The sequence below is a fragment of the Heliconius melpomene genome, chromosome 13, assembly GCF_056956725.1.
Source record: "Heliconius melpomene rosina isolate 202511_hmr_F chromosome 13, ASM5695672v1, whole genome shotgun sequence".
Taxonomy (NCBI): domain Eukaryota; kingdom Metazoa; phylum Arthropoda; class Insecta; order Lepidoptera; family Nymphalidae; genus Heliconius; species Heliconius melpomene.
Genome location: NC_140401.1, coordinates 3,533,012 through 3,605,100, shown reverse-complemented (window position 1 = coordinate 3,605,100; position 72,089 = coordinate 3,533,012). Strand labels below are relative to the sequence as shown.

General features: G+C 32.7%; 1 protein-coding gene across 1 annotated transcript; it reads left to right on the top strand.

Annotated features, from left to right (window-relative positions):
* Positions 1–16,873: 16,873 nt before the first annotated feature.
* sfl (N-deacetylase and N-sulfotransferase sfl) lies at positions 16,874–62,235 on the top strand. Its single transcript, XM_085195698.1, has 14 exons — positions 16,874–17,409; positions 20,170–20,361; positions 26,128–26,380; positions 26,817–26,979; positions 30,028–30,234; positions 35,834–36,011; positions 36,402–36,647; positions 39,827–39,989; positions 41,750–41,932; positions 45,871–46,091; positions 50,836–50,991; positions 54,472–54,588; positions 55,634–55,813; positions 58,786–62,235. Exons 1-14 carry the CDS (start codon positions 17,213–17,215, stop codon positions 59,003–59,005), a joined length of 2,676 nt encoding a protein of 891 aa, XP_085051824.1. The 5' UTR covers positions 16,874–17,212; the 3' UTR covers positions 59,006–62,235.
* The last annotated feature ends 9,854 nt before the right edge of the window (positions 62,236–72,089 follow it).

Sequence of the window (72,089 nt, the reverse complement as noted above, 5' to 3'; positions counted from 1 at the left end):
TACTTGCCTACTTAATACTTTATAAGTTTATAGCATTAAATTAAAAATTGTTATGATGGCTTTTAAAGAATTCATGAAAGTATTTCTTTAATAAAATCAACTCCACTTTAAAAGTAGTTGCGTTCAGAAAATTATTATGCAAATAAGCAGCACGCGCATACAACAACAGTTATAAAAGTTAATAAGTAACTGTTGGCTTGTTTGTGCTTCTTCACAACCGAATGACTTGTTGTACTTTTATGAAAAAAGTTTCTCCGTTGCACTCTGCTACTGTTTTTGCTAATATAATATTTATAAGTACGGCGTTGATATTTATATCAGCTTCACGCTGTATCCCGCATACAGCAAGGTAGGCAGAGGGAACCTAGTGCTAAGACGCTCCGTTCCCCACTTTCCGCCGATTTTTTCGAGGCATTGCGTGTCCAGTGGCAGAACTCAAGGGCTCGGCTCTTTGCCTTGGTGGCGAGAGTGAAGAAATGAAAAAATTAAGAAATGATAATTCATTCCTTCGAGTGGGGATGGCACCCACAACCGTCGCGTTATAACTGTAAGACCCTTGTGTCCCTGTGCTACGATGTTCTCGGTTGATACTTATTATTTATTTTTTTAAATAAATATATTAATATTATTATTATGTAACTATGTAGATACATCTATCTGTCGTCAAATTTGAAATATTTTGCAGATGTGTAAAAAGTTTTCATCTCGAAAAGGTACAATGATTTATAGGCCTACGAGCTTGCGCCCTGTGGCGTAACCTGCGGTTCTTTTTAATATCACCCCTGAGAGAGCTTTGAAACGAATAACGCTTTGTGGGCATTAAATTTCATTTAACGTCTAATACGATGAAATTGACCTAAATCAGTTTTATTAGAGACCACCAAAATGTATTTATTTATAAAGGTACGATTAAACTAATTTTACACTGTTGTAAGCTTTTACAAAAGATTTTTTGTTGTTTAATTTAGTACTAATTTTTTTGTAATAATTTAATAAACATTAACAAAACACATACACCCAAGTGTGTCTTTACATGTATTCTCAAGATGTAGCAAGTAGCTTGAGCCGCTTACCGCTGCCGTGTGGCTTACGGCCGCCGGCACCGGACGCTCTTGCCTTATCTATTTACACAGAGACGTTTGCAATCCCGTTACCGCGAGTATGTTCTGTTGTTTTTGTTTTAAGATACTTATCATTGTGTGACCTCCTACTGCACACGAGCTATACATGGGAGTACAAATCGTCTTGATAAACTTCCAGCCAAGCGCTGGCTGCAATCCTAGGTTTGAGTTCTGTAGGAAACCTCCCTTGCTGTCGTTGATATCCTCATATCTCAAGCACTCGCGTATTTTTCCCTCTTCCCTATTGGTGTCGATGTAAACGCTAACAAGGCTAACAGCATTAACCTCTAGTTCGAACAAAAGAAGACCCATAATGTAGAGCAATTTTAGATTTTTTTTCAGCTAGGTGATATGAGTAGGTACACTAGTGTTAAGATTCTCTGCTTCTGTTGTCCTCTGAGTAAGGAAAGACCATTACATTTATATAATTAACACAACTTTTTGGTCTCCTAACATAAAAATATATGTAATATACATTGTTAAAAACTTAACTGCTTAGTAAAACCTCAAATCCTTAGTATCAAAAATGAAGATGAACTTTAAACGTTAAATAATAGTTATTGTAGTCGCATTCTATTATAGCAAATTACCTACCGTTAACATAGTTTATATTATTTAACTTGGCAATACGTGAAAACGTTTTTAACACCTACTTGATTTATGTAAAGTCTCGTAGAATGATTTGAATAAAGCTCCGTTAGTACCAAAGTTGAAAGCTTTTCATAAATGAAGTAGCTCCACCCCGCTCGCTCGCCGAGACCGTCTAAAAGCCTGTTGTTATCTAAGAAACTACATACTTTGTTGCGTGGAGCGAACAAGACGTACAAGACGTTGTATGACAGCCATTACACGTGTTACGTTAAGTTGTTGGAGACGCGTGGGGCATGGTTTAAACGGCCGATGTTACGCGTCTACATATTAGTGGCCCTCGTGAGGCTTCGCCCGCTTTAACTTTGGTTTATATAATTTAAAATTAAAGAATATTTAGGGAGAATTTATTAATAATTTTAGTTTGATTATATATAGTCTTGAGCACTTAATAAATCGCAATTAAAACTTTTGGGGATTTCATTTCATTTTGCTCGAAAAAAATATTATATAAGAAGAATGTTTAGTTATTTAGTATCTATTTTAGTACCGTGAAATTAACTATGTATATGCACTTGAAAAATATGGTTTATTTTAAAATCATAGTCATACAATTATATTAATACATACTCGTATATATAGGTGTAGTCTAGTAGTACATGTAAGGTAGCATATAGTGAAAATATCTGCTGTAATTTTTACTTTTCTTCTCACGTGTCTGTGGATAATAAATCAATCTATCACAAAACACATTTGGTTTATACGCTCCAACGCGATAGAAAAAGATAGTAATGAGTATAGCGTGCTCAGTTTGTAGCGTACGTTGCTAAGGTTATTATAATAGTTTAATACGATTTTCATACGATAGCAAAATTGTACGATAGCATTTGGTTTAATGTATATATGTTAATAATATTTTTCAAAAACAAATGGTAGATCCTTCTCAAACACCGTAGAGGAAAACTGATATTCCACCGAATTTTTAAGACATCATCCGTTGAGTGACGGGACTCATTCATAGATGTCATTTATTTGAAATTAAAATTCATAACTTAGAATAAATAATCATATAAAACGATTTTAAATTAAAAAAAAGAAGCCAGTATTTGTCAGGCAAATATGGGTGTACCCTACCATTAATAAAACGAAACGAATCTCGAGCAAGACAAAGGAGTCAGCGTCAATATTTATTGGTGTGCTTAGCGCTAATCGGAATCGCGCACTGTATCGAAACGCCGAGTCGTCTTGAATGAATGGTCTGTCGCGGTCGTAACGCGCCTAATATATCTTCGCCAAATATTTTTTTGCGATACGTAGGCCGTCGTAGCAAGTCGTAGCGCGTCGTAGCGAAGCCTGAATGGTTACCTCTACGGCTGATAGTGCCTCCGTCAGGCCAGCGAGCGGTCGTAGCTCGTAGCCGAGTTTTCAGTGTGCCTCGAGACGCACGGGAGGGTTGACGTGTCGCGTGCCGATACTTGCCAACGCGTCTCGTCGTTTACGAGTACGAAATGTGTGACAATAAGTGTTGCTTCCTCTTTGATATTTAAGATTATTTAAATAGTACATCAAGAGTTTTTATTGTATATCACTTTAGAAGAGTTTATTGTCAGGATTTGCTCTCGCCAAAGCCTGCAATCAGTACTTGGGTAAGATATTTTACTATTGTTTTCGTATTTGGTTATAGTAAATTTATAATTTTTGGAATATTGCATAGATGTATCTTTCAGATTTGAATGTTTATTTTTTGAGAAGATTACCATATGTGCACTCACTATCACGTAATATTGACATTCGTAATAGGTATAACATTTATTAGTAAACTATGATTTTCTTTTCTTTTCTATTATTTAAAAAGTATATTATTGGTTTAAAATCATTTTATAATAAAGATGATATTTAAATTTGATATTTTAACAAATAATTAAATATTTACAAACCCATTTATCAAATTGCTAAATATTGAATAAATAATAATCATTTAAAATTTGTACTAAGCTATACTATGTCCATAGTTACATATTGAGTTTTAAAATATTTTCTATCTAAACTCTTTTTTAAGGTTATTTGTTTATTTTGCTATGAATATACAATATGTAATATGTTTACCTATGTATTCATTTAAACTCAAAGACTAGTTAAAAAAGTCTAATTATTTTAATCGCGTATAAATTGAAATGTTATTGTATGTTTATATCCACTTATATTCTAAAAACCAAAATACTGTTAAAATAGTATATATATATATTATTAAACTTGGCAATACATGAAAATATATTAAACAAGAAGCGAGAAAACATCAAACCAATATATTGAAGAATGAAAAACACTTAACGCAAGGCATGCAAAAGCTCTTTAGTAAATTGATCGCATCATAATATGTACAAAGATACCTCTCAACTTTACATTTTTTATAATTTTTATATCTTAATGATATAGAGTTTTCTTATAATTGCTATTATTTTAATTTTATTTTGTTGATGAATGTTCGTTTGATGTGTTCCTATTATCACTCTTATAAATAGTAATTTTTAGGGTTTCGTACCCAAAAGGTAAAACGGGATCGGGCGGGTCGGAGTATATTTGTTTTGAAATTAAATGAAGACAGTACAAGATCACAAAAATGTACTACTTCATAAATCTATAACAATTTATAAAATTACAAGCTATTTTAAAAATAAAAAATCACAAGTAATCGCGAAGTAAATTAAAATTTCACTATGTTTGTTTAGACTTAATAATATATAGTTTATATACATACATATAGACTCAATAATATCAATTTGTAGGCAGAGGGAACCTAAGTAAGACACTCCGTCCGCGACAGACACCAGAGTGACGAAATGAAAATAATAAATATTTAATTTCTTCAAGTGGGAATCGAATCCACGATAATTTAGCTTTGCAGCAGAACATTTTAAAAGAATATCTTTAAGATTTTACACTTTTTTCCTATACAGCAAAAGGGACGAAGTAGTTTTCTGTTCGGTACGCACATAAATCTCTGCAGGGGGCGAGACAAAATAAATCCTCGGTCCATTGAGGGGTTGTTTGTAAACAACTATAGCCATATTCAAGACATTATAATGAGCGAATAAGAGAAAAACATCCCTTGAATTATGTTCATATATAAAATTGAAGAGGTTAATAAAAACTTTTCGTGAGTTTCGTCGCACGTATATTTTCGTATTTTAAAATATTTATTTTTAACATATCATATTTTGACTTCAATTGTTGATTTCAAATAACATATTTGGATTATAATTACAATGATTATGTTAATACTCCATACATTTCAATAAGCAGTAAACATATTTATACAAAACATACTAACTTTAAATATATATTAAAAGTTAGTTTGTTTTGTATAAAGTTTTTTGTAAAAGTTTTGAGCGGAAGCGACACCTTTAGCGCTTTTTCTTGACATAACACTTGAAACGGTAGCTTATATGTGGAATAGTATGCTTTCACTCCGTGCTCGTTTGCCTTTCGCTTAGTGTATGATGAATGCGAAACTCCCTGTACGAGGTTAAGATGATGTCTAATGGTTTCTCTCGTAGTAAAATATTTACGGTTCAGTCAAATTTAAAATGTGCATAGTATTGGCTTTAATAAAATAAATACAAAAACATATAGTCGAAATAAATTTTTATATGTTTAAATATTTTTTTAGTTATTCGTTTAAATATTTGTACTGTAAATACATGAGTTTTGGATACCTACATAACTTTAAATTGTTTTCAATATAATAAAAACTATCTACAAACAGTACAATGGTAATGAAAGAATTCAATTTAAAGTAAATATCAAATATACTGTAGGTATTCTACATTTATAGGCATTAGACATTTGCATTTTAGAAGGTGAAAGGCATCCCAGATTTACTATCCGTAAACGTACATTAAGATTAAGTGCTGTATACATTTAGTATATTTGGAACGTTTTAAAACGAAACGTAGTCGTTATAAATAAACAGCTTGCCTGTACAGACCATTCAAAGGAAATTGACAAAAAAGGCGTAGTTAGGAAGTCAAACGAGTTGCTCTTGGCATTTAAGATGAGAAATGGGCAGCGTGGCGGTTGCGACAGCGGCATTAAGATTGTGGCCGCATTATGCTTATGCACTGAAATACTGAATATTCATTGTGGCAACGCGCACTATAAGCTGGAGCTCTTTAATCAACTCTCCTTTTGCTGGCGTACAATCTCCGCCGCTAATGGCAAGTACGACAGATGCAATACGGTTTCAAAACACTTATTCCGAACTAGTTTTATGACGTCGACAATGGTATATTATAACTAGAGGCCCGCCCGCGGCTTCGCCTGCGTGAACTACGTTATTATTAATTTCTGTCTCCATGAGTACCTACGTCCTATAAGTGACGTCCATGCAAAATATGAGACTCTTAGCATTTGTAGTAACGAAGTTTCATACAAACTTTTGTAAGACAATTGTCAGTGTGAGGGTATTTTGCAGAAAATAAAATAATAATACCCACATAATTATTTATAAAAGAGGAAGGGAACGGCTATAAAAAGTGACGTTTTTGAAGGATTGAGTCAGTACGTCGTTATTCTGCCTGTCGTAAGGTGTAAAATTATGACAGTGTTCAAGTATTTAAAATCAGTGTTATTGTTGGAACTATGCGTTTTAAAACGTGTATAAGTGTAAAGTGTTATATAGAAACAGTGTTAGAAGTGTGTATATGTAAAAGAGGAACAGTAAATTATGGTTATTTAAGTATTTTCTTATACTTACCACCTGACATTTCTATAAATGTCAGAAGTGGGACCCAACACCTAAAGATAACTGGTGTTGTTACTACGCCCAAAGCAGACCAACCGGCGCACGACGCCCAACGCGGTACGTCTGCGACGGTGATCGTAGACAGAATAGACGCGGAGATAATAAGCGGAAGCGATCACAGCAACCGGAATAACCAAAGTTGTAGTCAAAATCATTGTTATAGTCGCCATCCAAGTAGGAGAAGGTACAGTCGAAATCGCAGAAAACGTGAACGTGAGGAACAGGGACGTCTCAGCAGGTGTAGGTGCGTGGTAGCAGGCGTGCCCGTAGTAGTGTTCAACAAAGCAACAGTGACCATGTTTATAAGCCGAAGCGTGAACAGTATGTTTGCCGCTAGCGTGACAGCCGTGCAGATGACTCTTCTAAAGAAGACAATGAAAATCATCTTCCTTGAAGTAAGCATCGTTATGAAGGTACGAGCATTTTATTAATAGTAACAGTAATATTAATCAAGTAGAAGTGCAGAAGCCGCACAATATGGTAACAAAATTCTAATAAGATATTAAGATTCAAAGTCAAAGTAGTCGCTATAATTAAAGTCTCCTTTATAACAAATCTAACAGTGTGCTAAATGTCATCTTTTAGTTTACTTGGTTAAAGTCTGTAGAAAAGTGAATCGCGTAAATGAAGTGAAAATGTAATAAAAAAAAAAGTAATACAATTAACAGTGACGTGGTCTCAGTAAACGGCATTGTTTTAAATTCTTTCATTAAACTAGGAAGAACTTTAAGTGAAATAAAAGGTCAGTAGTATATTAAGTAAAATAAGGATAAAACGGAGCCTTCGATAGGTTTTGATAACTCGACAGTTACACCCGTAGATAGTTATGATATTTAAATTATTATTAATAGCATTTTTGCAATAACGGAAGTGCTTAGTGTCTAATGAATATTTACTTAGGTTATGCTGTTACAGAACAAACATTTATAATGTTTATGACTTACGATACTTTTAAAATAATAGCTAAATAAAATTATAATACCCGCAGTATTATCATTTAGTAGAATTGAACAAAAAAAGTCTTATTAAGTCAAAGCATCAAACAACGGTTTATCAATGGTTAGTGTATAGCAATGGTAGATGTAATAAACTTATAGACGTGTAAATAATATTTTGTTTTATAAGAATTAAATGAATTTAACGATAAAAATGGCAAACTTATTCTAAAATAATTTGTTGAAGACAAAAAGAAATAAGCTTTCAAAATATAGTTTAAAGATAGTTATAATGTGTTTCAAAAATTATAAAAGTAATAATAGTAATTTAAATAAGCAGACCAAAACTTAAAGTAACTAAGAAATAGAAAAGGAAAAAAAATAATAAGCGTTAATATAGATGTTTCATTAAAGGAATACATATTGAAATTGTTTTGCTTGTAATTCAAGAGAATTAGGCGGTGATCTAGCAAATTAAATTAATTGATATTAGTGCAGTAGTTTCTGCGTTACAGTGCTTTAGATTTTATTCACTGGTCTAAAGGTTAAAATGGTGACATATTGTATACATTGCGGGCAACTTTTGAAAAACGTGATGTTTATTAAAAAACTCGAGGGAGTTACTCGCTGGTAGCGCCAGATTCCATAATGTAATTGGCACATTGAATAGTATGGCTAGTAAAATGAGCCACGCGGATGTTTTAAGTCTTAATCCAGTTTTAAATGATGAACAGAACACTGATGTAGTCATTTATGTTTCAAGTAAATTCAACAAAGTGCAAAAAATACGTACGGTTATGTTTATATTGTGTTTATCACAAAACTGATGCAAAACCTAAAAGATTAGTAATAAAAATAGTTAATTGTTGTGAATCATTGATATATTTTCCTAAACTATGAAATAATACAACCAGTTAAGAGGAACAGATGCTAATTATGTAAATACAATATAAAATGTTATATTTTATATTCACTACTTCGGTTAGACTGACCAGATAGTTGACTTATAAGACAGACATTTAAAAACACGAATTACGTGTTAAGTCTATTGTTACCGTTATCTCTACTCCACGATCTAATGAGCAGGTGGAGAGGATAATCGTATGTTCCAGTAGTGGTTTGAATATAGGAATAGTAAGGCGAGCAGCGTCATGTTCTGTTGGACTCTCATGACTAAACAAATTGTTTATTTGTATATTTTCGAGCTTATTGTCAAATGAGCTACTTTTATATTTTAAATTTGTACAATATAGAAAGTAAATATATTTGTCACAGTATTATTTACTGAGTATTATGTCAGAATGTCATTAATTATTAGTTATAATTGAATTGAGTATAACAGACTGGTTAGAGGTTTTAGAATAAAAGTTATACAATAGGAAATAGAATACAGTGTTGCTGGTGCTAGTTAAAAGTGTTTTTTATATAGTAAATGAATCTACTTAATTTAAAGTGTCATTACTATTATAATAACAAACCCTTTTGATGTATAAAAAAGATAATAAATAGAAATATTCTATTTAGTATTGCTAGTGCTGTTTAATACGTACTTTAATTCAATCGTTAGCAATTGCAGACAATAATTGTGTTGTTAAATAATATTCATAATAAAGGAATCGGTTGAACGCCGACTGAGGTTTAAAAAATGAGTAGCAACTTTGAGAGTTTTATATTAAAGTCATTAAGCGTAGATGTAAAGAATAAAATAGAGAATCAATTCGTAATAAAATTATAAATGGAGTATTTAAAAAAAAGGGGTCAAATATATAATAGCATAAAAGAACCGCCGTGTAGCAAAGCAAAGTACCAAGATGAATTTGTCGTTAGAGTTTTTCGTAATAAAAAGGTTACAAGTTTGTAACAAAAAAAAACAAATGACATTTAAGATCTTCTTCCAATTACAAAAAGTGTACTGGTGTTTATAAAGCAATAATGACCATAGATAAAGTTAGAGCGTGGGTAGTTTTGACCATCTTTCAGACGATAGTGATTCTCAAGCCAAATCGGGTAGGTATGATGATAACGAATGTCAGTCTCGAATTATTTAATTTAATGAAGTCTTGTATAAGTTGATAAATAGTCTAGATAATATTTTAGTACTATTATGGATAGATAGATAGATAGATATATGCTAGGGAGGTATGTAGGGGCCCGTGGCGTTTGGCGTTCCTTTCTCTCTTGACTGCCCCGCTAGGAATAAAGCGTGGCGTTAAGTGAAGTTAAAAGTATAGTATACAGTGTATACTTATGTCACGTAGATAAAGTATACATGTATATGGATTTATTTACTTCTAAGTGAATTGTTATGTTTAATGTATAGTTTTAGATTTAGCTTTAGAGCAATTGCCCCAGCTCAAGAGTGGCAGATTGCCCCAGTTCAAGATGGGCAGATTGTCCCAGTAAAAGATGGGCAGATTGCCCCAGTAAAAGATGGGCAGATTGCCCCAGTAGATGATGGGCAGATTGCCCCAGTAGACGATAGGCAGATTGCCCCAGTAGAAGATGGGCAGATTGTTGCAGTTTCAGTTGGGCAGATTGCCCCAGTTTTAGTTGGGCAGATTGCCCCAGTTTCAGTTGGGCAGATTGCCCTAGTTTCAGTTGGGCAGATTGCCCTAGTTTAAGTTCGGTAGATTGCCCTAGTTTAAGTTGGGCTGATTGCCCTAGTTTAAGTTGGGCTGATTGCCCTAGATTTAAGTTGGGCTGATTGCCCTAGTTTAAGTTGGGCTGATTGCCCTAGATTTAAGTTGGGCTGATTGCCCTAGATTTAAGTTGGGCAGATTGCCTTCAGTTTCAGTTGGGCAGATTGCCTTCAGTTTCAGTTGGGCGGAATGCCTTCAGATTCAGTTGGGCGGATTGCCTTCAGTTACAGTTGGGCGGAATGCCTTCAGTTTCAGTTGGGCGGATTGCCTTCAGTTTCAGTTGGGCGGAATGCCTTCAGTTTCAGTTGGGCGGATTGCCTTTAGTGTCAGTTGGGCGGATTGCCTTCAGTTTCAGTTGGGCGGATTGCCTTCAGTTTCAGTTGGGCGGATTGCCTCCAGTTTCAGTTGGGTAGATTGCCCTAGTTTCAGTTGGGCAGGATGCTGCCAGATTCGGTTGGGTAGATTGTGCCTAGTTTCGGTTAGGTAAATTGTACCAGTTTCATGTAGACAGATTGTCCCAGTTTCATGTGGACAGGTTGTCCCCAGTTTCGGTTAGATAGGTTGTACCAGGTTCATGTGGACAGATTGTACCAGGTTCATGTGGACAGATTGTCCCATTTTCATGTGGGCAGATTGCCCCAGCTTCATGTGGGCAGATTGCCTCAGTTCATGTGGGCAGATTGCCTCAGTTCCAGGTTAACAAATTGCCGCAAAGCTGATCATCTACCAACTTGGGCCAAGTAGACGCGCAGGTAGCTGCCGCGTGCTACCTTAAGCAGACCATCAATGATGACAGCATCACCTTTGACCCCGTGAGGTGCCTAGCAGACTTCTGCCGCCACGTTTCACGGAGGATTCTAATCTTCGCTGGCTCGCAGCCAGTGGGAGTCGAGGAGCAGCACTGTGAGGAGGGACAGATTGCCACAAAGCTGATCACCTACCAACTTGGGCCAAGTAGACGCGCAGGTAGCTGCTGCGAGCTACCTCGAGCAGACCATCAACGGTGACAACATCATCTTTGACTCCGTAAGGTGCCTAGCAGGCTTCTGCCGCCACGTTTCACGGAGGATTCTAATCTTCGCTGGCTCGCAGCCAGTGGGAGTCGAGGAGCAGCACTGTGAGGAGGGACAGATTGCCACAAAGCTGATCACCTACCAACTTGGGCCAAGTAGACGCGCAGGTAGCTGCTGCGAGCTACCTCGAGCAGACCATCAACGGTGACAACATCATCTTTGACTCCGTAAGGTGCCTAGCAGGCTTCTGCCGCCACGTTTCACGGAGGATTCTAATCTTCGCTGGCTCGCAGCCAGTGGGAGTCGAGGAGGAGCACTGTGAGGAGGGACATATTGCCGCAGGTTCAGGTTGGCAAATTGCCGCAGGTGAAGGTGAACAGATTTCCGCAGGTTAAGGTTAGTAGATTTTTGCAGGTTTTGGTGAGCAGATTGCCACAGATTAAAATGGGCAGATTGCTGCAGCTTAAAATGGGCCGATTGCCGCAGTTTAAAATGGGCTGATGGCCGCAAGTAAAGGTGGACAGTTTTCCGCAGGTTAAGGTGAGTAGATTTTGCAGGGCAGATTGCCACTGATTAAAATGGGCAGATTACCGCCGCTTAAAATGGCAGATTGCCGCAACTTAAAATGGTCAGATTGCCGCAGTTTAAAATGGGCAGATTGCCGCAGCTTAAAATGGGCAGATTGCCACAGCTTAAAATGGGCAGATTGCCGCAGCTTAAAATGGGCAGATTGTCACAGCTTAAAACGGGCAGATTGTCGCAGTTTAATATGGGCATATTGCCGCAGGTTAAGGTTAGCAGATTACTCTAGGTTCAGGTGGGCAGATTGACCCAGGTTACGTAGGTAAAAATTGGCCCTAGTTTAACATGGCAGATTGCCTTTAAATATTGTTTGTGAAAGCTGTAAATTATTTTTGTAAGAGACATTGTTACAGTCAATTATGTAAGAGTTATGAACCATAGTTATTCTCTTTTTGTTTTGTTTTTTTGGAAACACGAGGTCGTGTTTCGGTGCAGGACGGCCGAACTGTAAGACAATTGTCAGTGTGAGGGTATTTTGCAGAAAATAAAATAATAATACCCACATAATTATTTATAAAAGAGGAAGGGAACGGCTATAAAAAGTGACGTTTTTGAAGGATTGAGTCAGTACGTCGTTATTCTGCCTGTCGTAAGGTGTAAAATTATGACAGTGTTCAAGTATTTAAAATCAGTGTTATTGTTGGAACTATGCGTTTTAAAACGTGTATAAGTGTAAAGTGTTATATAGAAACAGTGTTAGAAGTGTGTATATGTAAAAGAGGAACAGTAAATTATGGTTATTTAAGTATTTTCTTATACTTACCACCTGACATTTCTATACTTTCAACCCCAAAAACAATCCCTTAGAAGTCAAATATTGCAAATTCCCGTCTTAGCGAGCACCTACGTCCTATAAACAACTCCTATTCCTAGCACATGTAGTTTCTGAGATTTCGTGATGAGTGAGTGACCTTTCGATTTTATACATATAGATAGATAAAATTCTTAGTTATTGTAATAAGGCTAGTTCCAAACAAGCCAAATTTTCCCTCCATTTATTGTAGAATTCTTCACATAAATTGTTTACGATAGGCGGAAACAAACCTGACGCCAGTGAAAGCCAATAAACGCCGCGTATCTAAGAGTCAAATTACTCGAAAAATTGCTTTGGGGAACTCTGTGGTGGGTTTATTGAAAAAAGGTCGACTTGATTGATATCGAACTTTACACGTTGAAAATGTAGCAGTTTCGGTTTTTCCATTTGGAGCAAAAAAAGATTGACTCCATTTGTTCCTGTCCGCTGCGCAATAAACTCGCCGGGGGATGTTTTTAACTAAGGATTTATCTTTTGGGGAGTCGGTAATCGACCTAATTTCGCCTAACGAATTTAGAATGTTGGACTTAAAACGTTGATTTATCAGCGTAATGAAATGATTAGGCGAAAATTTCTTTTTAACACAAGACTAAAGTAATTATAACAATATAAAAAATATTCTTAAAAATTGAAGCAATATGATTGTTGAATATTTATATTATTAGAAATCAGAAGCGGTAAATATTAAAAAATACAATGATTCAAACTCAAAATATTCTTTATTCAAATAGTCTAGTCGAATGAATATGTAAGCAAGAAGCTACCACCGGTTCGGAAGGCAGTTCTGCTGAGAAGAGCCGGCAATAAACTCAACAGTTGCTCTTTTCAAAGCCAATGATACAATTTATTTAGGATTAGGATGGCCTCGGGTTGATATAATTCAAAATTACCTTGATAATTCACTCTAATGAATTAGAAATACTAAATTACTAACAATTTAACAATCGTTACCTTTTCAAACATAAAATGACATAACTAATGTAATAAAATAGAACAGACTCACAGTATCGACACCAACCACCTTCCCAGACGACGACCGACCCGCAAATTAGGTTTTGCATGACTCAGCGCTTGTTTTATACGCGTGGGAATCGTAGTGATGGGTATCGATACCGCTCGCAAATCGCTAACGCGAAACATCGCTAACAATATATTTATTTTATCATAAATTCGAACGTAAAAGACTAATTGTTAAGTAATTGTGTAATTTTTGTATGATATACCTAACTATAGAAACATAAATGTTAATATTTAGCTATATTCTGTTATTTTTAACCTGACATTGTTGATGTAATTCGGGGATAGCGTTCAAATAAAATGTCGTACGCACAACTGGAACCGTCACGAGAGAGCTCACCGTGATAGATGATATTCAAGAACAATTAATCTTGGCCCCAAATATGCGGACGATTTGCAAGGTTGGTCGCGCCTAATGGTTGCGGGGATTATCGCGGGGCCCTCTCTCTCTCTCTCTTTACTAGATAAACATCATATACTAAATTAAATAGAATGATAGTCCAAACAATGGGCTATATTATATTTCTGGCGCAATTCTGAGTGACACGTCATTTTTGTTCTTATTATTTCGGAATAACATTTCTAAAGGTGGTTTTTAATTCGACATTTTTTCATAAGCAATAAAATAATTGCAATATCCATTTAAAAGTTCTCATGAACAATCAAAACAGTATAATATAGAAATCAAATTTAGATTGAGTTTGTTCTTCGTTTGGAAGCAATAACTTGACAGTGTAACCTCATATATCATATCACGAGATTTCATAAAGGAGACAGCGGGGCGGCTCTCGGACACTAAAGGCGTTATGCAAGGCCGTTGTCCTTGTATAATGCCTTGCATAAATTTTGAATAATCGTGTTAACTTGACGTTGCTAATGTTAGTTCGACGAAACTCTGACTTAAATATATTAGAAATGTGTTTTTTTTTTTTGAAGAATTTATCGTAGCGGTGTATGTAGTTCGAAGATATCTGACTGCACAGTTTGTTTATGAGATTTGAATCTACGCAGATTTGGCCGAATGTCCAATTAATCAGAGAACGGACTGCCCTTTACTTCTTTAACTTTGCTGACCGTACACGAGATAAGGGGATGACCAGTCAGTCACCTTTCAATTTGTAAACATTATATTTTCGTCTACCTTGCTACATATTTTTTACTTCGATAATATTAAAGTCCATATTTTAATCACAATATGTTATTATTTAATTATAAATGGTACTAAAATAATAAAACGCTCCAGTAATAAAATAAATAATATCACAAAATAAACCTTATAATACGTCTTATTATGATTCATATAGTAATAGATATTTTGTAGATCCTTGCATTGTGGAAGTTTCATGTTAACGCTTACCTTATTTTGTGGATTTCTGAAGCTTTCAACGGAGACGAGGTGTTGTGAACGGCCAAAGTTATAATAAGTTGGGACGACCCACACGTGATAGCATTGTCTTTCAATATGAAAGTAACTTTGAAGGTACATGAGATTTTGTAATAAACACAACACGACATTTGAAATAGAAAATAATTATTAAATAATTATTTTTTTTATCATTCATTAGTATTTATCACTGTTTGTCACATTTGGCCGGTTTTATAGATATTACTTGTTGAATGTGCTTGAAAGTGCTTTTATAGTTTATTTGAATAAAATAATATTTTGAATGGTGAACCTAACGCCGCATGTAGTCTTTTTAGATCGGAGAAATGAAAATATATTAAGTCTAGTCAAATATCCACTATGCCATAATAGCATCATTGACCAATAAGTAAAATATATTTGATTTTTTAAATCATTTGAAATAATAGAGAAGCTAACAAATAGTTCCCTTTTTATTTTCTTTTGTAAACTTTTCTTCTTGTTACGTAACCAGTGTCTTTGGCAGATGCGACGTATCTATTGTACTAAAGAATTTTTCCTCGACTTCCTTAACCGTCCTTTTTCAAACTCTTATCGCCACGCCTCCTCTATAAGCGACACCAGCAGAAGTCCCGTTTTTTCCACTTTAATTAAGAACTTTAATTGCTCTTCTACAATCTTCGAGCAATTATTCTTAGAAGTAATCTCAACGCTATCTTTTCATATTTTGTGCTCAATTATAAACATGCGAATACATATTTTATTCACAAATAGTATTGAGTTTTAAATTTAAATGTTTCGGGCGTAGAAGAAAATAGAATTTTACAGACATTTGTAAGATAAAAATGGGTCGTCTAATAGATATTATTCAAACGGTTGTATAATCATAGATTCAAAGCGCGTTTTACTTCGTAACCACTGCTTCGAATTGAGCACTCAAATTCTCCCGTTTTAGGGACTGAATCAAATGCCCAAATTGGTCTATTCGTACATACTTAGTATACAAGTAAACGAATTTTAATTTAATAATTTTGTTGTTAAAGTAAGAATAATTTTCTAGGAATCTGATGTTTATAAAAGTATACCTACGTTATTTTAAATATCTACTTAGCTTTAAAATTTAAATAAGTTTCCATCTCTTTTTTCAACTATTGTTGTTTTTATACGACATTTTAATCATTTTTTTTTAGCAAAGGCAAGTTTTACAATTTAAGTAGTGATAATATCGTTTAAATCTTCTTTCGTAACCTCTATTAACATTTTTATAATATACAGAAATTTGAAGCCCTGCTTGTTCAATTTCACGGGTGAACAAGTTTGTTTCAGCGTAAAGACGAGCTTCAATGTATGCTATCATTCAAGTAACGTGAAGGTTGGATTTATAGGAACCACCGACCGGTCTGTATTCACGATTCGATGAGTTCGGAAATCTCAGGGGATTCCTATTATATTATGAATATCATTGTAACGGTACGTGCCACGATCCCTCAAAAACGATTATCAATTGTTTAGTTTCTTTTAACATGGAAATACGAATTTTCATTGTGCCTAAAATAAACACCAACTAAGCTTTCTTTTTCTGAACCTTATCAAATTATATTGTCATTTAATAGTTTGTGAAGTAGAATTATTTTTATTTTATCTATTTTGAAGTCAACTGTTTATGAAACTTTAATCAATACTGTACAATATTACGTTTTGTTGGGTTTCTTACCCCAAAAGAAAAAATAACAGAATCCTTATATAATCATTTTGTTGTCCGTCTATCGGTGTCCATCAGCCTGTCCGTCTATTAAGACCATTTTTCCCAAGATTGCGTAAAATTTTCAAGCTGAAATTGATATCACATATCCACGCCTGTAGTCCTTGGTGCACAGAAAATATGAAGTTTCTATATCAACGCAATAAAAAGCATTTATGCATCGATTTTGCTTCATTTTTAATCTTATTGGTATTTTTTTTGTTACAGTTAAAACTGATGACATCGGCTAAGAGGGTCCGTTGGTGCTTAACACGGATGCCGTGAGCTCTAACGCCAGGATCGCTCCCCGTCGCCGTGATGAGAACAACCCGCCAAAATGCGTTGGCGGCCATTTTAAACAGGCAACGGATACGTTTGTCGGCACGAGATGGCCGTCACATACAGCTTTCCAGCGCACCCACGCGTCTGCATTTCACCGCGTTACTATGAAATGTGGAAACACGGAAAGTGGCGACAAAAATCACCACCAAGGACAAACGCGGCCATTAGAGTTCCCAGATAGAGATTGTAAAGTGTACTTTTTAAAGGCCTAAGTGTTGTGCTGTGTATATATAGTGGTGTGTAATTGTAAGAGATGGCTGGAGAAAGTAGAAGCTTGCGATCGCTGCTTGAGAGCGGAGACTATAATCATATGCATAAAACGGCGACCCCTCGTTGCTGCCTTTGGTTAGCCAGTCATGTAAACGTGAGGAAGTGCGTGGCCGGCATCATGCTGCTGACCGTCCTTACCATAGTGTTCTATACGTATTATGTGACCATGCCGCTTACGAGGTTAGTTTATTTTTTGATTAGTAACATATTTAGTATATATCTACTACTAATTTTATTATTTAAACATTTTAGAACTGTTCTACATGTATATAATAAAAAAAGCTTTTTCGTATATAATCTGAAACAACAATATAAAACTATGGTGATCATCATTCATTGTAGTCTATGCGCATTAGCACGTTCTAACGTCAGCGATACATTAATTATCCACTCTCTCTGTACTATGCTTTATTGCAATCTAATTCCTCTGAACAATGAGCATTATGTAGATGCAAGCTAAAGCCTGACAAAGCTGGAACTCCTGCTAGCACAAATTGAATTTTCGGCAGTTATTGATATTGCCTGTGTAAGGTTTTTCCGTCACACGTGTCGTTTTTAATTTAAGCCGTTCGATTGTTATTAATTTTAAATTAAAATGTCGTAAAACACGCTTCGGCATAATTAATTACTCTAGCTGAAATATGCGTCATTCGCACAAAATCCAATTTACTTGTTAACTATCGGTGGCAAACACGTCGATGTTGGGGAAATTATTATTATGAAATTATTGCGCTCGGTCACCTCACTGTGTATTGGGATTAGTGGGCTATTGTTTCTATTGTGTTAAAATATAATATTAGATGTGACCGCGTTTGCAGCATTTCGTGTATTCTATGTTTTAAAATAAAGTAAATTAACGTTCTAGTAATCTTCTCCATTTCATACAAATATTATGTTTCGTTAGATAACAATGCAGGCTAACCGCAACTAATATACCCACGTTTAGTTTATTGGCGCACTTAATTAATTTACATTGGTCGGATCATATTTACGAAATCTAATAGGTAGGCGCTATTACAACGGAAAATTACTCGGTTTTGTATTTTCTATCGCTTAGAGACATTGTATCTATATAATATACACTTTTATATAAATTATCTATATATTAATACGTGAAGCGACAACTTTGTGTGCACCATTTTTATGAAAAATTGTGAGGATAGAGGAGTATGAAATTGTAGCATAGTTATAGTTTATACTTATAGGAGTGCAAAAGCAATTTTTAACAATAATGCGCAAAATATTTGAAATAAAAATTTAACTCACACAACCAACACATTTCATGTTATAATACACTATTGTATAAACTGACATAAATGTTGCTATGACAACATATATTGTACGTGTCAATTAGTTCTCTCATACAAAGAAATAAAAAGTAAACTTTGAAATACCGGTAGTGTAAAATAAATCTTTTGACTATGTAGTTGAATAGTTTTCATATAATATATTTAATTCACATAACAGTACTTAAATTGTAATTTGATATTAACTTGATGATAACATTGTCAATTGTTATTTCTGTACTTGCTACCATCGGTCGTCTAAATTTAATAACATCCTTTAATTTTCCACAACGTTGCAGCATAGTAGCGCTTTGACAGTTGTGGACTTACCTTCGGTCTATTGTTGAATTGCGTGACAGCCGGCAAAGCTTTTCAATCCTATTATATATTTAAATATAATATTTGCTTTCAGTCGTGAGACATGGGTCAGGAGCTATTGTACCTTTATATAACGGTTAGCAGCACCTACCGAGGTATATATAATATGAGCTTTTTTTTCTACTGTTTCGGGATAAATTTTACGTCATATTTAGATATTATGACCATTTGTTTCAAATATTGGAAAAGATTTATTGCGCATAAAATTAGCCGTTAACGCAGGAAATTGCCTCGCAAAAGAATTAAAAGCGTTTAACTTTGTGCCGGGCGTCCTTGTCGCCCTTTGTTTGGCAGCTTTTCACTTCTAAATTAGAACGAGGAGGCGAATATTTCAGAGTAATTTATAACGTGATTTTATGTAATTAGGGCGGATGTCGTGTCGCCAGGACGATCATATTTTATTTTATCAGCTTAAATTTACACCGCTGCGATGAGCGGCAAGGGCGGCACGGGCGGCAAGTTTTCCCGACTTTGGGAATTTATAGCGAAACTTCTGTTCCGCCTAATTAATGGAAGCTGTTTCCCAAACACTATTAAGTTCGATTATCTCATATTGAAGATTTTGTATAAATTGTAGATATAACTGCTATTTTAAGTGTATATTATACATACGCCCGTTTGTAAGTTAATTGTGATATCATTTCAGGAAAATGCAATAATGACAATTTAATTAATGTCGTCTAAAGTAAATAATGAGTTGCTTCGCTCGCCGTAGTAGCCTTCATTGGATAGCAAATAAGCAGTGCCTTTGCCTCAGTTATTCTTTTCAGGTCGTCGTTAAAGTTTCACCCGGTCGGACGGGGCAGGGCTTTCATTAAAGCGAAGAGGCAACTCAGCCACGGCACGGTTCCGTGCCTACGTATAAATATTTCCCACAAATTCCGCCTTTTATTTATTCTCACGCTTTTGAGATAGACCGTAATGGCTCTTTGATGTGGCTCCGGCTTTAAACGCAGCCATAACTTTGGCAGCTTTTGATTGATTTTCATCAAAATTTTACTGGGAGATTGCGAAGTGATCAATTTTAGGAAAGTTTTAATTACCTGAATTTATATTGTAAATAATGATATTATGCTGTTTATAATGGTAAAGATTATTTGTTACAAAGCGAAAATTAAATTAAGTTCTGGTGATGAAGCTGACAGTGACAATTACCATATTTTGCTCACTATTAAAGCCATTCTACCATCTCCATACCTTGTACAATTATTATTTTCACTTCATTATTAATAAAATACTGGTTCTTCAATATATTTAACAGAAACTTGGCTTGCAGCTTAGTGTGGCGCGACCGGGTGCCGCGGCCGCTGTCGCAATGCTCGTTGCTCGCGTCCCAGCAACAAACAGCGCGCGACCACCGCTCGGACGCGCGATTACGCATCGACGCCAAGGTGCTGGTGATAGCGGAATCTCTCTACTCTCGCTTGGGACGCGACATCGCCGAGTTGCTCGTCGCCAATCGTATACGGTAAGATTATGCTTATGAGTTTTCGTTATAGTTAAAATCACTATCTAGTTATTTTAATACGGTAAATGAGTAAAGAGCTCCCGATATTTGTAATTATTTTTCTTTCGTTTATTTCGGATATCGTAATCGAAATGTTGTAGCTATATTTTTCGGTACTTTCCATATGCCAATTGCCACGGTCTTAATGTAAGATGTAATAGATATATTAAATGTTTCTACAGAAATTAGTATAATACAAATAAATAATGCTTTTACATTTATTCAAAACTAGCGGACGCGCGCAGCTTCGCTTGCGTAATTAGGGGTGAATTCTAATAAACAACGAAATATGTGTTCAATGAAATATTTTTAAGAGTCTAAATATAAAATTTTATAAAAATCGGTGGCGATTTAAGAATTTTCCCATACAAACTATCAACCCCTTATTTGCACCCTTAGGGGTGAATTCTAAAAAACCATGAAACATGTGTTTAATCTATACGTTTAAGAGTCTGAATTTCAAATTTTATAAAAATTGGTGACGATTTAAAAAAAACCTATACAAACTTTCAACCCCTTATTTGCACCCTTAGGGGGAGAATTCTAGAAAACGACGAAACACGTGTTCAATTAAATACTTTTAAAAATCTAAATTTCAAATTTTATAAAATCGGTGGCGATTTAAATTTTTTTCCATACAAACTTTGAACCCCTATTTCACCCCTTTAGGGTTAAAATTTTTCAAAATCCCTTCTTAGTGGATGTCCAGATTACGAAAGTAAACTTTTGTCCGAATTTTATGTTTCTACCATTAGCGGTTACGGCTGTGCGTGCGTCTTACCTCAGTCAATGAGGACAAGTCCTTTTATATATATAGATAAAGGAAATATTAGGATATATATTTTTATTCAGCTAATTGAGCGGATATCTTACAACTATCTATTAAATACATAGAGAATCCGGCAATAATAACCCTCGTATTATTCAAATCTCAATGTTTAATCTATAATTTCCCTCAAGCTATGGTTGGTTCTACATCGCAGTCGTTAGCAATGTGCAATATCATGATTCACATAAAAGAGATTTATACTTTACTTACTTATTTCTATATTATCTTATCGTCCTGTTTATCTTACAATTTGAAACATCAGATGTCTGGCGCATTTCGAAATACTTTTTAATAGAAATATGAACTAATATTAGACTAATATTTAGATATATATTGTTTTTAATGTAGTTTATATTGTAGAATATGTGAATACTCTATTATTTAATTCTATTCTATTATTCATTATTCATTTTGTTTTTAAACATAATTTTGATAATTTTTTTTTACATTAATATATTCTAAATTATTTTTTCCCACTTAGTAAATATTTATAAGATAATATAATGTATGAAAATTTAAGGTATAAATCAAAGATGTAATCAATTTCAACATTCAGTTATTTTAATTCACTTAGGCTCGTATTTATAAAACGCTCTCAAGTCTGAGATCGATCTTGAGACACCGTTTTCTTTCATAAATTATATATCTAAAGCCTAAGTAGGTTCTTTCACGACTCTGACGACATTTTTATACAATCAAAATTAAATCGTTACATTACTCCCGCAAAAGTAATTTAGTAAAGTGTCTTAAAACCTGTCGCAATATTTACTCGAGCTGCTTTGTTGATGACTAGCTATTAGTGTACGGTGTTTGCAGACCAGTTGAAGGAGTCGGCCCCAAAGGCGGGGCACAAACCTATCTATCGTGTTTGTCCTCCGGCTGCCTCTCCCCTCCTGTGCCTGTCACTCTCTCGCTATATAAAAATCGGTTCTACTTGAAACCGACTTAACTGATGTCGGTGTTGCGCTCGCTTATGACATGTTTGACGGGCCACGAATAGCTTTTCTTGTGCAATTTTTTTTTGTAATTTGGTTTAAACTTTTAAGTTATATTTTTCTATTGAACTGAAATTGATTTTATTTTATATTTTATGTCAAATTATTAAAATAAGAATAGGTAATATAGTTGACGTTATTGTTATGTTAAAAAAGTAACTAGCCCAGGAGCGAATTATTGTTGTTCAACTATTAGGACTGTATTAGGCCAATCCTGGCGCAAATGAACAAGTGTGTGATTGCAAACGTGAAAAAATTAAAATATTAAATATTAAGAAACGAAATATTTAATATTTTTTAAATGATATACGGCGTTGAGTTCCGCAGAGTGTCTTAACCCTAGGCTCACTCCGCCTAACTTGCTATTTGCGGGAAACTGAAAAGAAATAAAGAATTTCTTGACGTTTTATACCTTCTTGTGAAATATTTTTAAACACAAAATCATATCTGAGTCGCCGCACTGAGGAGGAGTCACTTTGTTCCCCGTAGATTGCCCGTAAATTTAAATAGTGCTGTAGTAAATTGACAATTTCCAAGTCATATTTGCTTTTGGCCTCTAAAAGATTAATAAAACGGGAAGCCAACGGAAGCGAATACAGTTACTGGATGTCATTTTGCGAATTAACATCAGGAGGGTCAGACTGTCCCCTAAGCGTGTGTAGGTATGCTAGATTGCGTTAATAATTAAATTTTACTTACAAATTATAAAATATTTAGAAATATGATGTGATTACCGTAACGTAATATGACAAATATTAAGAAATATAACGTTATTACTTGTCAAAAATCATGATGTTAACTAGATGTATATAAGTTAAACTGCTATATGCGGGATACAGCGTGATTAAAAAAAATACAATTTGTGAACTAAATATCAAATATGATTTAGATCTTCATCTATAGATTACCATTTGTCTACGCTTGTTTGTTCAGTAGTTCAGTAATCTATATATATAAAATCGAAAGGTCACTCACTCATCACGTAATCTCAGAAACTACAAGTGCTAGGAATCCCAAATTTTGCATAGGAGTTATTTACAGGACGTAGGTGCTCGCTAAGACGGGAATTTGCAATATACGACTTCTAAGGGGTTGTTTTTGGGGTTGAAAGTTTGTATGAAACTTCGTTACTACAAATGCTAGGAGTCTCAAATTTTGCATGGACGTCACTTATAGGACGTAGGTACTCATGGAGACAGAAATTAATAATAACGTAGTTCAGGCAGGCGAAGCTGCGGGCGGGCCGCTAGTAATTTATATTGTTTGTCTTAACGTTAATTAAAATTACTCTAATTAATCTCCTACATGTAGCACGCACGCTGTATAGTATTACACAACAGGTGATACAACTCAAAATTAATAATTATTATTAATATTTAAGACATCTTATTCTGCTCATGTGATGCAAACTAATTAATACCGTGCTCCCAACAAGTAGGTGTGTTCAGTAACGTGAAGTTATAAGGCGGCAGCTTCACTTTGCCGTTGCCGCTTCGTCTAGCGGAAGTCGTTGCGGTCACAGTTAGTTCCAGTCGAAATGGTATCGCGCCTCGCTTTTCCTTTGCCTCTTTCCCCATTAAACCTCATTGCTGTCGAAATTACATAATTACATCAGGATAAATTTACGCATTCCTAATTCTTTCAAAACTTAACCTATAAAAGATAAGGAGCAATAATGCTTGATTTGTTCAAGTGATCTGGAAATGGAAAATTTTATGGCTCACATTTACATAATAGCCGTTTACTGATTTTACGATCGCTTCAGGTTTGAGTGGGTACCTTCTGAGCGCACTTCAATTTAATCTTTTGTCGTTGTTTCAAATCCTTACTTGTAACAATTTCTAAATATACATACATATTTGTTGCGTCATCTACCATCGATAATCGTCAAAAATAATCAATTTTGGATATCTTGATAGAGTTTTTTTTTGGGGCTTAGTTTGATCCAGATCGAGACACTTGTCTCTTAGAGATTGTAGGCAAGCGCCTAATAACAAAGCCAGTAACTTGTGGACCGGTCCTTGAGTTGTATAGAGGCAGGCAGTTGCGGCAACCGGCGGCCGTTAGTTTACTAACTCGTAGCACTTTGCTACCGCCATTAGAGCCAGTCTCCACCGCGAGCGCCCCTTATCGTGACGTCTCGTGCTCTCGCAACTTCTTGTTTATAACACTCCTTGCCCACTTGTTTAGTATGAACAGTTTTATTGCTTTCCTCTTTTCTCCATTGTATTTAAGTCCACATTTGAAATCAATTGTAGGCAAGAAATTAATGTATTGAAATTATAATATAATCTATTAAAATTTATCTATATTTAATAAAAAACTTAAAAGCCCTTAATTTCTTACTTTATCTATATATATAAAAGGACTTGTCCTCACTGACTGAGGTAAGACGCACGCACAGCCGTAACCGCTGATGGTACAAACGTGACATTTAGACAGATGTTTACTTTCGTAATCTGGACATCCACTAAGAAGGTATTTTGAAAAATTTTAACCCTAAAGGGGTGAAATAGGGGTTTAAAGTTTGTATGGAAAAAAATTGAAATCGGCACCTATTTTTATAAAATTTGAAATTTAGATTTTTAAAAGTATTTAATTGAACACGTGTTTCATCGTTTTCTAGAATTCTCCCCCTAAAGGTGCAAATAAGGGGTTGAAAGTTTGTATGGAAACATCTTTAAAACGCCACCGATTATTATAAAATTTGAAATTTAGACTCTTAAAAATATTTAATTGAACACGTGTTTCATGGTTCTTTAGAATTCACCCCCTAAATACGCAAGCGAAGCTGCGCGCGTCCGCTAGTCACATATATAGGTACACTTTGCACTTTAGACGAGTGCGACGCGTCCCTTCACCGATTGCCTCTATTATCTCGGGGACCGTGCGCCTCTGTCGCAATGCCCCTGTTATTCAACTCTCGTTCCCTTATCACGAATTAGGCCCTCGTAGCTTTCGGTTAAATTGGGCCGTTTCGCGTGCTTTAATTTAAATTGAGCACAGTCTTCCCTAATAGGAGGACACACTAATTAAAATAATTAGATACACACTATCGAAAGCTAATTTATGTGTACAATCCTTATACCAAATTTTGATACGGTTTTCGAGCTCATACAGTTTTCAATAGCAAATATCAATGATCTACTACGTTGCCAACTCGCAAAGTTTGAACGAGTGCAGCTTATATTATATACTTAGGTTAGAGTATATGAATTACAGATATTTCAGCGAAGTAGGTAAGTGCTATTTGCAACTTACCGTTTTACCTCAGTATGTGAGCATTTGGACTGCCAAATTGAAACTCGCTTTAACTCAAGCAAATGAACGTTTCGATATTTTCCTTCGTTATCCTGAATTTTACCAACGAGTACGTATTTTTTTAATATTTATATAATATAAATTTTGACATTCCCACTATGATTTTCATTGTTGAACCAATTAAAATTAAACTAAATGGATCCAACACTTCGGTTGTCATGTTTATTTTTACCGACAAAAGAGAAAATATTACAATTATAATACATCCTCACAGTAATTGAAAAACATTGCATCTATTCAGATCGTATTTCTATGTTCCAATTTAATTGGCAATTATAAAAAAATAACGCAATTCAGTGACACGACAGCGACGCGACAACTGTGTGGATACGCAAAATATATGTAACACATATACGTTTATATTAAAATTGATTATGATTTCTTGTATTAATATAAATTTGTAAAACAGCAGAGGAAACCTTATGTTAAGACACTCCTTTCTCTCTCCGAAGAATTTTTGAGGCATTGCCCTTCTTTATGCTATAATTACCTAAATATATTAACTTTGTAGCACAAAATAAAATTGAATGCTAACTAGCTAAAAGATATAATAAAATAATTAATATCTTTAATACTAAACAGGTACAAAGTGGAAGTAGCTGGCAAAAGTCTGCCAGTGTTAACCACTTTGGACAAGGGGCGATACGGGGTGATTGTGTTCGAGTCACTGTCGAAGTATGCAAATATGGACAAATGGAATCGAGAACTTCTCGACAAATATTGTCGAGAATATTCAGTAGGGGTCGTTGGGTTCGCCACACCAGGGGAGGAGAGCCTCGTTGGTGCTCAGCTGAAAGGATTTCCACTCTTCATGCATACCAATTTAAGGCTTAAGGTAAATTGATTTATTACATACTATATCGTCGCCTACGCGGTTACTCTTTATCTAAAAGAAATTACCTTCGTCATGGCGGTTTTTATATTTTTAACTGACTTCTGTAAAAGAAGGAAGCCTACTAGCAGGAATAATTTTTAAATGGACTGTAAACTGACTGTGTAGAAAGTAAATTGTTGATATTATTCCTTAGTTTTCTGTGTTAAAGTAAATAAAACGAAACAGATAAGCGATAAAAATGTTTAACCGTTTCTTGTAAGATAAATTTTATGTATTAAGATTTTAAGCTAATCAATTATTATTATTCTTTAATTATCACAAATTATTATTATCACTTTGCATATTTACATACCCTGACATTTCATGAGATGGTAAAATATAATTTTACCATCTCATGAAATGTCATGTCGTCGCATACTTTGCATATTTTATTCAGGATGCTGCTCTGAACCCGGCGTCGCCAGTGTTGAGATTAGCTCGTGCGGGCGAGACCGCTTGGGGATCCTTGCCGGGCGATCATTGGACTGTGTTTCGTGCAAATTCCTCCACTTACGAATCTGTGGCTTGGGCATTGAGACAAAATGATTATGGATCAAACGGTATGTATTCGTAACATAATATAATATTATCCATATTATCGATAGCATGTTAAATTAAATTAAGGTCGGTCGTGGAGCAGGGACACAAGCTCGTGCGACGTGCGACTCTAAACTTGACAGTTTGTGGGTTCGATTCCTCCTCGAGGAAAAGAAGTGTTAAATATTTTCATTTCCTCCCTCTGGTAACGGGGCAAAACTCGTTGAGTGGCAGAACTCAACGACTCCGGAATTCGGCGGAAAATGGAACGGAAGTGTCTTAATGGGAATGACATGTCTTAACACTAAATTCCCAGGTCCCCTCTGCCTATCCTGCTATGCATACCCGGACACTGCGTGAAGCTAATAAAAAAATAATCAACAACGAATATAAAGACAATATTTATTGGAGTCATAAATTACATTGCTACTTCGTCTTACGCGTGTCATCAATGAAATACATAAATATTGTAATATCCAATGTAGATATATCTCCGAACATTCGAACGATAAAAAGGTGAATTCTCCGCCAGCTCACGTAACACGAACGTTTTCTTTCCTCTGGCAAACATGCGTGAAATACGTTATTATACGTAGGTACCCCGAAAATAAAAATGTGTGGCACGGAAGGGGTTACGTGCGACGCAACACTATTCATAAAATATTGAATTAGATGACATCACTGGAATTCCGGCACGATTGCCGCAAGCACGCCGTGAATACAAATACTTGGCGCCGCTCGGACACGCTCTGCGCTAATGACCCATGAAACCTATAGGGACATTGGCCGTCTATTATATCAATATGTATTGAAAAGGAAACGATAGGATCTGTTTATTATTGATTTTTGTAGGGGTAGGCAGAGGGGACGTAATGTTAAGACACTCTAGTCCCCATTTTCCGCTGATTTCTGGAGGCGTTGCTTGATAGTCGTGATGGACTGTTAGCGGCACCAGAGCGAAGAAATGAAAACATTAAATATTTCAATTCCTCGAATGGGAATTGAACCCACATTCTGCCGCGCTTACAGTCACAGGTCTGTGCCCCTGCGCCACGATTGGCCTCAACGATATAAATGTTTTTTTTAAAAGGTGTTTAGCTGTAGTTTTTTAATGAATCTATATGCGTATTTTAAAGAGAAGAAGAAACACTAATGTGCTGTTGATGCTATGGAAGCCAAAGTTCCTACAGCTTTGCTGTGTATAGCGCGTCTATTTAAATTTCGAACTATAAAATAATGTTGTGAAACGTTATATGCTTAATTAGGTTGCACTGAATAAATATATGAACTCAAAGTCAAATGGAGGGTAAATTGCATATTTGAATATGGCAGTCACACACGACTGTTTGCTATATAGATTTTTTTATTTATTTATTCAACAAGGTATAAAATAATAAATCTTGTTAAATTTATTGCATACTTAACACACATACTGGATGAAGCCATTCAACTTACTCATTAGCAGGGATCGCCTGTTTGCGCCGCGCCGGCCGGATTCACGCCGTGAAGTGTGTCTAGGTCAATTGTTTAACATTAGATTACGTGATCTTTAGCGCATTTTGTATACCTACTTATCTGCTTACTGTGAATTAGTTTGAATTGAGGTCGTCTCGGCGCAGAGATACGAGTGTGTGGCTAAATAGTGACAAACGCAACGGATGTGGGATCAATTCCCACTCAGGGGAATTGCGTTGCGGGGATGTCGTTGCGGTATTTTTCGAGTATTATATATAGTGATTATAATTAAAATTGTTCTAATTTAAAATATAGTCAAAGCACAATTTAAAATTAAGCATTTCATTGGTTAGTCTTCATCTTATATTATATAGGCTTCATAACTTTTGTTAAGGGGTCAAATGAATTTGCTACGCTACGCCTCACTGTTAATTCAATAAAGGCCAAGTGACCGCTTATACTCATAATGCTTGTGGTAATGTCAATCAAAATTATACCTAATAACTTAACGCATAAATTCCTAAAGCCTTTACAAGGTAAAAGAAATACTAGATTATAACTAACCCCTAGTATGATTCATATAAAGTATTAAAGCGAAGTTTATGAGCACCGTCCTTGACGATTAAGACAATTACAGTTTATTGAGTAAAATATCCTCGACGAGGCCTTTGCCCCGGTGTGGGAAAGTCAATTACTTATTTAAATTGATAGCCAGACCAATAAAAACAATTCTTATCTCGAGGGGAGCTCGGGGCCTAGTCTATAAAAATGCGCAAATTGACAGGTTCCCATTTCTCTCCCGGTATATTTACTCGCTTTCACGCGTGTTCTTTTATTTGTATATATGTTGATGCTAGTAAGAAATGTACACATATTTTATTGCGTGAATGCTGACATATTTTTATACTTGTGAAAGCTACTAAATGAAAATATATTTTGCGGTTGAGTAAAAATATTATCTGTCATTTAGGAATATAAGAAACGAATCCATACCTTTTCAATATCCTTACAGAAAAAGTGCCGAAAAAGTGCCGCCTATAATCTAAATAGGTTATCTTTTAATTTATAAGGTCACAGAAAATTTCATACACGTGAAATTATAAACATATAAATAAATTTAGTTAAAACCCAAAACTTAAATGCAAACAAGTACGTCATTATAATAACATTATCCAACGAAGCGTCCGATAGATAATTTTAATTAATAACAAAACGAGTGTCCGTGGACTCGTATTCCACTTTAAGCCTATTAGCAAGAACTTGGCTATTATTCCAGACCTCAACAGTTTCTTGGAATTAGCCTTGTTTCGTAACGTGGGTGTGTATTTTGGGTCAGTTCCGTGAACCGCAAACAAGCTTCGCTAACAGAAACGTTTTAAAGCGACTCTGTTTTTTAGAGCTGCGAGGGAGAACAATTTTGCGGCTTTTGTAGAAAATGTTTTCTACAAATATTATATTGAAATATCATTTTCTGTTCTGTAGCCTCCGGGCGAGTTGTTTGTTTTCTCTTTTTAATAACACGAGATGTTTCGATAAAGTTGTATTCTTATATTGTTATCAAAGACGATGAAATTCGATGAGTTTAATAACGTTGTCATATTTCTATTTCCGTATAGAGGACCGAATGCCGTTAGCGACTGTAGTACAAGACCACGGGCGCTTGGACGGCGTCCAAAGAGTTCTGTTCGGTTCCGGACTCCAGTTTTGGTTGCATCGAATACTGTTCCTCGACGCCCTGAGTTATCTCAGCCACGGCCAGCTGAGCTTGAGCCTCGACAGATGGATACTTGTGGATATTGATGACATCTTTGTTGGTGAAAGGGGTAAGTTAATTGTTATACAATATTAATTTAATTTATCAAACGCACCAGCACACTAAAATGTGTTAAAATATTGGCGAAATTATTAATTCATAATGTCAAGCTCATCTCTTAATAACATTATTTATCGAAAATGCAGTAATGAGTTTACATTGATATATTTTTATTTATAATTTAAACAAATATTCACAGTGGTCAAACAACAAATTTTGAGAGCCACAATTGTCGACATGTGGCCACAAAATTTGCTGCGTTCGATACATTGGGAGCATGGAAATATTAATAAAAACCACAAATATTGCTTATATTTTTGGATACCACTTGAATGAATCACGAATTTCAATGGTTTTACTCATGAATACATACTGATAGATAATTTCTACGAGGTTTGCTTGTTTGGATTTTGATTAACTAGTATTAGTTTTATCTGTGCTATGAAATGTCATGACAACTTGGTCTAAGCTACATACCTGTTTTGATGAAAACTTAATATTACAGAAAAATAGATGCAAATAGAGTCTTCTCGATTTTATATTTATAGTCAATTGACAAAGAGTAACACCGACAAACAATTTGCCGTTGATGAAATTATTTTCGGATATGAAAAAATAATATTAATATGAATATCTTAGTTATCGAACTCATAGTAGAGTTACCTATAAATTACCTAAAATTTTCTCTACATTAATGTATCTCCCGCATGGTTAATGTTGAGCCAGTTAAACAACAACTTCCGTGAGGTATATGGTGTCGGAACTTTACTCCGCTTCTTGTCATGTAGACAGTAGAGATAAAAAAAATAAATAAATTAAGACATTCCCCGAGTAGAGAACTATTACATCGCGTGATCAGTGTTACTTTTCCAAGTGCGGCGATAGCATCAACATATAAAAATACTCTTACATAAATAAAAATATTTATTAGAATTTTAATTGCATCTCTAAATACCATCTGTTTACTAAACAGCCACGAAGTTCTGATGATAATATCAGTGAAATCTTATCTAACTAAGTTATTAGACCTACAGTAATAATGTTTATATAAAAATACTAAATAAAAATTATATATTTTTTACCATTTTCTACCATATTCACAATTCATTGTCTAAAAATTAATTATATTCAATTAAGACATTTGAATCATTTATTATTACAATCAGCGATCGTTACGTTGCTTGGCTTACCGAATTTATATCAGTGCTATGTAGGTTATCATTGCCGTCATCATTGAAGAGGCGACCGATAATATCGTTAGGTTATCTTGAAATAATTTCTAATACAAAGACGTGAACCGCTACCCGCAGAGTGATATTGTTGTAATTAAATTATGAATTTACTGTTTTCACCCCTAAATTTTATGCTATTCTTATATTAATTAATTTATTGATTTGAAATTTTTACTTTATAAATTTCTCGAATCCGTACTATAATGTGACTGAATTCTATGATAGGTATTTATTATATCTTTAAATAAACTGTGTTACTTATGTAATATATATTTTGATAAAGATTGAATCGACGACTATCTTGAATAGATTGAGATCTCAATCAAAGCACAATGAAAGCACAAGCGCAAAAAAAACCTACTTAGAGCTTTAAAAAATTAATTTAGTTAAGTATATAATATATATTTTTTAAGCCACTTCATCCCTTATTAATGTGTTTAGATTACTAAAGTACTGATTAATCGTCGGCTGGCCGGTGAAGCCGACAATTTTGCTGCCTTTCTAATCGGCTATTACTTTACAGGTGAACGCTGGTAAGGCTATTAATGCGGCTTAAACTTTTTTCTATGGCCGTGCCATAAATTACATTGTGTATTTACTATAAACACCATTTAGGCTTTTTTCAAAGGCCCCCTTGGATCGGCGACACAGTTTTTAACTGGAAAACGCGACGGTTGTGTGTTCGATTTCTATTTGATAACCGTTCAAAAGCCTAGGCCAATAAGCTATACGTTCTTTTCAAGATTTTTCTGGTGTCGCCGCTCAACACACAATGCCTTCCGAATTTAACAGAAAGTAGGAAGTAGAGTGTCTAAACACAAGGCTTCTCTTTGCCAAATGCTTAATATAGTGTGATGCTGAAAAAAAAGTAGATAAATATATATAACATAAAATATACCTGAAACGAGGGCGCAGTGATTTTACCTCCACCTTTCTGTTAATAAATTGCTAGAAGGTATAGGTGTTTTACGCTTTTATTTTCAATAATACTGTAGAGCGTGTGAAATGGTATTTGTTCAGGATCGACCTCATCCCTTTGGAAACGTGACTGGTTCAGTTTTATCCCATATTATCAGGTATATCTAATTCCTTTTGTGCTCTCTCGGTGTTAATGGTTTCCGGATCTCATTTTGCTTTAAGTATGTTTAAATTTTATATTTAAAATGGAAACTTGAATCTTAAGTAGTCTTTATTTTTATTAAAAGTTTCTGTATTATTTATGATATTTTGTCATCTAATAACAACAAGAAATGTTTTCTTAGAATTTCATTTCATAACTCAAGTTTGTTCAATGCCGAGGTCAACGCCGCGCTTCCTCGCCTCGACACCAAAGCGAAGAAATGAAAATATTAAATAACAATAATTAATGATAATATATTTACATAGTCAGTCGTCTTTCAAGTTAGACTATAGCAATATGCTTTGATTGTTTAATACATTTCAATTGGATTAATCTGTAATAATGCAATAAAACGGTCACGCACGAGGACGTGCTCGACTCGAACGCTCGGAACGCACTCGCGTGGATAAACGAAAAACATCGATATTATGCCGTTTACTTTCGTTATTAATTAAGTATTTAATATGCTTCACAAAGTTAATTAATAAATTAACATTATCGTTATTACGTTTACTCTCAAACGCAGTCAGTATAAGCACTCGTTAGTGGAAGAATGAAAATAATTTTACAATTGGCTTATTATACCTATATATAATACTAGCGGCCCGCTCGCGGTTTCACCCGCGTGAACTATGTTATTATTAATTTCTGTCTCCATGACTACGTCCTAGTGACGTCTATGCAAAATTTGAGACTTCTAGCATTTGTAGTAACGAAGTTTCATACAAACTTTCGACCCCAAAAACAACCCCTTAGAAATCGAATATTGCAAATTCCCGTCTTAGCGAGCACCTGCGTCCTATAAATAACTCCTATGCAAAATTTGAGACTCCTAGCACATGTAGTTTCTGAGATTTCGTGATGAGTGAGTGACCTTTCGATTTTATATATATAGACTAGTGGGCCCGGACGCGGCTACGCCCGCGAAAATATAAGCCTAAATAATTAAAATAAGTTAAAAAATAATAATAAGTGGAGATTTATTATTAGAAAAAATATCTGAGTAACCGAAATGAACAAACAAAAGAAATAAAAGTAACTAAAGGAAATTCTTAATATTAGAAAAAGTACCTAAAGTTTGCCGTGCGCGCGTAAACTAAACATTTTTCTATATTAAATAATTATTAATTTTTGCGAACAATATTAAATAAAATCCCAAATGATTAAAATTACGATATTTTAAGTGTATAACATCAGTATAGACAACCGAACTGAGATAAATTAATTATAAGCAGCAAATAATTACAAAAAAAAATAATAGTAATTCGAAAATATATAAAAATTTACAAAATCATCAAAGTCAAGATCATACTATACCACTCGTAGGCTAGGTCTTTTGGAATCAGTGACATCTTAATTATTTATTAGAATGTTACACATTACACTATAATTTCCATCAAGATGAAATGCTAAAAGTGACTATTATATTTTTTTTTTTATAAGGATGAATATCAAATTATAGAAATCATCTAATTTTTGTTAATATATACAAATCTATATCGGCGCGCGCCATGTATGCATTAAGCAAACTCACTTTGGGTGACGTTTTCTTAAAACAGCAAACTTTGCAAGCTGTTGCTTAGCAACGCGTATCGACGATTGTTATTAACATGGCGGAATAAATTCCTTGTCAAATTAATTATTTTAATATATTGTTATATAACGAAAATATTACAAATATGAGAAAAAAAAAATATCCTATGTTCATCCCGGGACCCTCAAGTATCTATATATGAGTATTTTATCACAATTAAATTAGCGGTTTGGCCCTGATTGCGTAAAGGACAGACAGACAGACAGACAGACAGACAGACAGACAGACAGACAGACAGACAGAGTTACTTTCGAATTTATAATATAGGTATGGATTTAGTTTTACGTGATGTCCGTTAATTGAATGCGAATAATCTTGATATATTGAACAAATGTATTGATCATTAATATTGTTCCTTAAATTTCAAAGATTATATCTTTATTATTCTTATACTTGGATTGTCAGTTAACAAAAACAGTAGTAAACGTACCATTAGTTTACATTTAGGTAACTAGCGGAAATTGAGCTATAAAACTGAGCCGTAATGCGTCTAATATCAAGGTCCTGAGAGGGGGCGGACTCCATCCATTTATATAATATTGGCTTTTTGTAAATCTTTTTCTGATTTCTATTAAGTATGTAGAGGTATAAAAAGTAATACCTACATTATGACCCATATTTATAAACCGCTCTCAACCCTGAGATCGATCTTAAGATGCCGTTTTCATTCATAAATTACATATCTATGAATCTCAGACTTGAGATCGATTTATAAATACGAGCCTATGAATTTATATCATGGAAAATTTTACATCTTCTGAACAGTTAGCTAATACTTTTGTATTGAATAAAAGCAAGTTTATAGACAGATATTCAAGTATTAACAAGGATTACCTTATTATTTATTTTCTTGTAATGCCGACATTTTACAATATTGATAAATTGCTTATTGAGAACCGGCATCTGCAATTATCGAAAGCGGTTCATGATATCTATTGATATAACCAATACGTCTATTATTAATGTGATTAATTTTGTACGTAAATAATGTGAATTTAAATTTTTAATGTGATTGTTTGACTACAATATAAATATATATATAATACAAAACGTATTATCAACATGTAAAGCGCGAGATGATATTGTTTGACCTTTAAATAGATCGTCGATGTCATAAAAAGTCGAGCTCGAGTATCTCGTGGCCTATAAAAGACGTCTATAGATATAACTACTAAATACATATTTTTTAAAAATATAATTCTATCTTCCATTTCGTTTTTATTGATATTTTTTTTTGTTTATTCTTTTACTGAAATACTTACAATTTTAAGAATAAACATTGACGGTTTGCCTGCAGTTTTCGCATATGTTCATATATTTCTATAACAGTCCTTTTACATCGGGGTCGTTGATTAAGATAAGTTAGAAAACACAAAGATCACGGGTTGCGGAAATGTACTTTGTAAATCTCCAGGGAATTACAATGTACATTTCCTGTGTTCCACTCTGGAGCTATCTTGCCGGAACGAGGTCTGGCAGTACAGGTGACTCGTCTACGCTCTGTGAAACAAAGTGTTTCGATTCGAGGTTTAAGATGGTGTAAAATGAATAATATAGTACCTTAACATTAGGTTTTCACTGACTACCATTATAATATGCGGGGAATGCATAAAAATAATTTATTGGAGTGATAATTTTATAAGTTTTCTCTTCTTCATAACAGGTACACGTCTACACGAGGAGGATGTTTCAGCACTTTTAGCATCACAAACAGCTCTGCAGAGGCTCGTCCCGGGATTTCGGTTCAATCTTGGATTTAGTGCTAAATATTACCACCATGGCACTAATTTAGAAAACATAGGGGATGACGCATTATTGAAGAATAGGGAACACTTCAATTGGTAAGTCTTTCATTTCGTTAATCTTATGTGCACCTATTAATTTGTTTACAATAATACAACAAAAACTAAAATTTTGTTTCAAAATAACAACAAAAATTATTATCATTCCTTGTACGTATTATATGACTATACAGTCTTTCGAGTTGTTCTATTCGACTGTTACCGTACTATTGATTATTTTGACATTTGTCCTTGTAAAAGTAAAACGATTTATAGAGAGTGGTTTAAATTATAGTATATTAAGATATTCAAGTAATGAACAATTGATAACTTTTTACTAACTAAGCCGCAATACATAGGGCGTACATATTAAAATGTAACTATTTTAATATAAACCATAGATTTATTGTCTTTATTTCATTGCTTGATATTAATATTTGGTCTATAAAGGTTTTGTCACATGTGGAACCACCAGCAACCTCATTTATATAACAACGTCTCGCAACTCGAAACTGAAATGATGCTCAACAAGCAGTTTGCTATCGAGCACGGCATTCCAACTAATTCGTGCTACTCCGTGTCGCCCCATCACTCCGGTGTGTATCCCGTCCATGAGCCCTTGTACGAAGCTTGGAGGAAAGTATGGGATGTGAAAGTGACGAGCACAGAAGAATATCCACATTTAAGACCTGCCAGGTTAGTGCTTTTTGAGATAATTTTATTGGCTAATTTGTCTACGTTCACTATGATGGAAATACAATGAAATTGGATATTGTTCAAAGACATTAATATTAAAGAGAATTTATTGTAATTTTGCTCCTATTAGCAACGGTACAATGTACGACTTCTATTGAAATTTGCTTCTTAGGCGACTCTGTTCAACAAAGTGGACTTCATAAATATGTAACAATTCCTTTAGACTGATTGCTAAGTTGGTCTGATCGTATCCATTGAGTCAATATTAAATTCAATTTATGGACTATTCGAACATACAGAACTTGTTTACGACTTCCTATATCGAGTTGGTCGGTATATTCAGAGTTAACAGACTCAGCTGTTACGTATTTGCTAACTCCACCGAATTTACTATCGACTTGCAAATTGATAATTAAATAAAAAAGTTTGTACTTCTCATAGTTGAACATTGTTTGTGCTGTTTTAGAGATGAAATAGTGATTTTATATGGTTTTATATGTAGAAGTTTAAATAGACACCCCATTAAATCTAGCTTTTGTTAAAAATAAGAGCATTATTGACCGAATTAGTAATTAGAAACATATTTTTGAATTATATTTAATTACTGAAAAATTACACCTCATTAATGATTATTACCACTACATTTGATAGTGTACTGTTATGTTCAGCTCCAGAGAAAAATATAAAAGCAAACATCTAAAATACGCTTGACTAGTTTACAGTATACATGTTTTACCTGAAAGCTTTGGCAGTAAATCTAATATGTAGTCTTGGGAAATCTAGCCTAAAGCATCGGCTTGAAAGTACATCTATTTTTCTTTAAGAAATTCATTTTTCTGGGATATCATCATTCAAAATTGTATTATTTTTGTAATTGATATGGTGCTTTCATTAAGGTCGAGCAAATACGAATTAATATTTACAAATTTGATTTTTGAATTTGAGTAAATAACGCAAGTTATTTATTTAAAAAATATAAAAATTATAATATAACTTTTTATTATTATAGAAAATTGACCCAGAATTGGAATATTATTTAAATGCCTTAAAATTTTGAATTCTTTAAGAAAATATTTAGAAGTGAATATCAAATTTACTGCTACTTCAATATCATAGTTATTTTTGATTAAATACGAGATAATAATATGTTAGACCAGTGAAAGCGTAAATAGGAGTAAGTGAAACATTCCACGCCGTATTTATTCGAGCGCCAATAAATTAAATTGTAAATGTCACTTATAAATTAAAACGTTTCAAACTGTCTCATTTACTTATTGACGCGTGAATTTAAAATGTCAGCGTTAAATTGAAAATCTATTTTATATACTTTAATGAACGGTAAATTTTATATTATTTAATGTCAATCAATGGTTATTTTTAGAGTTATTACATATTCATCGAAGCCCTCGTGGCGCAGTGGCACAAGGGTGTGACTGTAACGCGACGGTTGTGCATTCAATCCCCACTCGAGAAAGTAAAATATTTATTTATATTTTCATTTCGTTGCTCTGGTGTCGAGGCAAAGAGCGGCGTTGACTTCCGCTACTCAACACCCAATGCCTCAAGATATGCGGAAAGTGGCGGCCGGAGTGTTTTAACTCTAGGTTTTGCCTACCGTGTTATGTGAGAAAACAAAAGAAAATAAATAAATAATTACCATCAATATTCAATCAGTCAATTAGACTAACATTATTCACAATGTAATTGGATATGAAAGTTTGCGTACTGGGGATTGTAATAGGCAATTTTTAATAAAAAAAACTTTTCATTAATTTTAAAATATATTGTACGCTTATGTTTTACGAATTTGAAGTTTGATTCATCTCTTTATATATGCTATGATATAATTTTCACATTATAATTGTGGTAACACGTAATTCACGTAAATTAATAGTCACATAATATATCGATTATTATGATAGTATGGCGAATAGTTAGTGGGCCAGTGTTGCGGTTACCAAACTCCTATAAACCGCAAGCGATGCGTGTTGCGTTGCGGCCTACAACGTACGCGCATTTCTGTAGATACGAGTACTCGACTGTGCTATACTCGTAGACACCGATGCATCAGATCGAATATCCGATACTAAATAGGATGCAACAGACAACTAGAGTTTTGGAACAAATTGGATTCGCTTGTTTAATAGAATAATATTTAAACTAAATTATATAAAATTCATTTTAAAAAGTAATTTATAGTAATATGTTAAAAAATTAACACTGTTAAAGAAAATGTTAATTCTTTCCAAATATTGCAATTCGTCTGGCTGTTTGTATATATATATATATACTTTGTACTCGTATTGCGATGTAATTAACACTTCTAACTTTTGAGTCCGAAAAGTCCACGCGTTTCAGTCCACTGACTCGTTTAATATGCAATCTAAGCATGTTTCGTCGTACGTTTTATAAGTATTTTATATCGCGTCTGCTCTAAAGAGAATTCTGCCATTGGTGCTGAGTGTGATATTTACTTTGCTGTTTAAATAGGACCACAGAAATGGTGAATAATTCTACTTTTAAATTACATACAAGTTTTTGTATGTACTCGTAGGTACAATCTCTTGTATGATTTTTTATCGTGGTTTAACCAACGACGTGTTTTAATTTTTTCTTTATGTGGAAATGAAATGTGTGTTGGAATAATAATTTAAAATTTATCTTTTAATAAACATGGCGCAGCAAATTTATTTTAGTATATTTCAATGTAGGTAGCGTAGCAGTATTAAATTTTTGTATAACAATTATTTATTCTATAAAATATATCATAGAAATTTCGTATTAACAATTTTGAATTTTGTATCGAAAGCGATGTTAATAGTTTAGGCTACTTTCATCCCGGGGGAATAATTTGCTTAAATTGAATTACAAACATTATTTATATTGTATAACGAACGTATCATTATAACGAAATTAAGTTCAGTAGGTGCTATTTTATATACGTAGATGTAATTTTAAAACTGGCAACATTTTAATTATGTAAATAGATTATCGAAAATATTGTGTATCTCATAATTTGGTTCTAAACATGTTGCACTTATTATTTCATATATTTTTATTGATTTTGATTATCAAATTAATTTTGTTAGACTCAAAGGTAAATTACTAATAATAAAAAGGTAATTACTAGTCTTAATAATAGCAATTATTCCATACGCCTAATTTTAGCACATTTCCAGGCTACGCCGAGGATTCCGCCATAGAGGTGTAATGGTACTACCACGTCAGACCTGCGGCCTGTTCACACACACGCTCCTCCTGGAACGATATCCGGGGGGCAGGCAGCGTCTCGACCGCTCCATACAAGGCGGAGAACTGTTCCAGACCGTCATTAATAACCCGGTAAGTGGGATTTACTATTGACCATTTGCATTCGTAATTGTTGTTACCAAGTTTGCAGCATGCGGGCGGACGCTCGTGTGGAACTTCGTCCAAGTGGTTTTGTGTAAACTTATATATAGTTAGTTGGTTGATATATTTGCTTCTCGTATGCGAACGGTTGATATTGTTGTTTCATAGTGGATTATCTAATTACGTTTGTTTATATATATAAATTGGGCTAATAATATATAATGAGAAATGCTTCAATTCTCATTAATTCCATACGAAAGGGATTGTCCGCAAAAACACTCCAGAATTTGGCTAGAATTTATCTCGACAATCATGTGGGCTGTCGATGGTCTCGTTACTGGTCGAAACGAGCGGACCGCACGTGAAGTGTTCTAAACGGTCGTCAATAACCGTGCCAGTTCAATTTACCACTAGCCTTTGACTTTCCATGTATCACTGGATTTGAGCTCCTCGAATAACTTGTCGGGCATGCTTTTGACAGTTGCTGGTTTTTTTAATAGACTGGCCTTAATATTTATCTATCGATATGATTTTTTTTTTAAATTTCGTTAGACGCCCATTCCACCGAGATTTCATTCGTAGACTTCCGGGCTTGTACCGTTTGTTACTTAAAATGTCAAAGTGGAAGCAAAATGCAAATTGAAACACAATACGGTCAGCCGGTTACGAATAAATTTATAATTCCGTTGTATGTATAAATATGCAAATGGCGTTTAAAATTATTTTTATATAATAAAAATCTTGTACCTACAAAGGTTTCATAATAATTTGAATACATTTAAAAAATACAGCTCTAAACTTGAGAGCATATAGTTTTTCACAAAACAATTTAATGTCATTCACGGTACATTCATCTGAATAATATATAACGACTGTCACAAAGTAAATCATAAATATAGCAATTCACAGTGAAGCTATGAATAGTCGGTGGCGCTTCCAAATAAAACAACTAAAGCGAATACAGTACAGTACTGTACAGTACCTACAGTGGTATGTCATCGTGTACATTTTTTGTTTTTAAAAAATCAAAACATCGTTATCGATAAATTGATTGGATGCTTCCATTCAGGCCCAGAACATAACCGATGTGAACTATACTTAGTGAACGATGTACTATACAGGCTTTATATCGACATTCCACTGTGAGGTCGTAGTGATGGAAGTGCTTTTAATTTAATTATAATTCTTCTCCCTTAATAATGAATATTGTACTTTTATGCTATTTGTGTTGTTTTTTAATATGCATATTTATGTAGCTCGAGTGTTCCAATTACATTTTTTAGGCTTCATGCTGCATCTCGCACTTAGTAGGGGTAGGCAGAAGGAATCTAAGAACATAGTGTTAAGACACTCAGTTCTACATTATGGTACTTGCTTTTTCTCATTATCCTCCGAATTCTGGAGGTAATGCGTTACCAGATTAGAATTAGATTAGTGTTACCAGAACGAAAAAATGAAAATATTTAATATTCCATCTTCTCGAATGGATTCGATTCCTTCAACTCCTTGCAATTTTCAACCGTTGCGTTAACAGTCGCACGCTTGTGCCCCTGCGCCACGACAGCTTCAGTCTGGCCTAATTTCTCATTAGGATAATTTATCTTTATATTGGGAATTATTTTCATTTCTTCGTTCTGATAAGACAAAGCGTGTTTCGAATTTGAACAGAAAGTTAAATGCAGGACGAATTGCTTGATATTGATGAAGCTAAGAAAGAAAATATTTAATATTTTTTCCCTTTATGTGATTAGATCAACGTGTTCATGACGCACATGTCCAACTACGGCAACGACCGTCTCGCACTGTACACGTTCGAGTCTGTGGTGAAGTTCCTCCGGTGCTGGACTAACGTGCGCCTCGCGTCGGCGCCGCCTCTCGCGCTCGCCGAGAAGTACTTTCAACTACGACCTGACGAATTGAATCCTTTATGGGGGGTGAGTGTTGATGCTGATAAACTGTTGTGGTGTAGATGTGAGCTGGTTTTGATTTAAATGGCATTGCTTTCTGTCACGCAATATGTCACATTTTTTGACCGAAAAGTGTGAAAAAAAGTAATAACATCGGCTTAGAATGTAAGTCTGCTATTCTTGTTTTTGTTCTTTGAAAATAAATAAACAAAACTGAATTGAACTTTATTTTGTATTATATAGTAGAGAAACACAAATACTAATTGATTTTTAAACGCTTTTTTTTTCGCCTGTTGATAATTTTCTTAATACGCTGTTTATACTTCAAGCTTGACGATATCCTACTAGGCGCTATGCAAAGTATCCTAGTTATATGTCAAAATAAAGCAAAATGTATACATGATATTTATATAAAGAAAATAAAAAGAATTTTAATATACGTATTACTACTTGATTTTATAATATAATCTGACATTAAAAGTACTTTATATATATGATATATATTTATAGTAAAATATTAATTTACCTATATCTGAATACACAATTGAAAAGCACCACGCCATATTGCGTACTTGTAGAGTGCGAGACATAAAGGATGCCCACGCCAGGTGGGAACAACAATGCGGAATACTCGATCATTGTTAGACCACGAGCCACTCGTGAATATTCAAGCGTTTTAGGCATAATGTTGTATTTACCGTTTAACTTTATTATGCTTACGAATTTTATTAATATATATACATATATAGGTATATTCTGTCTGTCTGTCTATTATATTATATTAATTTATATTGTCGTGACAAGTTCCTTTGATCTGAATAAGGTCGTGTATAATAATGGTTTTTTTTGTTATTACATTTTATTTCTTTTTGATGTTTTTTTCGCTGGGGTGAAAGTATGTTTACTGTTTTTTTTTAATATTTATTACAAAAGAATATTTAGACTTCGTATTATTTAATTTTGTACATTGTAATAAACACAGAGGCCGTTGTGATGAAATGAATAGAATAAATATGATTTATTCATATTTTTATTCTCTTGCTCTGGTAACAATGATAACAATGGCGAGGAGTTCCGCAACTCAACACGCAATGCCTTAAAAATTCGGCGGAAAGTGGGGAACGGAGTGTCCTAACACTAGGTTTCCCACCTACTATGCTATATGCGGTATACATTGTTATTTTTCTACCGAGTCTTCAGGAGGGCATAGGATTACCATTGCTAAAGGAAGACTGCGATTAAAATTGTTCAAGAAAATTTAATTAATGCCTCTATAATGAATTCTTAGCGCAACTTCTCAAATGAATGGAAAGATTTTCAGTGTGATAATTAATTATTATTATTGTTCTTGTGCCTTTTTTGTTGTAAGATGTAATGTTAGGTATTTAAATTATATAACTTCGCCATTTTATATTCATAAAGAATAATATTTTACTTAGTAATTCATATAATATACAAAACAAAACTAATATTTTTACAAAATAAAAAAAAACTATATTATTAGCGGACGTGGCGTAGGTATTTATCTATATATATAAAAGGACTTGTCCTCACTGACTGAGGTAAGACGCACGCACAGCCTTAACCGCTGATGGTAGAAACGTTAAATTTGGACAAAAGTTTACTTTCGTAATCTGGACATCCACTAAGAAGGGATTTTGAAAATTTTAATCCTTTAGGATTAAAATTATATAATTAAAATAGGGGTTGAAAGTTTGTATGGAAAAAATTTTAAATCGGCACCGATTCTTATAAAATTTGAAATTTAGATTTTTAAAAGCATTTAATTGAATACATGTTTCAACGTTTTCTAGAATTCTCCCCCTAAGGGTGCAAATAAGGGGTTGAAAGTTTGTATAGATTTTTTTTAAATCGGCACCATTTTTTAAAAAATTTGAAATTTAGACACTTACAAATATTTCATTGAACACATATTTCGTGGTTTATTAGAATTCACCCCTAAATATGCAAGCGAAGCTGCGCGCGTCCGCTAGTTTTTTATATTTAGAGAACGTAATGGAATTTTAAAAAATCCAATTTAAAAATTGAGCAAAAATATATTATTATAATTATGATTTTCGCTTACAAGAAAATTGACTTGCCACTTCAATAGAATTAGTTTTATTGAAGTTACGTAATAGTTAAATTTTAACGAATTAAATTAATTGATCATTCTTGGAATTATTTTAAAGACGGGAATCTAGTTGTCGCTTATAATTTATAATTTCCAATAAAAGTGAACCAACTAGACTAGGAGCTAAGAATATTTCGTAATTAAAATTATTTCTATTATCTTGAAATGTGATGCCAAGTTTTATTAAATGATACAAAAGTCAATTACGTAACGCAGAAAATCGAAAAATATATGAAACAGTTATTTGTGTACTGCAACAACGAAACAATTCAATTTCTTTTCGCTTTATAATATTAAAAGAGGCGTTAGTGTTGACTGCGAACATTGTCGATGATTCTGAAATTAAAATATAAATCATGCACTTTGATCTTTCCAAACAAATAAGAATGCTATGGTTAAATGTAAATAAAAAATGAATGTGAATTAATATAAATATAATAAATGTTTTTCGTTAAATATCGGACTAGTAGTTTCAGAAAATCGAAAAAGTATCATGAAAAAATATATATGTAGAGCTACAATAATACAACTTCTGATCTCATTTCAATAATAACTCTCATATCAATAATACAACGTTATTATTAGAAATCAGATGCGATAAATATAAAAAAAAAAAAACAATTTAGAATGGGTAATGTCTTATCCAAATGAATTTGATAATCTTTAACTTTTAAGAAAAGATAAAATAAAAGGAAATACAACAAATAAAAAGAAATACAATAACTTAAAATGAACTCACTACATCAACGCTAACGAGTCGCCTGTACGTGACTGACTGTATGTTGTTATAAGACTAGCAATGATGGTGGTAGGTATTAATACGGTTACCATACAGAAGTTCCGCTAACATTATTTTATTACCAGTAGTAGAGGTGTATATAGGGGGTAATCCCTTTTTATATACAAACATTTTCAATAAATCAAAGAGTTAAAATGTAAAATCGAAAAACATTTTCAGGTGACGTAAAATGTTATGTAACATCATATTCACCGGAGCAATTTTTAAACCACCCGCTGATTCAATTTGCAGAATTGATTCCCTCGGTGATTCCTCTACATTCCATTCCATACCCCAATACATGGCCGTAACTTACAAAATATTATAAAGCTTTTCACTTTGCTAAATATGAAAACAGTAATCCACTGGTATGGATTTAATATTTTTAAAAGATTCCCATTTTTAATACTAAAATATAAGGTGGATCAATTGTTATATTTTATAACATGTTTTGGCGCCGCCTCCTACTCGTATTTCATTTAAGTCTGCGAAAATAGAGGCAGAATTAATTTCGTTTACGGGAAATATTTTCACGGCTCAATTTTCATGATTGAAATGATCAAATTATAATTTATTAACATTTCGTGAATATAATTTGACAGAGTGAAGAGGTAATATGAAATTTAAATTGATGAAAGACGACGATTATAAATTTTATATGTTTATGATATCATTCAGTATTAATTTTCATTCCAATATTATGTAGATATAAAGTCAATATTGTAAACAAATTTTGTTTATTATAGTTGATATTGATTTATATAAATAAATTATTGGTAAAGTTATATTACAATTTGGGATTATATTTGCTTTTTGTAATATTCAAATAGACACATAAGTAAATAACTATTCTAATATTTGGCTAAGCGCTACACGTGTACACATACATATGAGAGATATTATTCCTTACATACATTAATGTAGGTACGATTTGGATTCATAGTTTGTTTACCATGTCGAGCATAAGAATTTCAAGGAAGCATTTAACCTCGATATGAAATCACAAACATTTCAGTACTAGTGCAGAGATAAAATTTATTTTTATCCAAACAGAACCCGTGCGACGATATCCGGCATCGTAGAATTTGGTCGAAGAGTAAATGGTGCGATACATTACCGAAGATCCTGGTAATAGGGCCGCAGAAGACGGGCAGCACAGCGTTATACACGTTCCTGGCCATGCATCCAACTTTAGTGCCCAATTTGCCAAGTCCGACTACGTATGAAGAATTGCAGTTCTTCAACAACAACAACTATTTGAAAGGATTAGATTGGTGAGTTTGTTGTTTAATATAGTTTAACATTTCACTTTTGTGGTTCGTTTCATATAAATTGCTTTGATGTCTCAAAGATAAATTGTATTTAGGGTTGTTTCGAGTGGACATTAAGATAAATTGGTTTAATTATGTTGCTGTTTATATCTATCTATATAAATTTGATATTGTTATCTTACTCGTTTAGGTTTTTTTACAAGGTTTTTAGAATCTGAAAAAAAATCATAAAAGCAGTATAAAATATATCATTTAATAAATTTAAAGAAACCATAAAATATTAATAATAAAATGTTCTTTTTACGATTAATTTATTTCAACTGAAGACGTACATACCTGTAGCGTGATATTGGAAAGTCTTCCAATATAAACTTTTAAAAAAAGAAGAATAAATTATAAACATTTTACTCAAAATATATTATTATTTTATAACTAGATTCTATCTGTGACCTCATCTGTTCGCTCAGATCTGTTCGGAGCTTCTTGATATATAAATAAAATGGAAAATGAAATGGAAACTTTTAACTATAACAACCATGCCATTTATCGAAATGAAAAAGTTCCCACTGATAATCCATGTTATAAACTTTGCCATTGCATCCATGCATATTTCTATCTTAAAAAAATACGAACATACACACATTGACATTTATAATGGTACATATATAATTTATGTGGATATAATAAACGTGTGTTTATAGTTTAAAAATAAAGTAAGTTTTACGATTATTTTTATAACACCATTCCGCTCCGAGTTATACATATTCTGTATGTAATAAAGATAAATTGTCTGATTTCACGCACACTCACTATGAATATTTGTTGTATGACACGGAACGCCGTATGCTTATGAAGACGTTTTATATTTAGACAGCTATTGTACTTATTGGAGTATAATAAAGCCGTTTATTTTTTTATTTAATTTTTCTTAAAATGTAAATAATTATATAGTGTGTTATATAATGTTATTAAATGAAATTTTCATCTTTTAACGATGTTTACTGCTTATAATCCAAATGAACATAAAATGTTTATTTCGACGCATCTCCCGTGATAAGTAGTGTGTGCCAATTCAGAATTTGGCGGAAAATGGGAAATGAAATGTCTTACCCTGCTGTGTGCGGCAGTATGAAGCTCATTAAGTATTCTTCCAAAAGAAGATGAGACTCACGACCAATATCATTATTGCTTCACGATAGCAATTTAATATGTGAAATAGCAATTAATCAATTGTTTTCAATTTAAAAATTAATTGCAAAAAGTAATCTGTCTATTAGATATAAAGGTGATACGATAAATTTGAATTCGCTATCAGACATGACGATCAGGCGCCGACCGACAGTCACAAAGGACCGCCCATCGCAGGGTAAACGTTTGATCCCGTTCAATAAATGTCGCCGGTTTGTTAACACTCGCTGTTATTGATTCACTACATTCTGCTCTAAATAATATTGAAACGAACTGACTGGCTTATGACCGCTGTATATGGTTTTGTGGTTTTTTAGTTAATATTTTTTATTAATATACGAATTGAATTGATACTGTATACGTAGATTACGTACTGTATATAGTTTAGATGAGCAACACAGATTTTTTTCTCACATTCACGCTGTATCCCGCACATGGTAGAGTAGGCAGAGAGCACATAGAGCTAAGACACTCCGTTTCCCACTTTCCGGCGAATTTTTGAGGCATTATGTGTTGAATGACTTAACTCAACACCTTTGCTTTCTTACCTGAACGTAGAAATGAAAATATTAATAAATAATAGTTCGTTTCCCCTAATGGGTATCGAACCCACAACCGATCGCGTTTTCAGTCACACACTTATGCCCCTCTGCCACGACGGCCACAGAAGATAAAATGCTTGTATTTTATTAGAAACTAGCGGACCCGGACGCGGCTACGCCTGCTTGAAATATAAGAATATAATTTCTATAGAAGTATAATTTCAATCTATATGAAATGCTAAAAGTGACTATTATATTTATTTTCATAAGGATGAATATCAAAATGACGCGGTAACGAACGCGGTCGCGTAGCGACGACGGTTGTTATTAACATGGCAGAATAAATTGCATGTCAAATTAGAAAGTATTTTAATTTATTAGTATATATGTGTAATATAATATTATATAGCCTATAGCACTTCTGAAGAATGCAGCTTTCATACAAAACAAAAACAAAGTAAATCGATCCAGTAGATCCAGAGATCTTAGCGTTCAAACAAACAAACAAACAAACAAACTCTTCCGCTTTATTATATTAGTATAGATAGTATTATGTCAATACCATATCACACCACAATTGCCATTATTCACTAATATACCATTTCCCATATAATGTGCATATTATTTGAATGCAATTGCAATCCGTTAGTGTATTGAACTTTACCAGTGATTTAAATCCGGTTGTAAAGGCGCCTACTATTGTGGTGCAAATATTTCATTTCGATTCAATCAGCGTCACTGTTTGTCAATGTTAGATGGATAGGTGCCTGCTATCTGTATTGTATTATAATTTACACTATAAAATATATTGTTTCATATAATATAGCCACAAGTTGTTTATATTTAGATGCTAATTGCTTAAATAAATATGTGAATGCAACGATGTAAAGAGTAAAATGAACGAGTGGACTATAAATGTTGTTTTTATATTAACAAATGTGTCACTGTAAACACGATAGATTGTGGGTGCGATTCCTACTCGAGGAAATTAAATATTTTATATTATCATTTGTTCGCTCTGGTGTAGAGGGAAAGCGCGGCGTTTAGTTCCGCCACTCAACACGCTATGGAAAGCAGGTAACGGATAGGGATACAGCATGAAGCTATCAATAGTATTTGTATTTATATAGTATACACAAGCCATTGACACGAAGTGACTGTGAGTTCGTTTTGTAAAAAGCGTGCCATTGTCGTGTGAATATTTGATCCCGATTCAATCATAGCCGACGTTTGTTGGCGTAGTGTTGATATCGATTCTCTACATTGTGCTCTAAATACTCTGACACGGACGACAATATGGAAATTGTTCTCATGTTTATATGACGTAAGGATATGAATATTTTTGATATGGATCTCGGTACACTATTACTGTTTTTATTTATTTATTCCTATCGTTTGTACTTAGTGTAGTGTATGTTAAAAGTAGTAACATATTTTATTTTTCATCTATGTAGAGTGGCATTGTTTAACGGACGAGTTAATGCCTATATTTGCCTATAACTTAGGACGTATTGTAATATTCTCCCGTCCTTTTTTGATACGTTTAATAAAGAATTTCATATTGTTTCATAAGCGAAACTGTATTATTTGTTAAGAAAATTGGTTTCCGTGCAAAGTCAACGTAAGTAACTTCCATAACTACCTCAACACCCACGCTTAAAACTTCCCTCCCGGTAACATGTAGGTAGGTACCTAAGCCTTGTACATTTTCGTGAACGAGTCAACTTTTCGTGAAAGACATGACAAATGTCAATTTGTTCCATTTTGATTTACGCGCGTATTCTGGAGAAATTTTGTTTGAACAATCAAAACTTTGGTCAAACTTACACGAGATTTGATCTTAAGCAATGAAATGTCTTACTGTTATCGAAATATATGGACATTGCAAAGTTTTAATTACTCGGGGACAAGACGTGGTGCAGGGGTGACTATAAACGAGACAGTTTATGGGTTCGATCCCCACTCGAGGAAATGAAATATTTCATATTTTCATCTCTTCGCGCTCGAAGCAGAGCGCGCCTCCAAAATTGCGAAATGCAAAATGGGAAACGAAGTGTTTTAACACTAGATTTTCTCTGCCTACCCTTATGTGTGTGTGTGCGTGAAGCTGATTATTTTATTAATTGAGTCATAATGACAATCGTTTACTTAGCTAACATCCTTTATATTGAAAACGAATTCAAAATATCAATTATTCTTTACTAAAACAAATTCAGTTTCAAACGATTTCTTTTTATTGCGAACTGTAAAAAAATATATCGTGTTTGTAATTTTTTTTCCTCTAAATCGGGAATTTATTGTTCGTGTAGCATAATGGCAATAGACAGTTTTATTTTTTGCACGCAATCATGTGATAGAATATTTAAATTGCTACAATCGATATCTACTGTGTTTTTTTAATGACACGACAAGTATGAAACAAAGTATGGGTCTTTTATATCGTTTCATTCATTTCGCAAAGTATTTTTAATTAAATAAACGCCTTTAAAGTTTTTCCTTAAAGATTTGTTGAGATTATTTCGTTTAGATTGAAGAGATCTTTTTACACCTAATGAAAAAATCCAAGCTCTTACTTTTTAATTTCATTTAATCCAATTATACAATTTAGAAGATTTTGAAGAAAATTATTAGTTTTATTATTATTTATTGTATTATTCGCCATTAATTAATTGATGCATTTATAAATAAATATTATGAAGGAACGTAAAGTTGTGAATGTATAGTTTTATAAGCCTTCATGAACATGACTTATTTACTTTAAGCATTAATGTTATTTTTAATTAAAAAGCAGTAATTTAATTTTAACAACTTTTTTTCACGCCCTCTAGAATAACTTAGCCATTTTGTCAATACTCTAGTTTGGGCAAAAAATGTAGAACAGAGTTAAGAGAGAGAGTAACGAGAGAGTGTCGTAGCTCTATATTATGAGGGAGATGCGTGTAGCTAAAAAGACCGGTAGCGATCAGTTACAATTTCTATTCATAATTGCTTGCTTATATTGCTTATATTACCAACAGGTACTTAAACTTCTTTCCTCCGAGCCAAGGGAACTCCACTCAAATATTGTTTGAGAAATCAGCAACTTATTTCGATGGGGACCTGGTGCCGCGACGAGCTCACGCGCTACTCCCGAACGCGAAGATCATCGCCATACTGATTTCACCATCGAAAAGGTAAATATATTTATGTAAACATAATTAAGATAAAGTTTGGAATATTTGCTTTTATATGTTTTTGGGAGAACAGGAATATATAAATACAAAATATGTTTCCATTGCTTGTTCACACGAGTTATTCTCATATGTTATTTTATTTAATTTCTCTCAAAATTAAATTAAATTAAACAACATTTTTTGAGTTTATTGATCAATTGTAATAGAATTTAAACACAAAACAATGTCGTGAGCCTTAATAATAACAATTCATTAATAAAGGAATTCCATACTAATTTGTATATAATAATTCATTAATGCTTTGAAGTACGTAAATAGATTCGCTAATCCATACACTGCAAACAAATTTGATAAATTAATTGAAATGTTCCGTATTATCTCGGAAAATGAAATTAACTTTAACCGTTAACTGCTTAATGCTACAAAGTTGGTATCATCGCTAGATTAGGGAACTGTGACATAACAATTATATTATAACACAAATTTTAACTTAATTGCTACAAAACAACGTTATTTTATTTCTTTTACGTTATTTATTTATTATAATGTACTCCAGAAATATATTGTGCCTGACGAAAGTCTCGACATTGACTGATTGTCAAATTACAGTCTAAATAGATGGAAGCAGTCACATTAATTTACTGGCCTTCAAAGAATGACATTTGGAGTGATCTTGCCTATAGAATTTTTTAACATCGCTAAAAGAAAATTACGTTTTTAATATAACAAAATAATTTGGGAACTAGATAAAATAATATAGAAAATAAGCCATGTACAATTTATAAACGAGCTCTTAAATCATCTGCGTTTTTAATTACAACATTTGTTACAGAGAAACAAATTGCCTATTATGCTCACTGCATCACGTAAAATTACGGTTCTTAGAGGAAAAGCTATGTAAAAGTTTATTTCAAAAGACGCGCTTTAAATAGTTAATTTTCGTTCTCCTCAGTAATCCAGGTTCACTAAATAGCTACATAAATATCCGAGGGGAATATCCTCTGGTAGGAATTTTTTTCTGTATAAAATTACCGCAATACCGGCGGTTCATTTCGTCCCAGTGTATCACTCCCTAAACAAGCAATTAATGTTGCCCCACTAATACCTTTTCATTTCTCTTGAGAATGTTTTTGTATATAAACCTTTGGATGTTAAATATAACTGGAACTGTATGTATGTATGTACATAGAAAACATATTATTTACAGTTTTTTTTGTACTTTCCTTTGTTAGTAATACTTACTTATTTTATAAGATTGAAGAACATCCTTAAATTATTATTTTTAATTAATTATTTTTTTATTATACTAATATATAAATATTACCAAGAAAATCTCTATTTTCTTCAATAGGTATATAATAATAACTTCCACGACAACAGTGATAATAATGATTGATTAGAAAATAATAGTAGGTAGGCACCTACCTATTTTAGTAATCAACATGAAGTTTGAACAAACAATATAATATGCTGTTATTGTTTGTTCATCAAACTGTTTTTATATATATTAATTATTAACAATTTATTTTTCTCGACTAATTTCATTGTTTCTCGGTACAGCTTTCAATTAATTCAATTAAAATTACCTATTATGCTTCCTTTGTTACTAAAGCACACTCCTTCCCGCCCACTTGGAGGCATGGCGTGTTAAGTGGCGGAATCAAAAGCCTACCTTTGTTTTCTTAATAATCTTTCGTATAGTGCAAATACGTTTTCCTAGATTTTTAACCCCAGAACCACCGTGCTCCTTTGGTGTATAATACTATTGTATATTCTTATTTAATGCATCCTAGCATTCTATAATTTTGATAATATCTATATTAGGTACATGAAACAAGTATGTACCAAATAAAATCAATTTCAAACATTTTAGTATTTCCTTTTGTTATTGTATTTGCGGTCGACGCTGTTTTGGATATTAATCTATTTAATTGGTGATTATGAAATGAATAATTAATTAAATAATTACAAAACCCATTGATTCTATTTACAACATAATAACCCAATTCTATAAATTAAAAGCTTTCCAATTTCCTATTTGGAATTCCAATATGTTTTAATGAGCAACAAATCCATTGATTTGAAACTTTTAGCTTTAGTAAATACGGAGAATAACATTGATATATAAAGCTGTTTAAAATTATTGAAATTTGTATTGTAAAGCTAAAATATTGGTTGTTAAATATGTATCTTATATGCGCATTTAATTGTTTGTTTATTCGAGGCAACGTCTAATTCTAAACGCGATACTTATGGGCTCAATAATAAATCATGGATGAATTATTTTCATTGACAAGACAAAACGAGGCGTTCCGCCACTCAACGCACGATGTCTCGTTAATTTGAGTAGATAGCGGAAAACAAAGTGTCTCAACACTAGCCTCTCCCTGTCTACTCTGCTATGTGTGTGATAAAACGTGAAATTAATAAAATATATATTATTACATACCTACAGATATATGTTTAAATAAAATAAATGTTCAAAATGAATTAAAAAAACACATTTTTGGTAGGTATATATCGTTATTTACATAGCTATACAAACATATAATCGAATAAATCAAAATTACTTGAAGCAGACGTCCCCTGAAGCGTAATGTTTCTCTTATTCCGAGTAAGATTGCTTGATTAAATTTGTTTTCTATGTTTCTATAAGAATTCTGTATTTTATTGCGATTTCCCGATAACAATACTGTAGGTTACTTTATTTCATGTACTTTGTACGAAACTTTTCAGAAATAGAACTGTCTGTTCGGTATTTGATATCAATTTTTAATCAAATTTCCAGTTGCTTATTTAAATTATTTCCTTTTATAAATTCTACTTTCAGTCTGTGTTAATGGAATTGGTCTTTGGAAACTCTATCTCAAAGTATGAATTAATATTATTTTGATTGGTTATATAATTTAAATAGAAAACAAATTATAAGTTTTTGATTAGAATCATAACCCTAGCAACTAATGTTTCGTTATTAACTAGTTTGGAAAAGTTTGAAATTAAATCGTTATTATAGAGAAATATTAATGTAGTCCTTTTATATTCATGATTACATGAAATAAGAGAAGGCTCGTGATAAATTATTATACTATTCACATAAAATATATATGGAATTTCTAATGTACTCGATATTTTTTTGGTAAAAAATAACTTAATAACCATATACATAACTTTTAATTCGTGTGTCACATTACAACCGGATATATAATTGAGGCAATCTGATATCAAGGTAAGAGTAAGGCAGCTCCTAATTGTAAACGCGATGGTTCCGATCCGCAGTCGGGGAAGCAATTATATTTAAATTAATCTTAGATAAAATAGTTAAATCGCAGAGTTAAGTTCCGCCTCTCATCACGCAATTTCTCGAAAATTGGACAGTGGACAGGGAACAGAATGTCTTAACGGCAAGTTCCCTACTACGCTATGCGGGAATAAGCTTGAATCTACCTGGTAAATAAATATATGTGTTTTTTTTTGCCCCAGGGCGTACTCATGGTATCAGCACATACGCTCGCACGGGGACCCCGTCGCTAACAACTATACGTTCTACACTGTCATCACAGCTAATGATTCCGCCCCTAAACATTTGCGAGATCTCAGGTAAGTACAGTACGGTTGACGAGTGGTAGCCACTCTGAAGTTACTTTCTGAACTTTTGCGCGTTGTTCACTCGGAAAAAAGATAATAAAAGTAAGAAAATTCTTAATATTAAATCTGCGCAGTCTTCGACAGCTAACTTCAGGACGACCAAGACACGTCGACCTTACTATAATTGTTAAAAATCATCTATAGCATTTTTTTAATGTAAAATTAATTATATGTATAGATTAAGAAGAAGCAAATTCAAATATATTTATGGTTATCTTATTAGTACTTAGAATCAGTATAATGATAATGAAAATGATAATTCCAGGACCTACATTCTAAGTCGCAATTTAAATGCAAGAGATCTTACAAAGATGTATTTGATGAACTAAAAATAGCCGATTACTCAATCGTTATCTATAAAGTTTTATTAGAGCAATATATTTCTACAGTGCAGAGTTATTTTCAAACAAGTGTTTTTATCCAGTATCTTTTTTTAAGTTATTCTATAAAAATTCTGCCACAATTTAATTAATTCCTAATAAATGTTCTTATTAACCTATTTTATTAAATATTATATGAATTCGATGTTAGTAATTATTTCAAACATGTTAGCGTTAAAATAATAATCATCTTCAAATGGAAATGTTGGTACACTGGAGGATATCAAATATACGAGTACGTTCGTATTTAATTGCCAATTTAATGAAAACGTATAATTAATAAATTTACTTTGGTATGGCTTTATTTACGTTTTAAAATAAGTTTAATTATTAAATAAGATAACATTGTAGCAAATATTATTATTAAATTATTTAAGTAAAATTTGTAAAGATACAGAAATATTATATATACAGTAAATTTATAGCTGCCTTTACTTCTTCAAGAAGATTTCAGAAGTAGATCAGCAATACACATAGGATACGTTATAGGATATGAATCTGTGCTTGTTAAAAATAAGTTCAACAGTTGTACGCTATTACGTATAAAGAAAAATAACATTAAAAATATTTAAAAAACAAATAAATAATTTTAAAATATTTTTCTTTATTAAATTTAGAAACCGCTGCCTAAATCCCGGTAAATACAGTCATTACCTAGAGAGATGGTTGGCGGAGTACAGTTCGCATCAGATCCACATCCTCGACGGGTCGCTGCTACGATCTGAACCGGCGGCCGTTATGAATACGCTGCAAAAATTCCTAAAAATACCACATCTGGATTATAATAAATTACTTAAGTAAGTATTATTTTATATTATTTTATAATTTACATAAAAAAACAAAGTACAATTTCAAGTTTTCAACCTACTCTTTAACTGTTAATATTAAGACAAAGAACTGGATTAGCACCTGATCAAAAATTTTAACACACGTAATAAAACAACTTGAGATTTAAATTGGTGGTATTATTATTATCAGATAATAATACTGAGATTAACATCATATATTACTAAACAACCGTGCCTGTCGGACTTATCGCTTCAATTGATCTACAGACAACGTTTTCCACATCAAAAGTTATATTAAGAAAATCTGATCAGATATTGCAGTATAGCACGAACGTAGTCAATCTAGATATCAACTATAACTTGTAACAGTATTTTAATAAAAAGCTCTGTCCTTTTTGTGTCCCGCATATTGCAGGTTAGGCAGAGGGAACCACAAACTTGGTGCTTAAGACGCTCCTTCCCAATTGTGACACTTTCGGTCCCCACTTGTTTTAAAATTCTATATAAATATATTTTTTTATTACTTCACAATTTAAAAAATATAATGATAAATGTAAAGGGCGACACAGCGATACAGATACGATTTTGTGTTTGATCCAATTTCGTAGGAATAAAATATTTTTATTTCCTCCTACTGGTATACAAGGTTAAGGGCGGTGTTAAGTTTCGCCACTAAACACGCAATGTCTCGAAAGTGTGCGATGTGCTGAAATTTAAGTGTTTCTTCACTCCTCTACCTGGCTATGTGCGGAATACAGCTTGAAGCACAAAAAATAACATTAAATATTTTAATAAAAAAGTTTGCTGTTCATTGTTTATGTTATGTTATTAAGCGTTGTTCTCAAACTTAGCAATTGTTAACAAATTTAAAGTTATGTTAAGACTGCAGGAGCTTCAATCTCGTTTTGTTTATTATTTAAATATAATATTTCTTACTTAAAAATATAATAGAGATTCTTACTTAACAAATACATATTTATTTTTATAGTAGCGACCCAAACATGGCTTCGCCCGTTTAAACTTATTGTTATATTATATTCAAATTATACAAAATATTAACACACAAAATATTTGTAGTCTGTGTTATTCTACTGTATAAGATATATATAACTAATCTAATTAAATTGGTTCAGTAGTTATTGCGTAACAGAGGAAAAACATCCATCTACACGAACCCTTACACTTATAGTTTTAAATACAATATAATAAATTAATAAATATTTAAAGTAGGATTCCCACTTAAAGATATTTATTTTTATTTTATACTGATATATCTGTATTTGCTTGTAGAGAAAATCCATTGATATTAAAATACAGATGAGGGCAAAGAGGGTTTTTAAAATGTACTATAATCATAATAATATTTTCTAGCGGAACAATATCTAATAGAAAATGTTATCTTACCTTAGTTTATTATCTCGAGCTATATTTATGCTATTACGGTGTCTAGTTTCTAAGTAGGAACTTACCTTTTATTCCTTTGTTGTCTTTTAGATATCGTGTTCTCGGGACGCGATACCGTTGTACATTAACTCTTGTATAAAAGAATAATGTAATTGCTCCCTAAGAAACAACTATGCATATATAATCTTATATATTGTTTTAAGTAAAAATCTTTTTCATTTGAAAAGTTTTAAGCACGGTTAACGGAAGTTTCTTAATGGGAATGGATCACTAGGTTCCCAGGTCCTTCTGCCAAGTGCGAAATACAGCGTCTAACTAAAAAAAAAGTTTAAAGTAACTATGGAATTTAATGAATACTTTCTATGACAAACTTTATTGCCACGCACGGAGTACGCATATTGTGGTACAATCCTTATAAGGTTTTTGTATCCATATAAGGATGTTCTATTTGGAATATATAGACTTATGATAGCTAATCAAAAGAGCCATTACAGTATTTTCCGATGCAAGCGCATAAAGGAGCAGGGAATATTGTAATTAAGTTTTTAATTAAATAAATTAGTTAGATCTTAGGACGTGGCTGAAGACACACTTTAAACTTAGAAATCATCATCCCTATGTCGTACTTTGATAATATAAAATATTTTTATTGTGGATTTTTTCCTCTCCTTATAGTTTTTTTTTCTATAAATTTATATCTAATATCGAAAATATTTCCATAATAACTATTTACTAACTCGGTCAGATTTTCAATCTAAGGTTATTATCATGAAAACTTGCTCAAGCAAGGAATTTGGCATCGTTTCAACAATGTGCCACGGAGTGCACTAAGACCCTGTCCTACAACTGACCTGTTCAGTTGTTTCGAATCATCCTATCAGATTATGGAAGCATAGAAATAGGATATTCACCAGGTAATAGGATATTCGAGTAAGTTGCAAATCTATCGTGTTTAGTCTTTCTTACACGACATTGAATAAAACTAGTACAATTATACTGTTATACGAAGGCTATCTGAAATAAAATAAAAAATATCATTAAAACTATGGAAAAATTTAATTGATATAAAAAATAAATCTAAATGTAAGTTTTTATCCAGTGCCCAAAGACAAACAATATAGACACATATTTCATTTAAACTATTCTGTACATGGTATAACAAATAATCTATATTTAATAGATATTGTCACTTCCAGTTCTAATTTAAACTAGATATTAAGACAAAGCCTAAGCGCTGCTACTGGCCTATTCAGTTGTATTAAGACATCCTATCAGATTATGGAAGCATAGATGTAGGACATTCACCTGTTAAACATTCAAAGAAAATCTATAGTTTAACATGACTATTATTATTATGTGGTAGTTGTGAAGAACTGCGTTTGACTGTAAACGTGACGGTTCTGGGTTTGATTTCCACTCGGGGGAATGAAATACATAGATAATTATTTTATTTCCTCGATCTGATAAGAAGACGCGACGTTGAGTTAAGCCACTCAACATTAGGTTCGCTTTGCCAACACTATTATACGCGGGATTTGTGAAGAAAAAAATATATTAATAATACTAAATTGTTACAGATACGATCCAAAAAAAGGATTTTTCTGCCAAGTAACAAGTAACGAGAAAACGAAATGTCTCGGAAAATCAAAGGGCAGGGTATATCCACCGATGGACGAAGTATCGACGAAATTTCTAAGAAGATATTATACTCAACACAACACGGCGTTATCCAAATTACTAGTTAGATTAGGAAGACCTGTCCCGCAATGGCTAAAAGACGAATTATCCAATGGATAGCATTACATAAAACCTAAAAGGTTGGAAAAAATGCATAAACTTATCAAAGTATGTGTTGTGGCGATGCCTTGAGTTTGCCAACTTCTGAACAAGTTTTTGTAAAGTGCTATGGTTATTTATGGGAATGGAAGAGTGATTACGTCTCCGAATAATAGTGAATGTGTTTTTTCTTTCAATAAATAATTATAGATAGTGTATTTATGTGAGTTTTTAGTGATGTTTTTGATGAACAAAATGTTTCCTAAACGTTGGCAACCCTTAGGCCGGATTTACACTATAGTGTCGGTCGTGGTTCCTTCACGGTTCGAACTCAGTCTGCTAAAATATGGGAAATATTCTTTTATGCGTGATTCGACCCCAACTTGACCAGAATAATAGTATGAATGCTCTCATTGTTTCTCATATAACACTATTTAAAAAGACTGACATCGGATCGGAGAACGAGCCTTCGAGCCAACGAGCCACGATCAGCACCATAGTGTGGGTTCGGCCTTAAGGTAATATCGTTCAGTCCGAGTTATGAACTATGGACGTTTTCAATACGTAATGTTGTTTTTTCATGTTTCAGTGTCAGAGTATCGTTGTTGAGATATATCTATTAATATACGTGTAATATATCAGAGATATTATAATGATTTATTAGATATTTCACTATAGTGAGTGGAATATTTATTTAGATTGTAATGTTTATTGATTTTGTAGCTTAATTCGTTGTTCATATAATTTTGCTTGCCCGAAATCTTTAGCCATATTACTGAATATCAAAAGGGATAATATGAGATGTAGATCTATTTAATTATGTTATAATATTTATATATTTGAAAGAGGGAGATGGCACGATCATTAGCTATCTCTTTCTATATATTTTTAATAACCCACTTCTATAGTATTATCCCAACGATATCTGTATAGGTGCTATTCGTTAGTTAAGTTTCAACCTGCCGTCATGTAAATAAAAGAAAATAGCATGGTATCTAAATTGTTTTTTTTTAAATAATTTAGTTATTCAAATTTATCTCATTCCATGCTTACGGACACGCTTAGTATATTCGATGTACGAATATGTACGTACGTACCTGACATTTGTACATTTGTAGTTAATTTTGTACGTTACTGTTTAGACGTTCAAAATTAAATATGGCTTTTTAAAAAATAGATGTTATTTATATAGCGTACATAGGTAGTATTATAAATATTTTATTTTTATCTAGATCTACAAAATGAACAATATATTATTGGTTGTTTTCGAATAATGTTATTTTCTTATATTTAACGTTAGGTGCTTGAATGTCTCTCGCTAAGTATGTAGTGATGTTGACAACTGTGTCAAGTGGAAAGCGACGGCCATATTTTATTTTGAACCTCTTGTCTTAATATATAAGAAAATTATTTTCAATACTTGCATCCTGTGCCATTTGAGCCAAAAATATATATAAATAAAATTTTAGTAAACGCCTTTTTAAACTTCAGTACATTATAATTGAAGAGAAATAAATGTCGGTAGACGTCAAAGCAATGTACGCGAATTAAAACATTTAGTTCAATGGCACAATGAACAATAAACTAGTCCTACTATTAAGTCTTTATTGTTTAATATCACAATATTACAGTTACCTTTCAACAGATGGACAGTTTACTATTCTTTTAAATGAAATGTAGGGCAAAGTCGTGTTGTACTATTTATATTTTATAGGTTTATGTTAAATATTACTATTGTATACTTCATTTTTATTGTACAGGCACCATCGTGGCGTAGCGGCATATTGTCAACGCAATGGTTATGGATTCGGTTCTTACTCGGAAAATGATTTTGTTTTTCATTTCCCCGCTCTGGCAATAAAGCGCCGCGCTGAGTTTCGTCACTCAATATGCAATGTCTTAAAAATTTGTGCGCGGGGAACCGAATGTCTTAATCTACCTTGCTATATACAGATAAAAATATGTTTTATTTAAATAAAATGAAATACTTCGTTATACATTATAACCGCGGCTTTGTTCTACAATAGATTTCTCTTTACATCCAAAATATAAATGTATTTGTAATATATTTTGATACGCATGAATTTACGCGAGGATACGGTCTGAAGATTGTTACGATTTTACATAACTTTGTAATAGTTGTACTTAAAGTTCATGTGAAAGTCTCATCTCCATAGTAATTATATTACATTATGAAAAAAAATATAATAATAAAATAATAGTGTAAATTATAATTTTTGTATAAATATCTATTGGAAAATGTTTTTCGTAGAACATTGCCTCTAAAAATGTATGTAACGTAGGGTACGGAAACGAGTGTAGTGTAAATACTTTTTTAAATAAATTTCATACCATTTCATTCACTCGGGAATTTTTCACGTCGACGCGCGACCCCGACGCTTTTATAACTGTCAGTTTAATTTTGACTGAAACACATCAATCTATTTGTTTTACAAAATTTTTTTATATTGCGCAAAAATAAAAAAATATATATAGGTATGAAATATGCAAAAATTGTTACGTACATATATTCCTACGTATATATCATTTTCTATGAAATATTGTTTTGTATTATATTTAGATATTACATATATCAGTGTTCTACGAACGAATGTTTTCAAATTATTTTCCGTTTTTCAACAAAGCTTTTATAGATTTAGAGTTTTATGTATACACTTCTGACGTTTTTGATGGATTGTGAGGTGATGTGGTAATAGAAAATGGCCTTACATTTTTTCGTAAATATCGTTTTTCTATTTATAATATTAATTTATAATTTATTTCTATTTCTTTTGTTTTTGGATTGAGGATCTGTTGGGGTTCATATGGATTACATACACATTTTTTCTTACTTGTTAGGTTTGAAAATCTGTGCTTCTACACCACATCTTGTACGAATATTATTTCATTAAATATTATTTAACAAAAAATGTTTAAATATATTATATTTCCCTTTGAGGTCACGGGTTTGGCCTTGGAAAGCAAATAAATGTACATACTATAAAAATACTTCTTTATATGGAATTTAAATAAAAAATTAAATTATGTTTTTAATAGTTACATCGAATTTGGCAGCGTACGAAATCATTTGTTGAATAATAAGTTATTATAATTTTATGCTGAAAATAGCCTCTTTACATTTATTTGTTTAATGTTATGTAATTTTTCAAAGGCAATGACTGCTCTTAAAATGTGTTCTGTATATGAAATTAATACGTCACTTATTTTATTAAATGATTTAATTAATGAAAGATTTTTTATTTATTTCATCTTTCTTGTTGTAATATAAAATAATTTACGTCGTGAATCAGTCAATATTTTAAATAAAAAACTATTTTCTAAGTTATCTAGTTCTTAATATTTTCACATAAACTACTTATAAATTTAATGTACTAGTTTTTAGAGACTTAAATGTCACTCAGGGTATTTAAAAATATGATATTTGTAATTATATATAAAATTTTGATATTCAGGTCAGATAAAGTTCGACGTGGAGCTTAGCCAGAGATATGTAATTAATCTTTTGATGGGTAGTGGGGAACAAAGTAAAGTATATCTTTGCTAACTTCACAAAGCAGAAAAAAAATCGTAGGCATAATTTTTTTTTCGCATACCTATAGCAGCGTAGGCAGAGGAAGTCGAGAGTTAAGACACTTCACAGTTTCCATTCCACTTTAGCGGGCAAGGAATAATAATAAGTTAATGTAATCATTTCCCGAGTAAGGATTGAAGCCACATCCATCGCGTTAGTACACCCACTACGCGTCGATAGCCTCTAAAATTTTTACAGAACATAATAAAAGAAATTCATTACAGTTTAAACGACTCCAATCAGTCTTAAGTACCACTTATTCTGAACGCTGTATCCGGCTAGAAATTAAACGTCATCGTTATATTTTATATACACCTAAGGCGAGGAAAAGTTATTAACATTCTTAAATAAATTAAATCAAGTATATATAGAAAAATGCTATAAACTACTTCTTATGTAATGCATAATGTTATTTCAAAAGATTAATTTTGTTTTTATAAATTGGTTGTCTTTGTTTATCTTATCTTTGTTGCAACGGTGTGAGTTCGATTCCCACTCGGCGAAATACATTATCATTTCTTAGCTTTAGATAGAGAGAACATACATACACATACTACATTTCTTAGCTTAGAAGACGATAAACTATGGTGCAGTTACGTCTCTCCGCTATTCAACACTAAATAATTGGGTGGAAGTGGACTGTCTTGTTAGGTTCCCTTTGCATATTTTTATTTTATTTTAGATGATGATGTACAGTTACCCTATACAGCGTTAATCTAAAAAAAGAATTAGGTTAATATTGTTACCTAAATACATTTAAAAATTAAAACCTAAATTTGACAATATAAAGTAGGTGGGAACTAAACTCAGATATTTGGTAGTTACTAAATGAAGGTTAAAGCAAGCTTAAATGAAATAAAGCAAAATTTGTATCCTTAGAAATTGAATATAGAATGGAAAATTATAAAACTATTTTCATATTTTTTTTATTAATATATCCGTTACTACACCGTGAACGGTCCTTTGCAATACTACCTAATAGCGTTGACATATATACAACCTTAAAACATCAATTTCAAAGGATAACATTTGAGCACACAACGATTATCCAAGCCAATTGCATTCGAACAGAAATACAACGAAAAATCTTAAAACATTTTCCTGTCGCAACCATTGTTCACTGGGATACATTTCGGAAATGTATTCACATTTCCCTCACAGCACAGCCTCATAGCTTTTCATTACAATCGCTTCGCAAAACAAAGGCCCGTCGCCGGACCGCAGTAAACAGGTAATTTTACTTTGAAACATTCAATTTGAATCCGTATTGAAAAGGTAAAAGTTTAATCGATTCAATCAGAATCGACTTTCGCTAAAGATTTGCATTCAATGAATGTAATTGAATCGGGACGACGATAAAGTTCGATAGAAAACGTTAAAAGTCGTAGTACCTACTTCAAATTTTCTCGACTTGAAAACCTACTTTTAAAGAACAGTCTTCCAGGACCAGGTCATATTGAGTGGAACTTTACTTCAGTAGTACTACTTTTTATTGGATATGTGTATTGTGAGGCTCTATTAAATAAAAAAAATATAGTTTTCACTTAAACATATATACATATAGACATAATTTATCATTACATAAATTGTTGCCTGTTTTTTCTGTAGATATTCTTAATAAAAAAATATATTTTCTAACTTTCCCGATACTCGGTCAAAAAAGACGTAACTTGCTAAAAGATACGTCAGGCTTCATAAGCTCCCGAGTCTACGATATGTTGGTGAAACGAGCAACCTGCGCGCATTACAGCTTTTATCTTAAAATAACCGACAGTGATGGATGACGGCGGCCGACATAATTCATTTATCTACGATCGAGGAGCGCCCGATAACCCCACGATGCGCCAGTTTCGTCAAACCCCACTATAATTGACACTGAACAGCCGCTGACTTTAGAAAATTGTTGAAAACTTTATAGATTTACAGACTATTTTTTTTTCTTTTAAAAAGATCAATAACAACGTTTATATTTTCTCTTAAAATAGTCTTAGGGCCAACGTGTAATTAACAGTAACATTTTTAATATAAACGTATTTAATAAATTTTAAATATAATTTTTCCTTGAGTGAGTTTCGAACCCACGACCGTTGCTAGTATATAATCTATTTGGTGCGGTATAAAAGATAATTCTTTATACATAATACATATGACAGATGCTACTTTTAAATTCTCTTTGGACATATGTAGAGCTAAGATATTTGTTATTTCCTTTAGTAGGTAATAATTAAGTTTATGAATACGTGTTCTTGGCGATGCAGTCGTCGTCGGAGTACACTCTAATGTAATGTCTGCTGCACTGAATGTCGCAGCATCAACCGCACGCACCGCAGATAGAAACATCCAGCGACGTACAATTAATATTATGTTGTAATAGTTGCTTATATAATTTCTTCATTCCAATTTCATTTTCTTACGCGAATATTCGCAATTTTACTCTTTTAAATCATTATACCAAATTCAACCCTTTAAACCTTCATTCGTAATTATAAACTTCAAATTGCAATTTTTTGATCTCATATTCATCCGATTTATAAAAAAAATAATTTTAATTTGAAATTAAAATATTTACTAGGTACTTAATTTAAAAAACTTTAAGTTATTTTACAGTCTAATATTATAGAATTATTTTCCTCATAACTTATGAAACCAAAGATGAATATAGGATTTAGAAACTTGAATAATAATTAAAAGTATACATTTAGATAATCATGTAAAAGTAAATATAATATAAATAATTTATGAAAAATATAGAAATTGTACAAAAATTTTAACACTGGGATTTGAATCCCCGTTTCTTGGAAACTTCATCCAAGTGTTTCTTGTATTTTTCGTCTGTAAGTGTGGAATAAGAATTTAAAAATATTAAAATGAAATGTATAAATCGTTTAAGGCTTACTCATAAATATATGAAAATTTTTTTCCATAGGCAGCCAGAAGAAACAACCTAGTGTAAAGACAATGCATTCTTGCCTTTGCCGGAACAAAATATATTGACGTAGATGCTGCTAAATCTTACGTTGAAAATAATAATTATAAATAACGTTTATATCACACAGTAAACAGTGAAGATTGTTTAATTAATTATTTAAATTGCTCTAATACTTACGCAGAAATGCTAAAAGCTTTTAGCTTGTCCGAAATACAGTTCTGTACGGTAGAATATTAAGTACGCTTATAGAAATAGAATTTATTTTGAACAGATTATGTTTATTTATTTATTATAAGAAATTTATTATAATAAATTTATATGTAATACGGTTTCGAAATATAATTATGATTTTGATATACGTTTAATTACATATGATGTACCTATCCTTGGAAAGTGTTCCGATAAAAATCCTTTGTATTAATGTTAATTTATTAAAATTGTATAAATGCATATTAAAATTATACTTATAAATACGTTTTAGCTTTGTCTGGTACATAGCAGCCTAAAACCTACTATGAAGACACTTCGTTTTATTAATCCATTCCTATTTGGAAGTCGGGATCCCACCCACAACCATCACGTTTTCTGTTCGACTGCGCCACGTTTCCCTCAATATACGATGGCCAGAACTAAGGTAAATATATTGATATATACTTTACAAAATATGATTATGTAAGTATATTAAATCCAATTTTCCATCTTCCCCTAGAAATCTCTTGGAAACTTACGTACCTACGCTACGTCCGTAGCAAAAAGTCATCCATCACAAAATTAAAGCTACCAACTGTGCGGAGCGCGCTGCACATTTAAATTACAGCATTTAAATTTCACGTTAAACGTTATTAACTGTTCTCGCAATAAAAATGTCTCAGAAGGTGCAATGCATTTGCATCACACAATTATATAGCAAGTTATATATACTCGTAGATAGAAGTCACGGAACGGTTCTAGATAGAACATACGGAACGGAAATATTGCATTTCCATTTACGATGTGACTGCTAACAAGGTATCGTTATTCGTTATAAATAGTTCAGACTAAACATTCACAGAAATTTCGAGATACTAATATAGGTATATGCATTCGTTGTTCGTTTGTACAAGCTTTGAGTGAGTTTTTTCTTAAAATTGGAAATAGTTATTGTTTTCGATATCTTTTCACGTAAGTCTCGTGTTATGACGTGTTCTACAAGTATGAAGTGTATTTTGGAAAATATTTGTTTGATAAAAAAATATTGAAAATTATGTTGAAAAATAATATTAAATATATCAATAATAATAATAATATTACTATTAAATTAACCTAACCAAAAAAAAAACATATATATTTAATCAAACGTAATCACGCACAATTTATATCGGCGAATTAGACACAAACGACGCGCGCCGGCATATTGGATTCGATTCATTCCTTCGGATATCAAAGTGGAGGTAGAGACGCAGAGACCGTCGCTTAGCAAATATTCCCCGACTCCGGGATCCGGGCTCCGGGCTCGCCCGACTGACTCTATTAATTAAAGGGCCATCTAATTAGTCGCCCGACAATCAGTCCACCTGACCCGCAGTGACCCGCTGGTGTTCGATCTATTGAGCATTAATGTCGATTACGTACGTCATTTAACCAGGATAATGTAAGAGCTATGTCTTAATGTATTTTGTATATTATTCCTATACTATTCCATAAAAAAGCTAACAATATCGCCTAATAGTGTAGAGGGAACTGGAGTGTCTTATCTTAGTGTTAAGACACTCTGCCACGCTACGACTGGTCTCATTCCTGGATTCTCATTCATTCTTGGAAAGGAAAATAACCAGGAGGAATATAAGTGTTGAAAAATTTACATAATTTAATAATAGTATTATATACTATTATTATAGTCTATTTTATACCACTAAATTCCTTCGAGAAGTAACTAACTATATATTGTACTGAAATTAATTAAAACGACTCAATTACAAATTACATAATATATTGAATTGATTAAATTGATTACTGTATCGCGTTATTACCGTCTAAACAATACAGAGCGAATATAGTACCTAGATCAATACAATAATAGAATTCGCGATTACAGTTCATTGATAATTGGAAATAATGTTTGTTCGTCAGTTAGTTTGAAATAAAATATTTCCAGTTTTGTATCGTTATATGCAATATTAAAATTTTATAACAAAATGAAGAGGCATAACTTAAAAACCTACTCGTGTTTTTTCTATATTTAATTTATTTGTTCTATTTGCTTAATTAGTTGATTGACAACGTATAAATATGATTTCTATACCAAATGTATATTCTATGCATCATAGTTATTTATGAAAATGGCTAGTTAGCTGACAATTGTAACACAAATATTTAGAACTATAAATTCATAATAACGTCCCGAGCTATCTTCGCAGGGCAAATAGCAATAAGCTCAAGTTTAAACCTCTTGGTTTAAACTGGGAAGATTTCGAGAGCATTGTGACAAAGCAACATGAAATAGGATATTGTTCGTCGGACATGCTGCTCTACTTGCGCGAGGTAGAGCGGCTCATGACTCGTGCTTCATAGGTAGAGGTAGAGGTAGAGGTAGAGTTAATCAATTCTCGTTGTGAGATTACGAACTGTCGAATACATCTCTGCTTTAACTGGTTAATGCGCTTAATTATCATTGTATTGCACACCACGACGAAAAAGTAGGATATTACTATTAAAAGCTGGTTTTTAACACTGAAAAATTGCATTTTAAATGTATATTTTTATTTCTTTAATTTCCTATTTTTTTGTCTTTTTAATTATTTTTTTTTGTTTTCTTTTTTAATAGATCAAAAAGTCAGGGTGCCTTTTAAACATTGTTTATGCTAGCCGATGTAGTTCAACAGTCGCATTGTAGCGGGCTCACATTTAGAAAGGCGTCCTTTGTATTATCATAAATGAGACACCTAATGCCCTTTATTAAATACTTTCAGAACTACGAATTAATTGCCTGTGATTCGAAACTATAGAAAACGAATAGAAAATGTATGGAGCAAAGGGAAAGGTCATTAAAATCGCGTTACCGATCTGAACGAAAGAAAACACACAATAAATAACATAGTTCAGTTTGTTAGTACTCGTAGTAGCGATGTTAAAGCAATTTTATTGTAATATCATAGACTCGAAAAATATTGTGTTGTGGATTGTGAGTTCTGTATAATCCAAAATAATCATAATATGAAATTACATAACTATATTTATATAACATTTATTTAAATTTAAGGCTATAAACTGCTACTTTAAACGTTCACTCGTTCCTAAAACTTTTGCGGCACAAAAAGAATATAACATTACTCTCCACTGCATACTATTCAATTTTCTAGAATATAGCGGCGTGGCAGCAGTACGCCTATCCGCATCCATCCTGTATCTTCCATCTCTACTGAACATACTTCCCAAAGATACCACTTCATTCACTTGTTTTTATATTAATTAAATACAAGATGTATTTGAAAGAAATAAAGAGAAGGCGGAATGCAAGATCTTAGAGATTCAAGATGTCTTACTCGCATTCAGGCTTAGACCATTATTTTCACATTATTGTAATATTTGTGTAATAATAATAATAATAGTATTATTACTACACAAATATTATTATACTAATTTAAAAAATGGCTTAGGATGTTGCTTTTTAAAAATAAATACTCTACACAGATAATTAATAGGTTTTGAAAGTACCTAAAACAGAAAATGAAACGATAAATTCAATAAAAGAAACGAAAAAGAAGTAAAAGTATCTCGTGCAAAATTACCATAATTGCTAGGGAAGTAATCTCTCTTACTTTTTATTACGTTTAAGTTAGTTATCGTTCGGAACCAGTTACAATCAATCAACTCCAATAAAATGTCTCAAAGTGACATTACCTGCTTCCTATCCGTCCATCACCGATACTGTAGGACAATTAATTGCCTGAGGGACTTCTTTTGTATGAAAGAGAAATGTTTCCTAAATTTATATTCAAACCTTGTTTAGGCATATTTAGCTATCATTATGTTTTGAGCATGCAATCAAAAACGACTTGATTTATGTTTAAGTATACTGTTCCTTTACATTTCCATGACCGATTGTAATATTTTTAATATAAATTATACTACTTGAAAAAATTGATTTTACAAGGCATTGAATGTTGAGTTGTTGTGTAATGTAAATATTAATAAATAAAAATTCATTTTCCCAAATGTGAATCGAACCCACAGACGTAGCGTTTACAGATACACGTTTGTGCCACTGCGCTACGACGACGGTCACATGTGTATGCATATAAAGTAATAAATCCGTAAAATTTTATTATCCTGTCCATTTGAATTTATTTGTGCAGGGAAATTCACGGCGGCAATAGAATATCCTTTATTTATTAACGCAAAACCACGTATGGATGTGAGTAAAAATATTTTTTAGAAAAATCTTATTTACATAAAAACCAATTTTTAGCGCTTTGTAGCATTCTGTAGCCTGGGTCTGGCATATGTTTTTATTTAATTAACTTGATTTCAAATTTATTTTTATATAGCCAATATAAAATAATTTTTCTTTTTTTTCAAGATATTTTCTTTAATATAGATCATGAATAATATTTTGTTATCAAAAAATATCTAATATTGTTTAAACCTTGCTGAAAACTGTAAAGTTTTACGTAATATCTATCTATAGTACTAACGAAGGAAAAATATTAAAACAACAACCATTTAAAATAGACTACTATTAATAAATCCTTAAACATTACAACCAAAGCAAATTCGAAGAAGCTATAAATCAAGGGTAAATGGCGTAACTAAAACAAAACGCAGCACAAATCGCTAAGAACATTCGAGATTCATTAAATACTCGTCTACTCGTAGCAGTCCCGGCAGTATTACGAGGTCTACGAGTATACAGCGGTTTATTGTTGTCATTCCGTTTGTAGGCGACCGATCGATGACGGACGTTTAAATGGTACCAATGTCACCAGGTTCCCTGCACACGTCACCACCGCCCACTCTGTCTCTGCCGCGGAGACTCCGCAGACAGATGTTTTACTTTGTCATTCTATTTCCAGCGCTAATGAGGTTCGTTTAGTACTAAATAGCGACTGTTCTGTATACGCGTTCAGGTTGAAGTCATCATTTTCATTCGCATAATGTTAACGATATCAGATTATGGTTATTTTATATTTTTATTAATTGAAAATAAATATAGGGTGTTACAAAGATTTACAACTAAATGTAATGTGATACATAATTTTATTGTAATGTCATTAATGGCTCCCGCCATGCAGTACAAAATCTTAAAATATAGGCAATTATGGAGAACAGAATCAATAATGTATTTCTATATTCTTTAAAAAGATTAGTTTACGATTAGTTTTACGTAGCACCTAAGTGCTACGAAAATGTTAATCTAACAACACTTTTACAACAGTTGTAAGGTTACTTATACAGCTTGTTACAATCGAATTGAAGGAAACAAAGTTGCCAATAGTGTTCTAAGTGTTTACTATTTAGTGAGATTAAGGTACGACGTATCGCCCTAATGATGGTAATTATAGGTTAAATTAAAAGTAGATTTATGTTCTGTTAGTTAGAATTGACATTTATATGGCTTAGTTGGTACGTTGTACTTTGAATATAATAATAATAATTGTGTTTAAATCCCGCTTGTCTGGATTTCTATTCATAATTTTGTGTTCCTTTTATATCTTTATAGTGGATTTATATAAATGTTAGAACTATAATCGGTCATTTCTATTAAAAAGATTAGGTAGTAGATATTTATTATTTCATTCATTTTGTCTCACTTTACGTAACCTATACATTAAAACCATAAAAATCCAGAAAGCCAAGAAATTTTCAATAAGCCCGTACCAAAATTCAAGTGGAGCAAGGTCGGGTTACTAGTTAATTATATTTCAAATATTTCATATTGAGCAGTAAAGTTATCGGAAATATTAATTAAATTCCGCTTCTAAAGCTATTTCATCCTTTTGTGTTAACAAACAGAATTGGTAGTACAAGTTAGTTTCCTAGGAACCTAGGCTTATTCGACGAAGATAAATCTATTTAAATAAATAAAAACCGTTCCCAATTTCCACCGAAATCTCGAAGCATTGCGTATTGAGTGGCGGAACTCTACGCTGCGCTTTGAAACGAAAATATTTATAAATGATAACTTATTTAACCGATTGGAAATCGAACCCTCAACCGCTTTTACAGTCACACACTTGGGCCTTGCGCTAGGACGCGACGGCCTCAATGATGGATGGTATAACCGATTATATTTAGGTTCAAACTATTTAGTAATAGTATAAGTCGTTAAGTACTACTAGTCACTAAAACAAAGGAAAAGGTTAAAGCAAATAGGAAATTAAAAAGCTTTTCAGACATTACATGTATGAACAAGTTACGTAGTAAATACTATTTTATAAATTGGCAACAAAATATTCGGCAATATATAAAACACGTGATGGGCGGAGGTCCCCAATGAATTTTAAATTGAATTCAATTTATTTATTGGGAAAAATGTAGGCTTTTTTGGAACCTTTATATATTAGATTATCCTTAAAGACCATGCAATATTTGTAGCATGAAAGGTT

Coding starts and splice junctions, on each gene's coding strand:
- sfl (XM_085195698.1), top strand. CDS start 17,213: ATGGCTGGAGAAAGTAGAAGCTTGCGATCGCTGCTTGAGAGCGGAGAC. Junction 30,235..35,833: donor CATCTTTGTTGGTGAAAGGG/GTAAGTTAATTG, acceptor TCTTCATAACAG/GTACACGTCTACACGAGGAG. Junction 46,092..50,835: donor TATTTGAAAGGATTAGATTG/GTGAGTTTGTTG, acceptor TATTACCAACAG/GTACTTAAACTTCTTTCCTC.